The 61,880-nt window shown below is 42.8% G+C and overlaps 2 protein-coding genes across 2 annotated transcripts in view; both read left to right on the top strand.

Annotated features, from left to right (window-relative positions):
• Positions 1 to 23,922: 23,922 nt before the first annotated feature.
• foxl2a (forkhead box L2a) lies at positions 23,923 to 24,855 on the top strand. Its single transcript, XM_068745123.1, has one exon. It carries the CDS (start codon positions 23,923 to 23,925, stop codon positions 24,853 to 24,855), a length of 933 nt encoding a protein of 310 aa, XP_068601224.1.
• A 25,970-nt stretch (positions 24,856 to 50,825) lies between these two features.
• The window catches only part of pik3cb (phosphatidylinositol-4,5-bisphosphate 3-kinase, catalytic subunit beta), a 15,166-nt gene continuing 4,111 nt past the window's right edge, over positions 50,826 to 61,880 (top strand). The window contains exons 1-17 of the mRNA XM_068745086.1: positions 50,826 to 50,981; positions 52,698 to 52,926; positions 53,509 to 53,738; positions 54,151 to 54,330; positions 55,350 to 55,517; positions 56,983 to 57,072; positions 57,657 to 57,911; positions 58,000 to 58,096; positions 58,229 to 58,359; positions 58,665 to 58,709; positions 59,503 to 59,691; positions 60,337 to 60,458; positions 60,688 to 60,831; positions 60,917 to 61,016; positions 61,132 to 61,328; positions 61,417 to 61,526; positions 61,670 to 61,748. Coding sequence (XP_068601187.1) covers positions 50,826 to 50,981; positions 52,698 to 52,926; positions 53,509 to 53,738; positions 54,151 to 54,330; positions 55,350 to 55,517; positions 56,983 to 57,072; positions 57,657 to 57,911; positions 58,000 to 58,096; positions 58,229 to 58,359; positions 58,665 to 58,709; positions 59,503 to 59,691; positions 60,337 to 60,458; positions 60,688 to 60,831; positions 60,917 to 61,016; positions 61,132 to 61,328; positions 61,417 to 61,526; positions 61,670 to 61,748 — 2,522 coding nt within the window. The remainder of the gene's footprint in view (positions 50,982 to 52,697; positions 52,927 to 53,508; positions 53,739 to 54,150; positions 54,331 to 55,349; positions 55,518 to 56,982; positions 57,073 to 57,656; positions 57,912 to 57,999; positions 58,097 to 58,228; positions 58,360 to 58,664; positions 58,710 to 59,502; positions 59,692 to 60,336; positions 60,459 to 60,687; positions 60,832 to 60,916; positions 61,017 to 61,131; positions 61,329 to 61,416; positions 61,527 to 61,669; positions 61,749 to 61,880) is intronic.

The raw sequence follows: 61,880 nt of genomic DNA, 5'->3' as shown, positions 1-61,880 counted from the left end.
AGACAGGTGTACGCTGACTCGGACGCTTTTCGCTCACTGACACACACATTCATTCACACACTTTTAACTGAGTCTGTGTGAGTGTGGGGGAGGTCCACGGCCCTCCAGGGAACCAATAGCAGGACACCATTGACAGGCCAAGGGGGCCTTCAGCCTGGTAAGGAGCAATTCTCTGTGAAACAGAGACCAGCCGACTGACAGAGACGCCACACAGCTGCAGGCGTGCGGCGTCTCTGACAGGCCGGGCTTGCTGCCTTTTCAAGCCCGGATTGTGCGTCTTCCAAACCATTCCCCTTTGTTGTCAGTCTCGTGTACCGTCTCCAGCCGGGCTACGTTTTCAAGTGGTCACCAAAGACAACAAGGCACAGATGCTCCTCTTTTGAGGCAGAATCTGCAAACAAGTTGTTTCCTCTTTCAACAGAAAATCAATTGGATTCACTCAAGTGTAGTCAAATGAAGATGTTGTGCTCTGTGGAGTGATATAGTGCGAAGAGAGGGGTCTATTCTTGCAGTGGCTATGAAAGAAAACACACCACTTGCCTTTACGTTCTGGAGGGAGGAGAGGTGTAAGTGTTGAGATATGAGTGGATCACACACACACACACACACACCTTGTGTTTGCCTTGGCCTCCGAGGTGTAGACACAGACTGAGAGAGAAGAGGAGGGGAGTGGAGAACCATGCCCTGCGGTGCACAGATAACTACCCGTGTGTGCGTGCGTGCGTGCGTGTGTGCGTGTGTGCGTGCGTGCGTGCGTGCCATAGAAGTAGCATGTGGATTCTCTTCCCACCAGCTAAATGATTTTCATTCTTTCAGCGTGCGAATTGAGACACGACGTGATTACACATGGCTGTCAGTGCCGGCACGAGGAGAAGCGCCATCAAGCAGCAGCAGCAGCAGCCATCACCTCGCTGCTGTCACCATGTCTCGTTCACACATGCTTCACTTGCTTAATTAGCAAGGCGTGTAGGTAAACTAACAGCTGGTGTTACTGCGGAGTCGTCTTTACCCACATGTAAATAGGCTGCGGCGTCGCCGCTGTGTGTGGGGGGGGGGGGCACATTAGTCTGGCGCGCGCACACGCACGCCTGGTTTTGTGGTGTGACGGGTTGATTGGCAGGAGATAGAAAGGAGAGGAAGTGAAGCTGACAGGACTCAGGTGCTGTTAACTCCTGTCTGACGGGCGGGCCGCACTCTCGCTGGGGTATCCATTTAACCCTTCCTCGCCCAGCTGCGTGATTTATTGCACATTTTTCAACCGTGTGACTAAATGTGTGTGTGTGTGGGGGGGGGGGGGGTTCTTCAAGTTGAGAATTCCTCTGAGAAAGATGGCATCTTCTAGAGGAAAAAGATGATGAGATTTACTTTAACGATGACGTTGAATGTTAAATGCACTCTGACATAATGCCCTTTATTTGAGTGCTTACTGTTTTTGACATATTGACCTTTCAATTGCAGTTTCTTTGTTTCAGTCTCTCTTTTTTTTCCGCCCCAGCCCCGCCACCTCTCTCCTGATGAGTACTATCTTGCATCTGGTTCCTTCTGTCTTCTCCTGTTTCTCTAGAGTGTTTCTGCTGATCCCTGACTTTCCCTGCAGTTCCCCAGGGTGTGTGTCTGTGTGTGCATGTGAAGCCAGGTGTCTGCTCTTTGGGCTGTGTCTGTCAATGATGTCGGGGTTAGGGGGGGGCAAAGGCGGTGTGATTACGTGTGTGTGTGTGTGGGTGGGTGGGTGGGTGGATGAGTAGGAGCTGCCAGGGCACTGTGACCGGGAGCGTCTGGGAGGAATTCCCTTCATTCCCAGGGATCTGCCTGGGATAAAAGCTCCAGAGCAGTGCCATGCACCTGGCTAAGAAGGGGGAGACAGAGATATAAAGACGTGGACCGAACCCTGATACACACACATGCCCAGAAGCAAACACACACACGTGTACACAGAGTCGACTCTGCACCAATTAACCTTAAATGTAAAACTACACCATCAGGTGCAAAGGTCAGAGGAAAAAGCGAAGCAGAGGACCACCCTTTCTCTCCTTTCCTGAAAGAAACCCTTTCGTTCTCTTTCTTCGTGCTGTTCAAAACCCTCCCCGTGACTTTACCACCAGCATAAATGAATTTTCAGGAAAACAAGTGCAAACAGCTGAAAAACTATCAAGAAAATTCAAGCCTTCCTCCTGAGAGACTTCAGTATAATCTTGTCTCCTTCCATTCTGCGGGGACATCAGTCAAGCTGTGCATTTGAGAGCGGATGTAACAGGGAGTGAAAGTGCGGTGGGAGAGCTGTTTGTGTGATCAGAGGCCCTTGACAGTCCTTGACAGTCTGTCATCTGTCAGCACTAGTCATCAAGCGCACTGAGAAAACAATCACAGACGCAATGTGAGGAGCGGAGAGTGTTATTGGAGATGAAACCGTGGTTAAACATTGTTTTAATACGGTGATATAATATATGGTCATATAGACAGTGGATGGACACGACCAGCCTGCGCTGAAAAACGCAAGACAGCGGGGGGGGGGCAAATTAGTTGACTTCCATGTATGTCTGGTGGACATGCTCAAGAGACCAGGGGAGATGTCTGTTGATAAGTTCAAGCTCAGGCTGTGTGTGTGTGTGTGTACTTGTATCTGACTAACACTCCTGATTCTGGATGAGGTTCTGTAATGAAGATGATTATCACCCCTCTGGTTCCACCAGCCACCCAATCACAGTTATGAATAGGGCATTGTGATTTGAGTGAATGTTCATGTGACACATCTTGCAGGAAAAACATGAGCAAAAGTGCTCAGTGGTGCACGTCAGCGGTATCTGTTTAGGGATTTAAAAATGTAATGGATTTTTCTATGGTAAAGTTAAGGATAGCATATAAATTAATTTGTTTGTTTGGGTTCTGTCACCTTTCAGATCCTACTTTAACCCCTGTTTGCACAGCAGTAGAGCAGTTTGAGACAAAAACCCTTCTGTGCACAATACAACTGTAACGCAATGCTTATGCTGGGTCTCTCTCACGCTCGCTTAAATAAGACCGTGTAATTCCCTGACCCTGGAATCGTACTTGCAGAATTTGGAATCATATGTTTATCATCAGTGATCTGTGGGTTAATAATAAAAATATGTATTCTCCTGAATGGCAATTCCTGATTTTCTTTATATCTCAACTTTTTTTCATTCACAGATGAAATCCATTTGAGTGATTCTGACTCGGGATCATCTCAGCTACATACTGTATTGGTAGCACTGTCATGTCTTCCTGAACTGTCGACCCATTGTCTATGCAATATGTAAATTAAATTATGTAAATCAACCCACATCTGGATCCAGTGCACAAAAATACATCTCACTAAAAAAGTGCGAAAACTCATCTAGAATGTGAGAATACATATGGATCATATTGGTGGTAATAAAAGTGAAATAAAAATCCTTTAATCACATAAAAAGAAAGAAAGAAAAACAAGGTGCAGAAAAAGTCAATTATATAAAAACAGGCCTCATTTTTGGATTTTATTTTCAAATCCTTTTTTCCTTTATCGTTTTAAGCATTTTGATGCTCCAAATAATAAAATTACAACGTGTAAAATATTACTCCATGAAATGACTAAAGGCTCCGAGCCAACCACAGGCCATCCTCGAATGTTTTTTTCTCCACAGACTCGGCTCTGTTCGACGTTAAGCCTTTCTCTTTGATAAAGAGCAAGTGTTTACTTGTACCTCACTCCCCTCCTGTTCTTTTGTTATTCCTCCCTTTGCTCTCTTCATCCCTCTCTTTCTTCCACGTGTATGTGTTTCAGCACATGTCTGCGTGTGTATGTGCAGGTGTGTTTATCTACGTGCATGTGTGTGTGTGCATATGTGTGTGTGTGGCTGCTGGAATGTTGACCCATACGGAAAGAGGGTGAAAGACTTCCCAGACATCAAAAGGCAGGTAGCTGACAGGGAAGAGAGGGGGCGATAAGTCCAGTCGGATGACAATAGACCCTAAACGAACACCTGGACTGTATGGAAAGGCAGCGACGTGGAGAGAACTGCACACACACGCACACACACACACACACACACACCTATACATGCATATATGCAGCACACTTGCGGCTCAACACATTCTCATTCATTTCCCTCTAGTTCTGCTTCAAACACACACACATGCTTTTAAATGCCTGCAAGCACTTAGCTCTGTTACCATGCATGTCTCCGTAACATTCATGCGCCTCTGCCTCCGTGCAATCCACCCACAAAGACCCCCCCGCCCGAGCCTCACCCCCCGACCTCTGCACCTACAGGTGTTGGGGTTTTTTTGTCCTTGGACATGTGTGAGCAGCCCAATGTTGTGATGAGCCCTCAGACCCTCAACCGCCCGACATCTCTGAGGTGCAGCGGAGGTCTCAGGTGAGCTTTGTATGGGTTGGTGAGGAGGATGCGGTTTAAGCATAAGCACGCACACTTCACAAACCAAAGCATGCATGTTGGGATTATTGTGTCTTCTCTCTGTGTCTGTTTAGAGTTACATTATATTTTAGTCAGAGTAATTTGATTCAGATGGCATTTTGTTACCATATAAATTATTTATTGCTATCAATAGCCTGACACTAAAAATATACAATAAATACGGGTATAAGAGTTTGTTTTGCATAAGCATAATTCATTCAACGAAATAAAAATGAATGGAGATCTGCTGTAAATGTTCTTTACTCTTAACGACTCACTGTCACCACACAACTCATGCATGGGCTTGATGTTTACAGTTGAATTTTAAAGGCTGCCAGTATGAGAAAGCACAGCCCTTTTCACTTAGTATCGCCAGCTGGTTTACAAGGATCTGCTTTAGCACAGCGTTCATCACGGCAGACGACACTGGAATGCAGATGGGCTGGTAGATCAAGAGCATCATCCTTCATCTCACTCTTCAACACGGCGCTCCAGTAAAACATTCACATTTTCTACTCGCACCAGAAAAACGACATGTATCTCCAGAACATTAAGTTATGTCAGCCCACAAGGTCGCAGCAGCTCAGGACCAACTCTCCACTCTTGTAATTTTGTTGCAGAATTTGGTTAATGATGGTGGCGTAGTGGTTAGCGCTGTCTCCTCACAGATTTTTAAATTCATCCACTGGAGGCAGCAACTCGAACCCAACGCAGGGTCCACTGCTTTCCGGCCTCAGGTTGGGAGGTGCTGACTCTCATGTGAGCCTCGTTATCATGCAACCCACGCTGATGTGTGATGAAGATAACAGGTGGAGGAGAACAAGCTGCAAAACACAAACATCCGCATTCGTATGTGTCACATTGAGAGTATAAGAGAAAGCTTTTTGCAGGTGTGTGTTCAGCAGCAAACTGTTTCTGTCAACCATTGATTTAAACTGCTAAAAAAAACAACCTATACAACAATTGAACACAACTGAAAGTTTAATTTACAAAACGTGACCCGTTGTTACGTATAGATATATGGATTAAAGCCAATGTGAATAATCCTGTGTGTATCAATGCAAGAAATGCGTCTATATTCAAGTTTAAATTTCAAACTGTGTTCGCCGATGTCGCTCATTCAAGCAGGATCCTGTCCAGGAAGTTAAAGCAAGTATTTTATATATTATTAAATACTATGAACACCTCGTTGTTCATCGTGGGCACCATTTTTGTATTTTTACTTCATAGATGATTTCAACTTGATGAGAGCTTGTCTTCGGCGTAGAGGAGTAGTTATTTTGTCTGATAACTAGTTCAAGGACCCAGAGCAGAGGAGGAGGGAGATAACAAAGAACAGAGGCAGCTGGATTAATAATGACCTCCAGCCTTATACCCTGATCATTGAAAGTACAGTGGTGTGGATTTGAGTGGGAGCAAGGAGTCACTGGGTTCTTCAAACACAGACCAAGGCAAAGGTGGATGGATCTTCTTATCTTAAATTTAAAAAGTTGCAACGCTTGTCAGTTAGGAAAGATATGCAACTCTTCACGCATTTGCATGTGCATTGAAGCAGAATGTCAAATGTTTGCCCAAAGCATGTTCACATGTCACCACGTTTATGTCACGGTCCCACACAAATGAAAGAGGAAAGAGGCTGCACGCGAGCAAGGAGGGGTCCAATCAGTGTCACTTATTGCCCTCACTTCCTGTTTTTTCCTGCCGGGATGTCCCGTCACCATGGCGACCCAGTGGCACACGCAGCCTCTCAGGACCTCCCTTCTTCAAAGGAGTTGCAATGCCTCAGGAAATGGATAAATCTTCCATGCCGTGTTTTTGGCATTATTCGACAGTAAAGATGCTCACACGGCTTTGTTATACTAAACAGTCAAAGCGACAAGCCCAACCGGTTACGTTAAGCCCTGAGTTATGCCAGCCAGCACCTCGGTGAGTTCATCATTGTGCGTGATTGTAATCTTCCCATTTCAGTGAATGCCAGTTCATCTGATAATATCAGGCTGTACAACTAGTGGATGGAAATTCCAGGCCCAACAATTTAAGCCATTGTCTGCCAGATCCAAACAAGTTGGAGGTGTAGTGATGCATATCCTTCACGGCTGCACCCTTTGGTGCAATTACAGTAAGTTCCTGGTACAAAACAAGACAACCACAGTGCCAAAGAGTGGGATTCAACGAGGCAATGGCTGACATTGTCATGGTATTAAACTAGGGTGACAGTCTTGGATAGGAATGAGCTTTTGTCAGTGTTGGGAACAAGTGCCATTCATGCCAGGAAACCCCACAGGACAAGTTGCTGTTGGAAAACACAGTAGCCCGTTGATGAATTGTGAAGACTTCAATTGAGGATATGAAACTTACTGAGCCTGAACTCATTTTTGGAATCAATGAATCTGGAACATGTCCAGTTGAAGCCACTCCCTCTGTCGCATGAATCTGATTATGCCATCTTGTTTTAATCGTGAAATAATATATCATCACACTGAGCCTTACTGTACTGCTGGTTACACAGTGATCACTTCAGTGTTGTCTGTCTAAATGTCAATAAATGTGTTAGACTCGGTTACACGAGCACAGACCGTCAGAACAGTGGCTCGTCTGGACTGTCATGAAATGCGACCATGTATTTTTGTCTTTCTGTTAGTTGAAATCAGCTACGATTAGCCTCTCACCACACAGAGTGTGTAATGTCTGTCAGCTAAGAGTTCTGTTGGTGTAGCTGCTAGAGCATTTGGCTCAGTCACAAGGATTCAATCCAAAGATGATGTGTTCAGACTCTTTAAGGGCACTATCGGATTCCTTCGGCCATTTCAGAAGCCTTAGTGCACGTAATAGATGCAAAAAAAAACCATAAAGCTGAAGCGGGATTGCTCATGCCTACATGCTGGTACTTGAGCGTGTGCACGTGTGTGTCCTCGGTCGGGTTATGCTAAAGGTCAGGATCGAACCTCAGGGAGACGTCGAGGCACACGTCCGCCTCACACCCTTCCGCTCCCCTGTACGCTTTCCCTCTTTCATTCAAAACGGGGTTAACGAGATCTGTCGCCACCTCATCCGGGGTTTACTATGAGTGGGCTCTTTCCTGTGTCAGATCAAAAATAATCGAGCAGTTCCACAGATGCATTCGGCCACTGGGGTCCCTTCTGGCTTTCTCAATGGCTGATTTGTTTTTGTTGCAGATTCTCCGGGGGCAACGTGTTCTGTGGAAGGGAAGAGAGAGACTAGCTTGTAGCTCCTATGGACTCTTGGCTTACCTCATACGTTTTACAAAGCAAAATATAGAAATACATAACATGGTCACCCTGATGCCAAGGAGTCGTGAGTGGAAACGAAGTTCTCCGCTATCTGCATGCAATTTGCAATCATCTGATGTCTGATGGAGTTTAGTAGCAAATGTGTGTGATGAATGTGTGTTGCTCTAACCAAGGCTTTAAAATAAAGGTATATGCAAACTTAACAGTATGTTTTAAGGAGCGGCATCTCCATTACTGTCGCTAAATTGTGGATGTAATTGTCAAACATATTTACCGGCACTCCTTTTTTTACATGAACAAGGGCGATATTCAATATCCACAAAGTAAACAACATTTACCAACTTATTATATAACACTTTTAATGGCATTTTTAATGCTTTTAAAAAACATAAAAACTTCTTGGAACTTCTAAAAATCATGCATGTGCATGCAGTGAGATAAAAAAAAAAGACTTATTGAATAAAGCACAATGCTACAGTGAAAAAATAAGTCAAGTCATCATCTCATCCCTCGATGGGCTCCTACACCGCTCAGCTTGCTTCTGCACCTACTGCTCCCGTTTCACATCATTAACTGACAGCGAGACCCCTAAAAAAACACGCACACACACACACCACTGGATGTGATATCAAGAATGTCGTCGCTGATTATTTTATGCACCTGTCAGCAGCTTCTGACGCCCACAAGCATCCGCAGCTGCCCAAACGCACACACACACACACACACAGTACACAGGAGCTGTTTATCCCAACAGGGGTAGATATTTAGGTCCATGTAGGCCAATGTCAGTGTTAGGTGAAGCAAAATATTTTCATTGCGAGGGTATCTGTTCGTGTCAACAATCTGATAGGGCGCTGGGTAGAGATAGGCGGTTCCCATGAGGCCTGTGGCCTCGGGAGCGACAGGGAAGATGGGGGGGGGGGGGGCTGGTATTCAGGGTGAGGAGGGGGATGTGGGATTGGTTGCTCCCAGATATCAGGAACAGTGTGAGCATCAACACCTCCAGAGGGGACAGATAGAGTGAGGGCAGGATGTGACAGAAAGAGGTGAAATGTAAAATTACAGTATTTTCTGCAGTGGAAAGGTAACAATTATTAGTTCAGATCCCTTTTTACCATTTATAGTTAAATCCAGTCAGCAAACAAAATGGGGTTCCTTCTTCATCAATTGCTTTATGGTCACACTGTTGCCTCACAAGAAGGTACTGGGTTCGAATCCTTTCTGTGCCGAGTTTGCGTGTTCTCTCCGGCTTCCTTCCACAACCAAAAACATGCAACTCGAGTGAATTTGGCTACACTGAATTTTCCCTAGGTATGAGTGTGTGTGTGTGTGTGTGTGTGTGTGTGTGTGTGTGTGCGTGTGTGTGCGTGTGTGTGTGTGTGAATGATTGTCTGCCCTTGTGTGGCCCCGCAATGAACTGGTGGCTAATCCAGAGTGTGCCCTGCCTCTCGCCTGTTGACAGCTGGGAAGTTCTTGACCACTTTTCCGAAATATGGATGAATGAATATTTTTGACCCAAGATCAAGACAACAGCAAACCTGAAGTTTGTCAATTAACTAGAATTACGCGACTGAGGCATTACAATTTAAAATAACTGTGTAAGTTACATGCCATTATTCCATAATAATAATGTTGAGTAGTTTAATTTTTAATAACCAGTCTTTTTTTCAATTTATTTACTTTTAAATGTATACTGGTGATCTGTTGCCTATTTTTAGATGTTGCATCTTTTGTTTTTTCCGCCCCTATCTAATTGTGTTTTTCTTCTTATAGCTATTTATTGTTATTCAGGATCACGATCCAGTTGTGTACTTTGCTCTTGAGTGTTTTTTCTTTTCTGCCTTAATTCCTCTGCCCTCTTCTTAGAGGTGAACTCCCTGTTGCGTCCTTATACTTAAAAATTTGTTCTTAAATGACCTGACTGCTCTAATGAATGTGTGCGTGAGTGTGTGTGTGCGCACATTTGTATGAATGAAAATGGAGCTGTTTTCATAACACCCTCTACAACACCGACCCGACAGTGTGTCATGGGGGGAACACACACTCCAAGCATCTGTCATAGCGAGGTGCATCTTCGGTGATATATCAAGCTCATTTCTACTCATCCACACATAAAGGCCAGCACAATGCAAATTGATTGGAACTGCAGAATGATCTTCCCTATCCCATTACTTCTGAAATGTCTTTGAAACACTCCACAACGCTGTCATAATATTGGTGTTGCATCTGTCATAACATTCGGCAGAGTATTATGCCTACGGCGGTTTAAAAAAAAACGGGGAAAAAAAAAAACGATATATTCAGTGTATTCAACAATAGTCATGCTTACATTCAAAGTTTCTATTTAATGAAGTGAATCACAATAAGCACTGTGTTAAATACAAGCGGGGTCAGCATTACAGAGATGATACAATAGGGAGAGCGATTTTGCTAAGTAGGTTTGCTATTTTAATCAACGCAAGTGGTTGTCATTTATTAGCATAATCATTTTTTTATAATGGAAAGAAATCAACTATCTTTGGCTCAAACTTTTTCACACCATTGTATAAGTAGTTTGAACTTCTGAGGGGCGTCAGGAAGAGCGATTCAAAGGTAAATAACAGGCTAATCATTTCACTTGCTTTAATAATGAGGAATTTCAATTGAACTGAACGTGCAGCTGCTTTAATTCACAGACAGTGCCAGCGCCAGGCCAAGGACTCACCTTGAGGAACATTTGGAGAACAGTCGGTTCCTCTCTGACCTGATCTCTGTGACAATCTCAGTCCCACCACGGAAGCCCCGCCCCTAACAGGACGCACCGGCAGACCTGATGATGGCCTTCACTGAGGAATGTTCAGCCATAACTCCGTATCAACAGCAACTTGGGAAAAAATTTGTTAACTTATTTTTTTATTTTTTTATATATTGCAGTGTCATAAAAAAGCAAAAAATATATAATAAAATTAGGAGCTTGGTGCACAGATTGCACGATGATGCAAAGGACAGGGTGAAGTGGGGAAGGTTGGTTGGCTGTGGCGACCCCTCACAGGACGGGCCAAAGGAAAAAGAAGCTTGAGAAGTACTGTTCTTAAGCTGCTGGTCTATTGGCCAGTGTAGATTTTCAGTCCCCATCTTGGTTGAGCCTTTTGGAAATGCCTCTTTCCTGCCGTCATGATACCAAACCAGTTCTTTCTTTACCCGTGGAAAGGTTCAATCGGGTGCGTTTGAGCATTCCACAACTTTCCCAGTCTTAAATTGCTCCTGTCTTAGCTTTTTTTTTTTTTTTTTTGCCAACAAATTCAGACCAAGAATGAATTTTAAAAAGTAAATGAAGCTTCTACCGGTCGAGTGATAGCAAACTGTAGCAGCATCTCTCGGATTTCAAGTGCCGCCACGCACTAGTTATAAATGTCAGAGACATTGGCTTAAGACGACTGCAATGGTACGATGAAGTATAAGCTGCACAAAAGGCTTTTGAGAGGGCAACATTTTTTCCTCTGAAGGCTTTTAAGTTTGATGAATAGGAGTCCAGACAGGCGTTTGAGCGTCCCTGACGCTTTCGTCCAACCACACGGCGAGGTTGACTGCTCGAGCACCAGGCTTTCTTCCTCAGAAATCATTTAATAAAGTCACACTCCTTCATGTGATGGAAATAATTTCATGCTGTTATACTGTGTACCAATTCATCTAGAAAAGGTTAGTAAAAAAAATTAAACATGGACAAAGAAGCTCTTCGTGTATTGACTGTGCGTTGTGTCATAGGGCCAACATTTTGACAGGGCTATAATTGTTTCCTTCCTTTTCAATTTTCGTGATACCCTGAAGTGGAATTCAGAAAGGGAGAAGAAGAAGAAGAAAAACAGAGATTGACAAAGAGGAAAAGAACAAAAGGGTAAAGGAGAGGTTAGCTGGGAGGCAGACATGAGAAGAAGGAAGTTCATCCACCTGTGTCTGATTTACAGCAGTCGGATATAATCTCCCTGACCAGAGAGAGATACAACTCTTTTTTCATATCGATACGTTCAAACAGAACGACATAAGAAGAGGCCGACGCTTTCATATCTGTCTAACGAAAAATTTAGAAGATGGCTGGTGGTTGTTTTTTTTTTGTTCTGTTTTGTGTGTTTTTCTCAATAATCAAAACTATTATCATTTCACAAGTCTTTGATTTCTAACATCAAAACACAAACAACTTCAAATCCACTGGAAGATTTCAAGAAGCAATAATATCAGTCCTTACTGTGCCTAACTTCAATACAGAGGTCAAAGGTCAGGCTCAGTTACAGCTTGCAGCAGGCATTCAGACCCAGGTTGTTCTGACTTTGTGCATTTTTTGGTCCCAGACTTTCCTATATGGTTATTCCAAATAATCTGGAATCATTCACCTTCTGACTGTTTTCCGATTCTCTCAAGGAATGAGTTAAAGACACGAGGGCCAGATGTATCGCTGATCTTTCTTCAAGCATATCATGAACTTTAAAGCCACATTTGTTGATTTTTATTTTTTTGGTCACATGGAGGCGACAAGCTGAAAACACAAAACAGATGTATCACATAGCAAATGTGCTATTTAACAGTATTTAAGTATAGCACCTCATTGGGTCATATTTGGTGCTTAGCATGGTTAAAACCAAATTCACTTTTTCTGAAAATGTTACATGTCTGTAACATCAAGACTATGAGAAACTCACCAAAGCAGCAAAGTTTTGTACTATTAAAGGAAAACAATGAAGGATTCTAAAACTGATGGCTTTGTGTGTGTGTAATGATCAATCCAATAATCATTAATGAGGTTTTTACTTTTTACAGGTTTTTACAAGAAGCTGTTCACACTCACACCCAGCAGACATTATTATTTTTTTACTTTATGTGGATGTCTGCTAACAACGTCAGAAATGTATCACTGATTGAGAAATTATGGGACGAAAAACAACGCAAAACATCTGAGCTGAGAAAAAAAAAATAGACTAACTCAATTTTACAGAAATTTGGAAATGCCTCTGGTTCTGGTCTCGTTTCTTCAACTTGAACGCCATCTCTTACAGAAGTTTAACAAACCAGTTATTCTGATGATCCACAGTTATATTTGGACAAGCAAACATCAAAAACTTTAATGAATGACACATAATTTGAAGCACAGAACAAATGGTGGTAATTTTTAAGGCCTCCTAACTCGAGTCGCCTCGCTCCTTCTCACAGCTATCTCGATTCACGGAAGAGCCAATCAACAATTACTGATAAGCTATGTCGTGCCACCAACGTAACTCCACCGCAGTGTCATTTCCTGGTGGCTGGGCCCCTGCTGACGGACGCTCTCCCGTTCCGTCTCAGAGAATCGGATGAAGCTAATATGGCTGCTTCTTACATCACTGGCACGCTTGCAGCCTCGTTTTCCTTCTCTGTTTTCTCTAATCATGGGTGAAACAGCCCTCAGCGCTCAGAACAAAGGCCGATGTTTGTTTTCTTGCAGGCCTTTTACTTCAGGCGTGTTCCTCGGCCTTCGTGTGCCGGTCTTTGATGTACAACCCGCCGACGTTTGCTGAATTATCGGGGCCCCGGACGAGAGCGTGCAGAGAGGAGGGACGGTGGGAAGAACACAATGGCGAGGAGATGAGTTCCCTTTCCTTTTCAATCACTTTTAAAGTCTTTACAGTTGATTGTTTTCGCCAGCAGTTTTTCATTTAATACAGCTGACGTGAACTTTTCAACTTTAGTACACGCATGAGACCCGATGTGGGCCATTCCTAACTTTAGCTCAAACACTAATGGTGATCATGTGTTCTTTTGCCGCTCGCCCCAGCTGTTGATCACGAGGAAACTGCACTGTGAAACGTGTTCGACTTGCATGACAACCGACTGCATTGTGTTTTTACTGGAAACTTGTTTGCTTTTATTTGTCTAGACAGACACTGAATCCTTTCAGAAACCTTCCAGAAATTACGAAGCTACTGGCGGCAAACGATGCTCAGTCTGATCCACAGCTCGAGACAGATGATGAAGAGACAGCAGCTGATAAGGTGCTACAAGTTGAGTCCCCCCCAGACACACACACACCTCTCCATCGTCTGCTGGATATTATGCTTGAGCTAACACAGAGAATGCCTGCTTTCCGTGTCTGTATGTGTGCAGAGAAGGTGCGAAAAGTCTGACTCCTAATTCACCTCCCTCTGCATAGGGGTTAATTCTTCTTTCCATCCGGCTTACTCAACATTTAAAAGAAGGGGGGGGCATAAATGTGCATCTGGCTTTGGAGGACAGACCCTTCCTGGATTTCAATGCGCAATTAATTCCCAGCGGTCACACAGCAAATCAGATAATTGAGCAGCCCTTATTCCTGATCTGGATTTTAAAAAATGAGCAAATCATTATTATCACGTCTGTTCTTGTCATGTTAAATAAACCTGCTGTGTCGTTGCAGCCTCTCTGCAAGTTCTACAAAAAGCTGTTTATCCTATGCAGTGTTCCACAAGGGGGCAACGTTTGTTGGCCAGATCTGTGACGCATCTCTAATCCATATAGTAAACACTCCATCCAACAGATTTTGAACCAGCACACTGTTCATGTTTTGAAAAAAGGCTGGATGAATTGATTGCCACAGTTAATTTTCTCGAGGATTTTGTTTTCTTTAGTCTGACAAAAACAATAATTTAATTTGCCCCTGACTGTTGTTTAATCCAGTGTTTGCAACAGAAGGTGTAGTTCATTTGGGACAAATCGGCATATTAACATTTGCACACAAATCATTTTGTCATTTTTCCAGCGTTAAAATGAAGCTGTTGTGTCGCACAGGTGGATGCTGTTTAAACATTATAAGAAGCCTCTGAGCTCACGCCAGCGGACACGGCAGCATCTTAGCCTCAAACGCCTCAGCATTCTTGGTGATAGTGTACGTCGTTCTGCACCTGACTGTGAAAAGGCCACCTGAAAATAGCAACTGCTTTAAAAGAGGAAGAGGAAGAGGAGGAAGACATTGTGAGAAAGGGGAATTCTCCCCACCGCACCACTTTCTCTCCACCTTCCATCGCTGGTAGCCATTCCTGGTAATACCATACATGCCCCGCAAAGGTTCATAATTGCCAAATGCTATTAGATGGCCAAACGGGATTATTTCTTCAAAAGAAACATTAGCTGCCTTTAGGAAGGCGTGTGAGGGATTGGGTTTGGCTTCTCCCCCTAATCTGGCAGGAGACCCCCACAGTCACACTCCTCCACCTGGCTCCCATTACTCCTCCCAAATCCTTAATCCCTCCGTTTGTTTTCCCAGATAGAGAAAAGAGGAAAAGAGGAGAGAAAGGATGGAAGTGCAAAGGGAGAGCAAGCGATGGGGTAATATTTGACAATTTGACTGTTGTGCCATTGCTCATTTACAGATGTTTTACCTTTGTGTTATTAAAACATAAAATTTAATTTAAGGCAGAGCGGTGCGTGTGTGTGTAGGTGTGTGTGTGTGTGTGTGTGTGTGTGTGTAGGTGTGTGTAGGTGTGTGTGTGTGAGTGTAGTTGGCTTCCTCTCTTTAATAAAAGTATTGTTTGTGTTTCTCCTGATTGGGAACACATTGGGCCCGGGTCAGGCGCTGCTGAGGCTGGGGTCCGGGGTCTGGGGCAGACCGGGGGTCCTGTACTCCGGGGGTCTCTCTTCTGGTCCTTCTTCTCTCCTCAGAAGTGCCGTCTGCTGGGGGGAGCAGTGAGGGGTGGCGGGGTCACTGCTGAGAAGTATCCCGCCGCGAAATGACCCTGCAATGCCTCTACCAGGGGGTAACCTTAGTCCTCTCCTAACGGACCCCCTCCCCTCCCTGCGGGGATGCAATACATGCACACACACTCACACACACTCACACACACATCGAGCCAGTCAGCAAAGAGCCACACAGAATGATGAAATACACGTACACATACAAATTTCACATTCCCAGCAATTGTAGTCTTTGTGCCACACTATGAAATGCACACACACACACACACACACACACAAATATTACTAAAGGCACCATCATGCAGGTCTAGCCCAGTTCTGCCTGTGTGGCTTCAGCTTTGTTGTCTTGGCAACGCCCTTTGTTTGAGATCTCCGCTTCTGATACTGTGGAGATGATCAAATTCAAGCTGCTGCAGCCATGGAGCTTATTGAGAGACACGGGGGGAGATAAATCCTCCTCTCCATCAGAAATAAGAGGAAGCAAAAGAGGAAGAGTGAAGAATTAGACACGGTCAAAGCGATCAAAACAAAGCAGTGGGGCGTTAAATAGGGAAACGTGGGATGACAAAATTGCAGTCAGAGAGGCAGAGAGAACAGCGACACACAGCATGAATGACGAACACATGGACTCTTTATTAGCTTATGGAGTTAACAGGCGGCAGTGGCCCTCTCACATGAGCTCATGTGTTTGGACAGGTCTGCTGAAGGTTTAAGACCAGTACCGAAGTCTTATCTGATCCAGAGATACAGTTCTCTCGCTCGGAAAGAGAGGAAAACACACACACACACACACAGAGGCAGGCGGCGTGAATGAATGTACAGAGGAGCGAAATGCAGCCCTTGTATGAAGGAGAGAGAGAGAGAGAGAGAGAGAGTCCCTGACCCTGGATGGAGACTGAAAGGCCTGAAGTGTGTCATGGGAGACCTCAGAGTCTGAACTGGGTGTGTATTGCTGGTGATGAGAAAAGCTAAAGTGCAGACAGAGAGTAATGTGTTTCTTTACACATGTGCATATTTGTATGTCATTTTTTAATTATTGTAATCATATCTCAGCTGTCACTCCAGTTGCTTTCAGGATTTTTCATGAGAAAAAAAAAGTACTTTTTATTGGTTGATCAATTTCTTACCCGAAATGCTGACAGAGTTATATCTCCTTGTCATTTTAGGAAGCATGGCATTAAGTTGTAATTATTTGTGTGCACTGTCCAGTGACAGCTGCTCATTCCCTTTGCAGTTCATGTTGGAAATCCGCGGCTAACATGTTGCTAGAAGTGCAACTGCTTCAACCTGGCACTTCTTCAGTGTCCCACGTCAGCTGCAATCTGGCTATTTGCACATCTGCATGTCTATCCATTATGTTACCATTACAGTGCACATCAGTACGAGAGTATTATGACCGAGGCTTTGGTGCCCAGCATGATGTTGCTTCCTGCAGGAAGAGGGAGAGCAGGGAAAAAGAAAAACAGGACATCTTCAGATCTGTCAGGGGAGCAGCCCCGATCCTCCTTTCTGGCCTTGGGGGGAAAATGCACCAAAGGAAGCGCTCTCCCTCTCGCTCTCTCTCTCTCTCCCTCTCCTTTTATCCCCCCTAGTCTGCCCTTGTTCGCTCTGTTCTCCCTGGGACATGTGCTCCCTTCCAAAACTCCTCTTTGCTGTGACACCGGAACAGAAAGCGATGGATGGCACCTTGTATGAGCTCCGTTTTGGACAACCACCTGCTTCCAGCAAAATAACTTTCCTTTCATTTCATTTTTTAATATACTGTATTGCAAAAGTCATTTTGTAACTTCTCATTTCATTTGCAGACTCTTTTTTTATCTTTTTACCACGAACTCCATCTAGTCGCATGATGCAGGAAATCCATCAATTATTAACACATTATTAAAACATCAGCTCATTGGACTCGTCTTTTCAGCCAGCGTGGTCATTTCTCTTCTTGTTAAAGTTCAGAGGTGTCTCCTGGGGTGTTAATATGTTGGACCACTGAGCTCAGATGAGTCAGAATTCCTGGCAGCCACATCTGAATTTTCCAGCAGCAGTTAGGTGTTTCTGACTGGTCTTTGTGGAGCCACAGAAGCTTCTGCTGCATAACTTTAAACGGTCATCCTCTGCTGGTCGGCGCACTATAGTCAAGGTTAGCACAGCCGCTGCATGTGCTCCCAGAATGTGGATGTTGTGTTGTTGTTGTTGTTGCTTTGTGTTTCTTTGTATTACTTCTCTGGCTTTTTGTTATTGTGGTCATGATGGAGGCAAACGAGCTGGAAGGGTGGAGGTTTGTGCGGTGTGCCGTGCACAAGTCGATCCAACAGCAAATGGCACTCTGCTGCGCGAACATATTGTGTCGTGCATGTGCGTGCGGTTTCAACATCCCATCTTGAAATTACATTCAATGGCTCTGTTTCAACTCAGCAGGGGAGGCATGAAACAACATCGTAAGACGTGACGCACTTGCAGCGTCATGTGTTAAATTAAAACAATGACATTTTTTAACACTGTGGATTTGTTTGTGTTGGTGGTCATTTAGAATAGCCTAATTACCTATAGTCAAAACAATAGATTAACTTAATAAAATGAACTATTTCACTCCATGACACATAAATAATCATTTTTTTTCTTAACTTTACCAGGTTCAATCCCTTTTATGTTGTGTACATGTACCCAAAACATTAAGCTGCGATGCACGGGACCACCAATCAGCAAGATTGTCATTAGCAAAGTATGGACCCTGAGCTTTTTCTGGCTTTTATGAATAATGAAGAGATTTGGAGATAAAGAAGCAACACGAGAACAATACAGAATGCTGATGACAGAGGGAGAGTTGACGCAAATAGAAAAACCATAATGAACAGCTGGCGTTCAGTGGAGACTGTCTGGCTTCCCGTTGTTCGCTTTCCATGCAGCGATTAGATAACATCTCTTACCTTATTCACTGCAGCCCACATACACTCTGCCCTATTGTACACGGGTAGACTGGCACGTTAGAGAAAGGAAGAATAATGCGGCGCAGTTGCCCCAACAACACCGTGATTCAAAAGGAAGGCTGGAAGGTGTGCAAGGGCCAGGAAAAGAAATGCATCAACAAAGCACACACACACACAAAAAAGCCAAATGTTCTCAAAAGAAGTGCACAAAGTTAGGATGACGCCAGTGCGAAGATGGCATGAATGTGTCGTAGCAAAGAGCCACGGTGACACATCCGCCGTGTCTGATATCGTTTCTGACACCAGGACCACCAGAGCGGATTCGCACCACCAGCACGCCTCTGATGTTCTGCCCCATTAACGCACACCGTCCTCACATGCAGCTCAACTGGACCCTGCATTCACCTCCGATTCCCCTCCGATTTCCAAGTTCAGAATATCCTGCCTGCACGAGGGCGGCGTGTGAAGACGAGTTTGATACACTCACCCATAGGACGTAATTAATAAACACGTCCGTGTACGCATGAGAGCGATTAATGGCAGCGTGTGAGTTGCTAACAAGCCAGCATTTGAGCGCTGTCCTCATGTTCCTAGTCAGGCCCATGGGCCTCGATCTGTCTGCAGGGTGTCAGCTGGCAGCCATGTTTGTTTGCCCAGCGAGGTACGCTACCTGTGTAATTACCTCTAACGAAGTGACTTGTTTTGATTTGGCCTGAAATCGAATCCCCCCCCCCCCCCCCACAGCCAGGATGAAGACGTGGACGTGGCTCTGAGGCATAACTTGAGGATTTTCAAGTGTGACTTCTTAAGTTGTCTCAGGCATTGAGGAAGTTTGTGAGGAGGCGATGGAATCCGCCCTGAGTTTTGATAATCACCGGCTCATCTTCTCTTTTCCTCTTTATCCCTCTTGTGAATACGCTCTGCACGCACGCGCACGCACACACACACACATGCAAAATACGTGTCAACTCTCCACCGGCTCCATCCTACTTGCAGCACACGTATAGTCTTGCTTCTGTGAATCGTTTAGGCACTGGCAGCAGTTCAAGAAAGCCTCAAAGGGAATCTCGTTGGCAGGAGGCTGCAGCTCTTCACCTCTCTGTGAAGGTTAGCGATGGCTCTCCTCTGCTCTGTCCTCTCCAACCCCCCCCTGTGAATGCCCACTTTTTCTTTGCCGTCATTTCAGTCTTAATGTTTCATGCCAGTTTATTTTTCTTTTATTCCGATCGCTGTGTGCCGTTGAAAGTGTTTCTGTGAAGTTACTCTGCACAACCTTGACCTGTAGGTTTCCTGCAGCCAATAAGATACCAGCGGGGCCTCAGCATTGGAGTTATTGAAAGGTGATGGTGGGATACAGGTGTGGGGGGGGGGGGGGGGTTGAAGGACAGGCTTTGGATGAAGGAACCGTCCAGCAGAACATCCTTATTTTAAGCCATTTACTGGACAATGCGTACAAAAGTCAACACCTCAAACGTCAGACAGTGTGACCACATGCATGCCCCCCCCCCCCCCCCACTCCCACCTACATCCCCCTGAGACTGCGTTAATCTATGTGGGTGGGGATGTAAAGGAGATAAGTGGAATGTGGTGGTCACTGTTTATTTGCTCTATCTTTCTCTTCTTTCTAAAAGGAACAAGGCCCATGTTGGAGCCGCTGCATGAGGGCTGAGGGTACTTCCTTCTTCCGCTGCTGTCTTCCTCCTCCTCACCTTGTGCCCTTTAACCCCCACCCAAAATTCTCCCATGTGCTTCCTGTGCCTCAGAAGGATTCCATTGAGGAGAGGCAGGGTCTTGTTGATGTTTAATCATGCAGGTAAGCCAGAGAGCCAGATGTAAATGAAACGGAGACGCATGGAGATCAAACTGGGACAACCAGTGAGAGATGTCCCACAGCCTCAGAGCAGATGGCCATGGCTTATAGAAAAGGCTCATCTAATATTCTGATGACTTCTAAAGTTTTTTTTTTTTTTTTTTATTCACTTATGATTAGGATGTGTGCATGTGAGTTACTAAAAGTGCTCAGGTATACTTTAAATTAATAAGGCAAGCTAAGTCAGGTTATAACTAAATTAATTGTCATTTAAGACAACAGAAAAATATTTTTTTAATATTAGCTTTAATTCATAAAGCCTCAAGGAAATTCTTAAAAAATACAATAAAAAATAAAGTAATAGTACCTTTATCATTATTATTATTATTATTATTATTATTGTCAGGTACTCGTATTTTTATGTAACCATTTCATCATAAAATAATGGAATTATTACAAAAGATACTTCAGGTTATGATTAAGAAGGGAATTTGTATTACAATATATTATTAATAATGATTTGTAGTTATGAATTATTATTAAAATTGTTATTATTACTTTTATTTTGATGATGATGATGATGATTATTTTTATTATTATTATTATTATTATACATTTATATGATCATTTTCTTTCCCCCGTTTACCTCGCCCTGTCTTGTTATCCGGTTGACCCAGCGCATTCCACCCGCACGCCCGATCATAAACATCCTAGTCCTGGACCTGAGAGAGCAGGAAGTGAAAGAGGACAGGAATTCCACTCTTTGAAATTACATTATTTATGGACGATTTAAATGACTGCCCTTCAGTTTATTGCGCACACACACACACACACACACAAACACACACACACACACACACGACACACACACAAACTGTAAATATGTGTGGAAGTCTGTGTGACTGCATGAGTGTGAGGCATTTAAGCATGTTTTTATGTTTCTATTGAAAAGATATTCCGGTGATGGATATTCAACCAAGAAGAAAACACGGACTCTTCTCTGTGATAACTTTCTGCTATTACGCGCATGTCGCTCTCACGCATGTCCAGCATGCAGAATGCACTGCACACGATACGGGGGAGTGCACATATGATGCATTACAGCGACTTGTGCATTTAAAACTTTTGATAGTCCTGTATATACGGCCTTTCAAAGCAGATTTTATTATGGTGAAAATATTTCAGAAGCGGACCGAATGTCACGTTTCACAAATAAACTTTATATTCAGATCAAACTTCCATAAGGCCACTGTAATAAGGTCGATTTATAATGCATTTATTTTGTTTAATTTATTAAAGTATTAGCTTATAGGTTTATTTAAAACCTTACCATACGAAAGCAGGCTGTACTATCAAATTAACATTCCTCAGAGACTCAATGGAGCTTCCATCCAGCTCTGGTTTCAGGGTCTGTTTGTTTGCGGATCGTCAACGCGCTAGTTTCCAGCTTTGTCGTGACCTGGCGCGCGCGCGACTGCGGCGGCTCACTCACGCGCGCAGTAATTTAACAGGTAGAGGCTAAAGAAGGAGAGGACCGAACTCGGGCCCTGAAAGACTCAATGATTTTAACCTGGGGAGACACGTCGAGGAAATGTTGTTTGATATATGCGGGGAATAACTGGTCAAATTAACTAAAGCATTGGCTTGAGCTGTTGTGATTAAATTTGAATAGGCAGTGTGATTGTAATAATTCAAAAAAATAACTGGGTAACATTATTATAGTGTGTTAATAAGCTTTGAGGCCGGGTAAAGCCACATCTAGGCTTTTTTTTTAGCCTAAATATAAACTATAACTGTTTTCAAGGTGATTTACGGAGGCCAGCAAGGGTCTGAAAAGGTCTACAGCTAAAAGTCTCGTCTCAAAATAAAAATACACTTATTGCGTAGCAAATGCTTTGATTGTTTAACAGTAATACTGAACAATTCGACATTATTTTCATATATTCATTTTTTTTAATGGTATGGTTAATGCAAAATGGTAAACTATAGTAAACAGACCATGTGACAAATCCAGACAAAAAATAATTCAGGACTTCGAAAGAGTTTACCGCCAAAGATGGTTTGCTGAGTCTTGCTTCCATTAGTGCAGAATAGAGAAGACCACAGACAATAAAGAAAAACTTAAATTACTCCCGGAATCATGAGGGAAGCCTAAATATTTAATCAAATAGGATAAAAAATGAGTCTGGGATGTTTAATATGTGCTAAAAGAGTATGCAAGTGTTATTATTTTTATTTTCTGCTAAACTAAAATAATGAAAGACCAAAAAAAATTAAGAAAAGTAAGACTAATCTGAATAATTTTACGAATATTATTTTCTCACTATCAAATAAAACTAATATTATCCATGCATTGATTAATAAATATTAACATATCTTATTACTACAACTTTACAGTGGTGATTTGGCTGATCCCTTCCTGTGTTATTTAACCCTTAATTAACATTCTGATGATGTAATGTCTTAACTAAACCAAATAAGGATAAGTAAACACAGCGTGTGTTGAGATGATCTGATCGGCGCTCGTATTAAACATGGTGAAGAAGACATTGAAACAAGGAACAACATCGCCGTGCTTCGCTTGAAACTGTGACTCCGCGGTAATTGCGCGTTGAGAGATCGGTTGGCTCTCACCGTGCGTGCGTGCAGGCTCAGCTGCTGCAGACATGCGTGCAGGGTGATGACACACATGCCAATGCTGTTCCACCTGCACAGAGTCCCAGAGCACGGAAATACACTCCCAGAGAAAGCCGAGGGGACCCTCATGGGTGGCCAGAGAAATGTATACCTCCAGGTTCCCTAATTAAGCAGCACTATCTCCACGTTCTCTTGGATCTGTGGACGCGCAGCCGTTTGGAAATACGCACGGTGAATAAGCAATAAGCCCTCATTTGGCAGTTGAGTCATGTTTATAATTTGAAGAATGTTGTTTGGGACGAATTTTTGCTAAAAACCGTTTGTCCCCGCGATAAAATAAATGTTGCAAATATGTGATCACGCGCACGCGCACACACACTTGGTCTTTTTTTTTTCTGACGTAGTACTGACCCACGAAATAAGGGGGAATATCTTAACAGGATTTCGCCTCTATATATGAATTTCAAGAAATGAAATTGCAATGGCACGTGATATCATTTGAAATAATATTCTAATATTTTCCATCAGTTGATGTACTTTTCGATGTTTTTAAATTCAAATATATAATTAATGGCGACTCCATTAATTTGCATCTGTGGGGTAATTTATTTTTATTGCTATTGTTATTGTTAAATGTCTGTGAATTAAGGACTTTCAACGGAAACAAGACCGTATGGATTTTTTTTGAAATGCTCCTCTTAGACAGGATGTTTGACTGTACTTGTACAGCCCTAACACATTTATTCATCATCATCATCATCATCATTGTGTGTTATTTTGCCCGGGGTGTTACAACGACTCATTTCAACATGCTATAAAACAGCTGATTGTTTTTTTTGTTTGTTGTTTTTTTTTTGCCGTTACCGTTAACCACCCGATGAAAAACGCAATACGAGCTCATCACGACGCACAACGTTGAGGAGGAACGCAGCAAAAGAAGCCTGGAGAAAAAAAAAAAGAGAGGAAAGGGCTGGGCTTACTGACTCAGAAACCACAACTTGGGTTGCGCCTCAGTCAAAAAGCAGTTTAGAAAAAGCCCCGTTGAGAGACGAAGGTCTGGTGGACGTCACCTCCGATTTCTCTTTGCGGTTCGGAGGATCGTTTCCAGTCGGTGCGTCTCCACAACGTTTTGCGCACAGAGGTTTTCAAGCGTCCACTCAAGAGGTTTACTTTTCTGCGCCCGGACTGGATTTGTTTTGGTGCGCTGCAGCGCAATGATGGCCACTTACCAAAACCCGGGGGATGACGCGATGGCTTTAATGATCCACGACACCAATACCACCACCACCAAGGAAAAACCTAAAGAGGAGCCGGCTCATGAGGACAAAGTCCCGGAGAAGCCAGACCCGTCCCAGAAGCCCCCGTACTCCTATGTCGCGCTCATCGCCATGGCCATCCGGGAGAGCTCCGAGAAGCGCCTCACGCTGTCCGGTATTTACCAATACATCATCAGCAAGTTTCCGTTCTATGAGAAAAATAAAAAGGGCTGGCAGAACAGCATCAGACACAACCTGAGCCTGAACGAGTGCTTCATTAAAGTTCCGCGGGAGGGCGGCGGGGAACGGAAAGGGAACTACTGGACGCTCGACCCGGCCTGCGAGGACATGTTCGAGAAAGGGAACTACCGGAGGCGTCGGAGGATGAAGAGGCCGTTCAGACCGCCGCCGACGCACTTCCAGCCGGGGAAATCCTTGTTCGGGGGGGACGGCTACGGCTACCTGTCCCCGCCGAAGTACCTGCAATCCAGCTTCATGAACAACTCGTGGTCGCTGGGCCAGCCGCCAGCTCCGATGTCCTACGCGTCGTGCCAAATGGCCAGCGGCAATGTCAGCCCCGTGAACGTGAAGGGTCTGTCAGCCCCCGCGTCTTACAACCCCTACTCCCGGGTGCAGAGCATGGCCCTCCCCAGCATGGTGAACTCTTACAACGGCATGAGTCACCATCATCATCATCATCATCCCGCGCACCCGCACCATGCCCAGCAGCTGAGCCCGGCCACCGCCGCAGCGCCTCCGGTCTCCTCCAATAACGGAGCGGGCCTTCAGTTCGCGTGCTCGCGCCAGCCCGCGGAGCTGTCGATGATGCACTGCTCCTACTGGGAACACGAGACCAAACACTCGGCGTTACACACGAGGATTGATATTTAAACTTTACCAAATATATATAAACGTCAAATGAGGACTCTGAGAGTCAGAATTTAATTCCTGTGATTTCAAAGCAGAACCAAGAGTATTTTTTTGTTTTTTGTTTGTTTGTTTGGGTCCAGCTGACACCATGTGAGAGCCGATTGGGGGGTAGAGGTGATGTGGAGAAAGTTTTACAGGATGGATTCGGGAGATAAAGAAGTCATCGCGACGCATCAGGTAGCGCAACCTCTGGGAGCCTTTTCGTGCGCCTACTTGGACCGTTTGCATTAAGTTGGAGCCATAATTGCGTCTGAGAAACATTTTCACGTGGATATATTGCTGACATTGTTTCAGCTGAGTGGTTTATTTTTTTTTTTGGCATGCGTATAATGATGTCTTTCAACTTTACGCACGGCTTGTCCTTTCATTGACAAATGAAACGAGAACATTAAATGCCCCCCCCCCCCCCCCCAATTTAGTTAGAGCTTTAGGATGTAATTGAATCAGTGGTCAATTTTGCCTTCATATATAGTAAACTGCACTGAGCAAGGCCCTTCATAGTGAAACGCATCATGACGTCATGATTCTGTTATACTTTGCTGTGGGTTATAAGAACTGAAAGTGTGTAGAGACTCCCACCAATACAGTTCAGGGTTTTTCATATTGATCCCATATGCATGTTTGATATCATTTCCAATATGACGCCAGCCAGTGCCAGATTTTTTTGTTAAACTGTCTGATTATTATTTTTTTATAAACTTGATTAGCTATATTGTCTCATTTATGTTGGGGCCATGTTTAATTTCAATTAGCACTTTTCCCTCTTTTCTAGGTTTGTGAATTTCTTAATAAACTTGTATTCCTTAAAATAAGACCGAAGTCATGAAGTAATCTGTTTTATGCGGTAGGTTGTGGAGAAGCACAGTCCGCACTTAGAAAAGAAATTAACGCAGCATAAAAATTCATGTATTATTATAAAGCCCTTTTTAGGCTGCTGGTTGTTCAGAGATAATAAAGGTAAATATAATAATCTATAGTTCGTGCAAACTGTTCTGCGGATATTTGAGTTTTTAGCCTCTATATATTAATAATATTAATAATAATGTCTGATATATTGGCGTCACAGCGCTAATATATGTTGCGTATAAATGTTTTTAGGGTTTTTTCCCTACAAGATTACGTAACGTAATTTGCAAATGATCCCATGGCAGATGAAAATTGACACGTGCATGGAGTCTGTGGCCTCCAGCATTTAATCATGACTCAACTCCGATGTCGAAAAAGGAAACAAAAAAGCACTGATCAGATTAAACTGGTAGTTTTCCACTGGATGTGTGACAACACTCTAAAATTATTATTGTTATTATAATTATTAATTTGCCGGTGTTAGTTTTTCATTCTTTTAACTGCAGGGTTTCCAAGCAGAAAGACACGAATCTTACTGCCGGTAACTCATCCACGAAAATAATATGAAGTCATGTAAAAAAAAAAAAATAATAATAATAATAATAAAAAAACGTAAAATACAGGACATATATTTGAAGAAAAAAAACGTCTCACTGTGTGAGGTTTTGACAGCAGATGAAGAATAATTCATAAAGCCCATGCTATAAAGGAGTAATTGGATAAATTGTTAACTCATGCTGCTGAACTGAACGCCCCGGACAGAGACATGAGCTGCGCTGCAGTCCACAGAGGACCACCCCGTCACCCTTGGGGCCGTAGCCTCTCTATAAACGCCTCAATTCACAGACTGATTTCAAGCATCATATTATCACATCGATATATTGCTGCCATCTGTTCGGTCATCTAAAGTTAAGATGAGAATGACTATACGGTAAAATTCACTGTTTTGACAGCGCATCAAAGCTATCGTGCGCACAGACATATTCCAAACGATATTAGATTGAATCATGTAATAGTTTATAGGCGCGCTCTTAAAGGATCAGACATGTGTGGCGCCAGAGTGGAGTCTTCGGTCCCAACACAGCCCAGGCTCTTCCAGCCATGGAGGTGTATCCTCACATTCACCTTGATCCACCCACCGAGCTCCTCGGCTGCTGTCAAACATCATCCACATCACAACCATTAAACAAGCGAGGTTCCACAAATCTTCGTGTATCGATGACCTAATGGTTTAATAAATGACAGCATGCCTCGATAATTGACCTTTACTGTATTCTAAAAGCCATTGGGCTCCTAATAACAACACGACTGGCTGTTTGCAGTTTGATGCTATATTCGATGAAGGCTATAATGAAGAAAAAATATATATAAATGTTTCTGGATTCGCAAAAGCAAATTATTAAAGTGCAGATTTCAATATTTTAACGTTTGCAATCTTTTCAACTGGATTTAATTATAGTAAATGTAAAGTAATAAACATAAAAAGATCATATATCAACGATATTAGAGGGGGGGAATACAATCATGAAGGAATTGATCACCCCTTGGATGAAAATTAGGTCCAGTTAATGACAATTAATTTTACATTTAAACGTAGTTTAAGACAATTTAAAGTGTATAAAGTTGCTTCTTTGCGCTCACCGCACCCTTAAGTGGCTCGTTCAATTTTTATAACGGAAAATAAACAAAACAGTTGATTCTCGCTGAGGTCCATATAATTTAATTGTATTCATAATTATCTTATTTTAATGCTGTAAAATAAGAAGAAGCACACAAAACGCAATGACATCAACATTTCATCCCATCTCATAAACGGTAATATTTCATTATGAGGGGTTGACTGAGCGCAGACGCGCTCTTTTCATCATTATAACCCCGTTTAAAGACTGCAGGAAAAGAAACATGGAATTAAAACAACAGCCAGCCAGAGCGCGTCACCGTGCAGCCGAGGTCCCAGTCACACTGACACGCGTCCGCGTCCTCCTGCGCGCGGATGGACCGACGAGGCGAGGGAGAAAACGTCGCTGTGTATACATTCTCTGCTTCCTCACATTAATGTTTTGTAAACATTAAGGAGATAAGGGTGCGTTTGAAAGGCAAGAGGATTCTAAACACTCTCCCAAAAATAATAAATACATGTGTTTTACAAGAAATTATGCTTCAGCTATAGTGTAAGTATCCTTTACGTAAACTACGCAGAGGTGATGCTTGCCCGGACGTTTACTGCCGGCGTGTCAACATGTAGTACAATTTATAATAATAATAATAATTATTATTATTATTATTATTATTATATATTATTATTATTGGAAAATTTCACTGGCGTTTATTAATGCAAATCGTGCGTTTTTATTATGAGCACAACAGTTGTGTAGAATTATTTTATTTTTATTCCAATTTCTAAAATAGTAATTTGGCCCCTATGACTTATAATAATCTATATCTGTATGTAAGTAACGAATACAAATATTAATGGCTATATTTCCTCTGTTCAATTTTGGACGCGATGACCTGAATGTGTCTGCGTGAACCGGCAGGTGCGCATTTGTGCAGAAAGGTTGACAGTTCAGCCTGGCTGTCGGGAACAATGGGCCTGCATGCAGGATGTCTGACGGGCCGAGGGAGATAAGGCCAGCCGAGGTTCACGGTTCCAACGCAGGCCTGTTCTAAATCATTGATTCTGCAGATCGCTTGTAAAATACATTTTTTTCTGTTTACAAGATTGAGTACTGACAAAATGAAATCAACGAACCTATTGAAAAAATAATGTTTAAATATAGAAATTAACTCAGTGTCATTCAGCAGCTGTTTATTATTTCCGCTGGAGGTGAAACAGTTTTGCGCAATGCCATGGTTTTGTTTCCGTGCGTCTTTTCCGCCAAACGCGCTCTGAATAAGCGTGATTGTGTCCTTCGTTGTGCTCGCTGAGATGACAGATAATTATCAACAAGACGAATGAGGTCAACCCAGTTTGTAGAGGCAACGAATTTGACCCTCAATTCTTCTTCTGACGCATGCACCAAAAAAAAAAGAGATTACCTGGACTCGTTCCGAGTATGAAAGCTTTGCACGCTCGAAGGGGCACCGGCAACATGACCCGGCCGGTCAAGTCACATGCACGCAGGTTGGAGGCTTCCTGCATGCATGCGCACAAATGAATCCCTGAAATTCTCGTTAATGTTTTTAGATTGAGGCGCAACAATTTCCACTATAAGGGGCGCACATCACCTCAAACCCCATTGAAAGGCGGAGTGTGTGCGTGTGTGTGTGTGTGTGTGTGTGTGTTCATCTTCTGCGAACAGGAAAATATTCTAAGATTTGATTCGCAGAAAATCCGGCAATTGTTCCAATCAGCATGAGTTTTTTTTTTCCTCTCTCGATGGAGCAGAAATACTAGAAGTTTTATGCTTTGCGCGGGACTATTTTTTATTACGTTTAATATATAAGACAAAATAATTACAATAGAGTTCAGCGATTATAACGCACGTTTGTGACCTGGACCGGTCAGCAGGTCGATCAAATGTCTAGAAACACATGCGTCTATATACACACACATATAGTGTCACACACTGACCCCAGTTTACCCTCCAGCCAGCACTGGGCCATTCAGATGTTGCATTACAACAAACCACTGAGGGGGTTTATAAGGCTTATATATATATATATATACTTGTGTTTTTTTCTAATCAGATACCACTATCTGTGCCAACAGACTGCTTTGAACACGTCAGCGCTGCAGCAGCCATGCACGCGCATTTTGGATGACGTTCATTTCTGACGAGTGACGAGGATGTGGCGGAAGCGGCCGGATTTATACTGTAAAAGGGAAATGCGATCAAATGTTTCCGTTCTCTTGATTGTGAGCTGCAAATTGCTTTGTCGGGATTTAAATGCTCTTTTCCCATCGTGCACAGAGATGAAGTCTATTTTTAAACCCTTTTCCTTTTACCCCCCCCCCTAAAAACTTCCGCAGGGGTTGGCAGCAAGAGGCTATTAGGATAACTCTTCCCCTGTTAACATTCCAATTAATCAAAGTTGAAATCAAATTCCCACCGGGATCATTAAGGGCTGCAGCACCTGTTCTTCCGATACAGTAAACGTTGGTCAGACCTCAGGGGACAGTCTGTTACGCATCTATCAGTGATAGAAATATAACCTTATGCATGTCAATTGATCTTATTTCACAAGAAAAACAAATACAAATTGCACAAAAGAACATATTGTGACACATTGTTAATGTTCATTATAAATGAAATGTCTTTGCATTGTTGTGTCATATAAATGATAAGGTTTGTGTTTAAGTCTCTCTGCAGGAATGTCACACGTAAACAGGAAGTTTTCTTTTAGGTCTGACCCTTGCCACACACACGCACGCACACACACACACACACACACACACACACACACACACACACACACACACCAAACCTATAGGTCAGATCCCAATTTCAACCATATATTTTTTCAAACAATTACATACCTCTTGGCGAGGCCTCACAATTAAACAAATGATGATATTTTGATATCCATAATTATACGCATTCACGTGAGGTTCCCTTTCAAGTTAAATATGCTTTTCATTACATGCTTATATCGTCTGTGATGAGATTATGCATGCAGTGTGGGTTTGGACAGAGCTCGGGTACATTTAATCGAATAAGAGGAGCAGTAATAGAAGCATGCTGCAGACTCTGGACTCGCTGCTGCTTTGAGGCCCTTAAGTTTAGCAAATTTCCGACAATGAGTCCGTTATGAGGGGAACAGTAGGTCAAGCAGGGGGCATAATTCTAAAGTATAAAGCACTTTTAGCCCGAGGACATTATAATTGTAATTCTCTTGAAACATTTGTTAGAGCTGATGGTGTGTTTTTGATCATCGTGTGATCTGCAGCTGAATTAATGATATGGAACCACAGGAATCCTCTGAATACCATTGTTTGGGTTTTCATTGAAAGCAGCCGCACTGGGGAAAATAACTTTTAACAGAAATCTAAATATGTTCAGTCTGAAAAGGGAAGCTTTAGCGATGCATTGAAAGTGATTTGCGGTTAATACAGCTGAGCTGCTGCGTGGAGCGCTGCTTCCCTCTTGTGGTTCACTCGATGAAAAAACAGGCTGTAATCATTTTGCCTGCAAAACATATCACGTGACCATGATTTGTTCAACTAACATGCTGCAATCTTACTTAAACGTGCCCCATTCATTTCTGTATATTCGGTCAATTTTGGGTTAAAGGTTGAACAAACTCATGACTTGATTTATTTGCTCGAGAGTATGATATCATAGCAAAATTCCAGCATACTTACATGATATTAGATGTCTTACAGCAAATTAGGAATGTTTAAATATTTGCCAAGCACAAATAAACTAATCATTTTAAAATAGGAGGGGAAAAAAATGAGGTTTATATAATTATATCTTCCATATTTTGAAAGGGAACTTGAATTATTACAAACGATAGATAGATAGATAGATAGATAGATAGATAGATAGATAGATAGATAGATAGATAGATAGATAGATAGATAGATAGATAGATAGATATTAATGAGTAATATAGTTATAAGATGTCAAGTAGTGCAGAATTGTACCTTTTGTACATATTTATTCTGCAATCAAAAATACAGTCGAGGCCTTAAATTTGAGGATTTCAGGCAAGTGACGAAATAGTCAGATTTTAAACTGATTTAAACTTTAAATAAACACACACATATATATATGTGATCAATAGGGGGCAGCAAAGCATATCCTTTACTCCAAAGTACCTTTACTTTCGGCGTTTTCTTTTTTTTCGGGCTGACCATGTTGCATAACAATGACAGATCGAGGTTTATATCCCAATGATGGTAAATAATGACAGCAGCAAATCAGTGTCTAAACTGAGTGCCATTTTAAATTCTGCGCTTACTTAAGATTTGATGTGATTTAAAATTCTAATGTTTCCGGATGAAATCACTTCAGAAGGTTGATGCCGGTGGTGCGCGATGGTTGGAGGAGGACCGGCAGTCCTCCGTGCCCCGGCCGGTGAGCCGCACCAAACAGCGTCACACAGACAGAAACAAACCGGAAGAGAGAATATACTGCCTTCACAATAAAGGTTCTCACGATCAATGGCGATCAAAGAGCAAGTGAGCTAATACAGTACCACAGCCTAGTAGTATTTATTTAAGTTAGTTACTGTAGTTTTCAATTTAGCCTATTTGTTGATATCTATTAAAATAGTCAGTGATCAGCTAATCACGGTGATGCTGGTATGTCCCATTTAAGCTTAAACTACACATGATTCCTGAAAACAATAAATGGTTACCCAGTTTAAAAACATTATTTTGTTTTATTTAAAAACTGTATATATCCGAGCAGAGTTGCAGCTCGAGTCTGACGTAAATGTTTTATTTTGAAGATGTTGAGCGGAAGTACTATCTTGTGTGAGTGTCTCGCGCTCGACACTGGCGTAGGGGGCTGGCGGAGGAAAACCCAGCGGAGGGGTTTTCACCTTCTGAAGCGAACGGGAAGCGAGACCGCGCTCCTCTGTCCCACCTGCGTGGGGGGGCCCACAGTACGGAACCGTGCAGTCGAACGTTGGACCTACTTCCCCCCCCCCCCCCCCCTCCCCGTGGCTGTGTCGTGACGACGGCACAGCAGCGTTAACTTCCAGCTCTTCGTCCGGTAAACGACCTCCCTCCGGTGCCTAAAGGTAGGCGCCGCTTGTTCTTTTTACAGGTGATTCGTCCCTCTCGGTCCGGACCAAACTCTGTTCAATAATCTGTTTACTAATGTCGCAAAGCTCGTGCTGTCCATCAAAGCAGATTTATAACTCGGAGAATTAAACTTCAGCACCCATACTTTAATTCGGCGTTCAACCAGCATCGTCATTTAACAGGCAGCATGGAGATAAATTCGATCTGCTGTAAGTTTATTCACTTCCTAAATAGAGTTTGTTTAGTGCTGCCTCCGTAAAAGAGCAAAGCACAGCCCTCCGAGGTGTTTAAAATTGACAAATTGACGTAACGACGTGATGACGTGCGTTCCTGGTTTTTGTTTGTTTACTGGATTGTTTTTTAGTCAAGAGGTTGTGGGTTAAATTTACTCATTTTTGACAAGTGATTCAAGCTTCCGTAACTATCTTTGCTCGATTCGTCACAGGAACGAGTTTCTAAACGTGGATTTCCTGTTGTTTATATTTAAAAAGATTTAAAAAAAAATATATATATATATATATATAATTTACATCCTCCGATAGAAGTTTTCTTATGACCGACTGGCATCTTCTTCACCTCCTCGTCCACATTTCAGATCATCTCTTTATCATAAATCCAGAGACGGTCAAAGGATCATTGGGACAAAGATGACGGCTGTTTGTGATTCACGTAAAGAGGATGTGAAATTTTGGAGAGTAATACATTTAGTCGGCTTTCCTCTCACGTCAGCATAAACTCGTTGGGGTTATGTCATTTTGAGAAACAAGTCAGCAGAGAGTTAAAAAAAAAAAAAAAAAAGCAGCAGAACTAAAGCAGATCCATAAATTCTGTTCATATGAACTATTGTGGATCAATATGACCGTTTTTGGACACAGTGTCTGTCCAACCATCCATATTCAAATATTGCAGGCCGACAAGGAATGAGTACCTGCAGGATGTAAAGTATAAACAACTTGTTTTGTGTACATTTCTGCTACATCTTTACTTGGGTCATTATTTGGAACAAGGTTTCAGCATGACTCCTAACTAATCCTCTTTAAACCAAAGGTAACCATGCCAACCGTATGGCACGTTCCCTGTCACTCCCCGCGTATGTGGGAGTTGTGACTGCCCAGTGTGTTTTGTTTTTTGTTTTTTTTTTGAAAGGATAAAACCCCTTGAGATGAAACCTTCTCGTTTGCAAGCGGGTCCTCAATCAAAACAAAACAGAAATAACAAAATAACAGCAGAGCAGATATGAAAAAACAAAATCAACAACAACAACAAACAAAATAAAATAAAAAATACTCTCTCTTTACATACAAACACACATCCACACTCAAACTACACACATACGAACATGCACACGTAGATCTCTGTCAAAATAGTAATAATAAACTAAAATTGCAGTTATTACATGAGAAAATAAGATAGCAACACAAAGTTAAAAGCAGTTACAAACATTTTGAAAACGTAACAATAGGGCATTTTTAAACAGATTATAAAGTTTCATAGAGCAGATGGATGATGGAAGACTGTTCCAATCAGCAGGAGCTTTGAATTGGAATGCAAATTTCCCTATTTCCTTTTTAATCCTCGGAACAACAAAAAAGGTTTGGTCAGCATGACGTAAACTATAGGAAGAATGAAAATAAACGAAATATTGTTTCAAATAATCCGGATAACTGAGGTTAATGCATTTAAAAATCCATGTGTATGTGGCAAGAGGCAGTGCTTATGAGCCACCAGAAGTTGTGAAATGAAGCCTAGCATGAATATTTGAACATGAGGGTTTGAATAATGGGAAAAGATTTTCCAGGAGATGTTGGACTTTCCAAGTTTTCCAGAAGCTGCTGTCTAGAGGGAATCTCTTGGACATTGCAGGCATACCAATAATCAATAATGCCTATTGGTGAGATCTGGTTTCTGTTCAATTTAACGCAATTAATCATCTGTAAGATGCTTTAATAAATGATGAAAGGTTCTCTGATCACAGTTTCTCAGTCTGATGTCTTTACATTTCTTCTTTGTTCTATCCAACAAGCCCAACATCAGAAGACTCGTCATTTTCTGCCAGAGGCTTTTCTAACAGGGGCGTTGTGTTCCCTGTCCAAAATGCCACCTCAAAGGGCATACTTTATGCTGTTACCCCCCCCCCCAAAAAAAAAAAACCCAACAACAAACTGTTTTTAAAAGCAGTGATAATGGTATAAAAGACTGAGACTTTGTTGTCCCCAAGATAAAATGATTTTCCACTGCAGCAATACGCTTCTGAACACAGATCAAACAACAATGCAACAATACAACGTTGTCACGGTGACAATGCTGTTTATTGAGGTCGGCTTTTAAAATGCCACTGTAACCCTAAAGATTCCTCTTCTTTCCGCTTGTTTTTCTTTATAATGTTGCATAAATCAATAAGCTAAACTGACAGCTAATAGTTAAATCTCTAAATTATAATATGTCATATGAGACTCAGTCTGACATTTAAAAATTAAGGATTTACGAACCTGCACACAATCACAATTAAGTTTGTCGATTATATAAATTAGATCATATTTCCCGCAGTGGATTACTCAACGAACGTTTGAGCCGCTTCTAAACAATCTTAGCTTTACTAAAGAAGTGAGGAATATTTTCTGTGGATTTAGTTTATGTCACGGGACTTCCACTTTGTGAAACATCGTCACCAAGTTATTGTGCTTGAGATTGTTATTTCTGTCAGGCAAAAAGGGGGTTGGGCAGAGTACGCTGTCAGGCCCCCTCTGAGGCGCAGTAAAAAGACAAGAACACTGATAAGACACATCGATACAGACGCCAGCAAAAACAGTGCAGCTGTTACTAGGTAGACAAGGAAAGTCTGTTCTCAGAGACAAATATGTAAGAAAATTAATCACAATTTTGCGGCTTCTTCTTCATCATTGGCTTTACTAATTGATCTGGAGAATTAGGCCATCTTCTTTTGAAGGTTACTGAATTAGATATTTGTTCTAGGATCGATCCACGTGGATGAGACCGGATGCAGAAAGTGGCATGATACTGTTTTCAGGAGAAATTATGATGGAACCCTGTGTAATGCAGCTTGATCAGCAATTTAACAGTAATCAGTAATCAAAAGGTTTCTTTGTTTTGACATGTGTCACTGTTCTGTCAAACATTTCAAATGTTCTGAAAGCATTTTCTGAAACTTGGATTAAAAAAAAAAAAAAAAAAACATTTTGTCTGCATTCATGTCAGATTTTCAGCCAAACAATACTAAAGAAGTGTAAATCTGATTTCCAGCATTAAGGTCGTTCATAGCCTTTCTGGGAGGGCAGTATGGAGCCGTGCTCATGTACACACAGTCTTATTAGATATGGTTTAGACTGTGTACAGCTGCTTATGTAGTAAAACGGAATGTCAGGTGGATTTTGAAGAAAGGAGAATCAATCTCAGACTGATGATGGATGTTCCTCCCCCTCATTTGTAAGCGTATAGCTGTCTCTTTGCTGCTATGACAACACATTCATATGAAACACCTACATGTTTCTAAGAGGCATGCGTTTGCATCCGGGTTGCATGTTTTTTATGTTTATTTTCTGTGTCTTTAGAGTGATACCTGTGTGGGTTGCAACGGCAGTTCCTCACTGTCTGTGCTTTCCTCCTTGTCCTCAGATCTCTCTCCGCTGTACCCTCATTCACACTTCCTGCTGTTACACTTGGAAAGTAATCACCCCTCATTACAGGGAAAGGCTTGTGTAACATCCTTTTTTAAAGAGGAGCTTGAAAGAGAGTCGGTTAACATGCTAGTTTTCTTTTTTCTTTCACTTCATTTCACAATGTGTCTCATAGCTTTGCACACTTAGTTGTCTTTTTTTGGAGCGCCACCATCTCCTCCGCTGCCGGTACTAGCAAGGGAATGGAACTATGCCGACTGTACCTTACCTTACCGCTTACAGCAAAGCAAATGGGGGGGGAAAGGACACGGCTTGCTGTGAGAGCAGCCTGCTGAATTTCTCCACTTTGCTGCGCAGCGGGCCGAGACCTGCCTAGGAATGCAAGGAAGACATCAGGAGGGAGATGGAGGGAAAGGTAAAACACAGAGGGAGAGAGAGAGAAGTGCTTCAGGAGATAAAGTGGAATGTAAGTGCAGGAAAGTACAGCGTAACAGGCTTGTGTGTGTCCGTCTACCAGCTCCTCTGTCTGAACATTCAACCCATTAGACAAACTCTAAATAAGGATGTTGAACAAACAATAGCAGATTAAAAAAAAAAGGTCTCTGTTTAGCTGGTGCCACCCAGCTGGGGTCCATTGTTTCCTCCAGCCAATCCATTATTTATTTGGTTTTTGACTTGGTGTAGATCCAAGGAAATCAGTGAGTCTTCCAGCCGGCCTTCTGTTTAGATTACAGATGATCAAATATCAGAGGAGCCTTACACGAGACACGCAACAATGACCGCTGACATCGGTGAGCAAATAATGGCTCTGCATAGACTAAGTACGCGCTTTATTAAACCACTTTCGATGATGTTGCTGCTCTGGCTTCATACTTGAACGACATTCCTGGCTACACGCTGCTTACATGAACACACGGGGTTATCTATCTGGGTTATCGCCGTTCCACATTGTTCCAGAGCGGTAAGCAAGATAAAGCTTTTCTTTTTTGTTAGAATTAGGTTTTCTTTCACAGACTGACTTCACAGGTTGTGTATTTTTGTGTTATTTCTATTTTCAGCACGTCTACTGTATGACTCAAATACCTTCCCTCCTGTATTACATTTAATATTGCTATCTATAGCTGCGATACTGAAATTAATCTGGATTTACAAGGTTACGTCTTCGCTTTCTGGTGGGGTATTTTAACTTAATAATGTCAGTGTAATTTAGCCAAATGTGAAGGAAAGTATTTCTTAACAGCAAGTGTACAAAGTTCCAGATTTAGTAAAGTTTATGTTTTTGTCCAGGTACAATGTTAAATATTCAAATAAACACAATCCCGTTATATACATTTTATGCGGGCCGGTATCTAAGCCCAGATGGACTTTGAGAAGAAAGAACTAGGTAGCAAGAAGAAGCTTTAATGACATCAGATGTACTAATGAATAAATTGTTCATCTTTCAGATTAACAGCCAGGCATCCGTGGTGTGACGCCTGTGGGGGCCGTTATTGTTTTTACGATTTCCTTGCAGATGCGAGAGCTGGTTGTGGTAACTGTGTCAGCCAAAGATGCGTAGATAGTGTCCTGTTATGTTGCCACCTTCGGGGGTTTTCAGCCTCCTCTGTGATCGAAGAGGGAAAACCTCATTTCACTTCTGTGCAGCGATGCTTGCCCGGGTGTTAACCCTTGTGATATCTGAAATGTACATATTTAATTTGGTTAAATGTTAGATATATATTCTCGTGCATTTTCAGATTGCTCCCTTTTTGTTTGAAAAGCATTTGAGAAAGTGATGATCATGTTTGTCCTGAAAGGATTCAAGGCATTGTTATGCAGCTTCACGCTGACCTCGTGAAGCCACAAATATGAACAATGTTAGAGGTTAAATCTTGCTCTCAACCTCTCTTCCCCTTCCTCCTGTAAAGCCACGTGATTTACGACTAACCTCGCCGACAACATCTTTGTGCGTCTGTTATCGTGGTTTTGTTCTTTTTCTGCATTTCGGTGTGCATGACCTGAGTGATCAGCGGCGCTAAAGATCCACCTTTGCTCGGCCAGGGGAACGGAAAATAACTGATTTACAGAATCTGAGGCAAACGTTTCTTTAGCTTTGCATTGCAGCTTTACAATGTTGCCTAAAAATTGAGTTTGAAGCAAGTAAATACATCAAAGACTTGGGGAAGACGTGTGTGTAGGCCAGGTGTTGACACGGACCACGCTGACATGCACCGATTCAGTCTTCATGTAGAGTTCTTGGGTGGCAGTGGAACCATGTGTCATGTTTTTCCAAGAGGGGGGTGTAAGCATAATACTGTGAGTGGGTTTGGACTTACAGCGCTCTGTTGTGTACAGTGAGGCAGCGATGACTCATGTTCAAATTCACTGCATTGCATTGTCTACTGGTGCATTCCCCTCGTCTTTTTCATACTTTGAGTTTTCGACCTATGCTGTCTTTCCTCGGCCATCTCCGGAGACATACAACTTTATGAACATTCAGCGCAGTAAACATATTCCTCAGTTGTTGTTGTTTTTTTTTGTTTTTTTTTTAGCAGGTTGTCATTTACTTTACTTGTAATAGTATTTCTTTTTTTTTTTAATCTGGATTAGGGGGCGGACCAGGAATTCATGATTTAGGCTAGGTGTAGCAAGTTTCATCATTTCTATTGACCGGAGAAATAAAAGGAAATGGGTGCAAACATAATCTCCTTGATGGCGCTAGTAAGATACGGATCTTGTTGGGGGGGGGGGGGGGAGGGGCATCAGGCACATGTAACAAATGGGTTCTTGAGTGTACAATTGCACGTGGATCCAGATTTAAATGTTTCTTAGATGTAGTTTGGCCTCTATTATTTTAGTGAGTGTCGTGTTTGAAAGCCTTTTATTAAATTGATGCCCTGTTGGCCTTGGCGAGTGTTGCATTCTGCTGATTGCCGTTGCTGTTGCCTGTGTTTAAGAGTCATTGTGGTCAAGTCATTCCTCGAGACGGGAATAATTCTCATGGCAGGATTCATTGGGAGGTTTTCCTTTGCTTCAGGGCACGAAAAAAACAGGTCTTAATGGCGCAAATTTATGAGAAAAGAAAGAAGTGAAAGAGTGCGGCCCCGGTGACTAACCCACTGCGTGTGTGTCTGTGTGTGTTCAGAGATACATGAAGGTCAGTCTTATTGCATTCCTCACATTCCTGTGACAGAGGATGGGTGGAGGAGAGGAACAGCGTTTTTGGGTGAGTGTGGGCTTCGTCAATTTATCCTCCAGGACCGAACAGATGAGTTTGTGTAGGACTGTGATATCACTTTGTGTGTGTGTGTGTGTGTGTGTGTGTGTGTGTTGAAGCCTCACTATCGCCACATTGAGCATTATGCTGGGAGTTTTATTTAACTCAACTGTTTTAGCCCTCAGTTGCTTGAACAGTGTGGCAGTGGGTTGTCCATGGCTGCCTGTTTGTAATTCTAAAAAATGACGCTAATGTCTCAGTCTAAAATTGTAAATTCATTCGTTAAGCCAGATAATTAAGTTACTGGAGAATCAGCAGATTTAACCCTGATTTTTGAGCCAAACATCAAAAGGCATGAGCCAAACTCAAAAACGTATTGACACTACAGTGAAGGCTGGTTCCAGAGAACAGAAGCAGAAATAAACTGCCGGTCCAGCCAAAATACAATCAGTGAATGAACCATTTTAATTTGTTGCTCTCTCTGTGCTGCAGTCGCTGCAACACACACACACCAGCCGTGGATCATGTGCTGCTTTCATTTTCATAGTTAAACATTGACTGTCTGTGATCTGAGATTTTATCCTTGAGTTTAAACAGTGCACTTCCTGAAACCGCTCGTCTCGTCTCGTTTCATGGTGGCTGCATGTGGACACGACGTATTCGAACCCATTTACTCACAAGGCTCACGTTGCTCCGTGGATTTATCTTCAAGCCTTCCGTCACTGCTTAGTCGGATTAAACGTCTCTTCGTCACATACCGCTGTTGTTGTTGTTTTTTGCGAGTTTCTGTGGTAAACAAAGCCTGGTAAACAAAATGCAGCATCTTAACCGCTAAGGAAAAGCAGGAAGTTTAACTGGCCCCAATTAAAGTGTATGGATTGTGTGTCATCGGCGTGTTTGCTTCACTGTGCGTTGTTGCCTGCACTATATGTTTGTTAATCATATCACTCAGTCCACATCTTTGTTTCCATGGTTGCAGCTCTTTGAGCGGTAGGCATATGATATGGACCACGGTGGTTGAGCACTTTCATACAGATATCACACCAATGACTTTATTTCCATTATTAATCATTGTGTTTATAAAGTGTAAAAAGAAAAAAAGACTGAAATGATTCATTTACTGTCAAAATGGTTCCTGCGACATTAGCAGCTAATTTTCCTGCGATGAACTCGGTGATTAATCAAGACATTCTTGTTCTTGTTGTTGTGAGGCTTCTCTTTAAAGCTTTTATTTTGAGTGCTAAAAAATATGAAACACCTCAGATGTGTGATTCAGACTTGTGATTCTGAGCATTGTCTCAACGGCGAGACCCTCTGCTTCCTCTCGAGCTGTAAATTAAACTTTTCTCTTTGTGGCTTTTCAATGACTTCACCCTGCGGCGAACGTACAATAAAATTGTTTGCTGGAATCGTAAACACGTAAAACTTTGGTTTTCACTTGTAGTGAGTCATTCATTAAAATTAAGATTGAGAAAAAGACTAGCAGCTGACTATTTGTGCATGAATAATATGCTCAGGATAGACGGTGGGTCCACATGCACCAGAAGCAATGGCAGGGAGACGGAAGACAGATATCACTGACCTCATTATTTTATGATTCATTATAAATATGACTGCTACTGCTAACACAAAGTGAGGTTTTGTGCACCATGATGCTATTGTACCGGGTATTTTAATGGCTCTCCTGCTCTTTTTGTGATTCATCCGTGTCTAACTATCAACTTCTCCGTCCACTTTTGTCCATCAGATGCGGTGTCCCAGCCACTACCCAGACAACCCCAGGAAGGAGCAGAGACGCCGCAAATAAGACGCTCTAGGAAACAGCAGGTAATGGTGTGCGTGTGTGCGTGTGTGTGTGTGTGTGTGTCAGAGTGTGTTTCTGCATGCTGCAGGGAGGGGAGAAAAAAAAGTGCTGACTGGGCTGAAATGTGTGAGAGTAGGCCTTCTTCGTGACAGGTGGGGAATGTGTGAAAGTCAGTCAGCATATATTTACCTCATGTTAGGGATCAGGATCACCTTAGTCCAGCCTCAGTTTGAGTTTTCAGCATAATATTATGTTCTAAAGCATGCATAAATACCCAGGCAGGTATGGTTACAATTATATTTCCTGCTAGCCTTCTCCACAATGGTATGTGTGTCAGCTGCAGAAGAGAGAGCAAAGACTCTGAACGTCCTCCTCCTCTTCGGTGCAATAACTGTTGGCAGTACAGGTGCAGCTTTGACAGTAATCGACTTAAAAAAAACATTTCCTACTGTCAATCAGCACCGGTAGCCAATAACCACCAATAATCAGTGCAGATGCCTCCCACCTGTGTTCTGAGTGCCCCCCCCCCAGCCCCGTACTTCACTCCTACTCAAACTTGATGCTGTTGCTCCTGCAGTGATCCGTCTCCAGCGATCTCCACACCGTCATGTCGTCGCCACAGAGCGACGTCATCCGTGGCTTCTCGTAAATCAGATGAGGAACTGCTCGTCTTTCCTCAGAAGTGACCTCTTCTGGGCTTTTTTTGTTTTTTCATGCTTTTAGTTTTAATTCAAATGTAGTGAGTTGAAACCCTTTTGACTCACAATCCTAGGAAGCCCTGCCCTTGCACTCATTCTTAGACTCATGTTTGGGTGGAATTATCCATAAAGTTCTGCTGCCGGAGGTATTACAAAGGTTGTGTTTTGTTAGACCAGTCTGTACATTTAGCTGGACAGTAGAAAATAGACTGCTCCCGTTAACTAATTATAAAAGGAGGATGAAGAAAAGCAGTCTTCCTACATGCGACTGCATGTTATCTTCTGCATACAGTAGCAGGAATGCATTAGCGTGTCTGTCTCTGCAGTTAATACATTATAGCAGGCGTTGATTCTAATGGATCACATTATTGGCTTGTGTGCATTATGTTAATGGCCGCTGTGGCCCAGACAGATGGATGGACATATCAACTGGACAGGGGACCTTACTTGGCGCAGCAACCCAGTTACCGCTACAACAAGCAGACGGCTGAAACCAAAATATGCCTCCCATTTCCGGGCTTGTGCGTTTGCATGCGATTCACTATCAATGTGTGGCTCTTTGTTTAAAGGGGGAGATAAATGGCGGTTTGGAAAGATGTCGGGAGAACTGCTCTGACAAAACCAGCGGTGTGTGTGGGAGCCATCCCTGGCTGCTGCATCCAAGCGGCTCAGTTTTATTTTTGTTGGGGTTTTTTGGGTTTTTTTTGTCCCACTCTTTCACCGTACAGTCAGCTGCTGTCGCCCCGCAGAGGCTGTTTATGACAGGCTGGGATTTTCTTCAAGTCTATCTTATTATTATTATTATTATTATTATTTATTAATTTGTTTCAAGCAGAATAAAAATTTAAAAACAAAACAAAACAATATTATACCTTTTTGCGTACAAGAAACCATATATCGACTAAAGAAACAAAAACCCAACAAATATGTCCAAAACAAACACCATCTTGAATTTCCTCTTTTGGAGAATCTCCATGTGCTCAGATGCGCTTTCGGTCGTGACCTCAAACAACCTACCCGTACGCAATGTTGTTCTTTCTCTGAGCTTGTTTTTCACAGATTTTTGTGGTGGGATGGTAAATGATGATGCTGTGTCCATGCACAACAGTCGCTTTCCAAAGGCGCTGCATGACAGCCTTCCTTGTTCTTCCAGGAGACCATAAATATAACTCAAGGGGAAAATAGCCAGACCCAGGTCCTTTTGAAACTGTCATAATTAATGTTTCTTAAAGAACTATGCTACTAAAATGTAAATGGATATAATCTAAAAACATGTCACCCTCGCTTAAACCACTTTGCTTTAATTTTCTTTTTAAATTAGTTTGATTTATCTTTTGATAAAATGTGATTGTAAAGACTGATTTTATTTATGGTTGGTCAGTCGGTGAACTTTCTGGCACATGAGAAAGGATAATGCTGCTGAAAAAGCATCAACCTCTAGACAAAAACATCACAACAGGCTTATTCCCTAATAATAGCTGTTCATTGTTTCCTCTTTGTCACAGTTTCCAAGGAAAGCTTCCTCTGTTTTTTGTTTTTTTTAAGAATTGCTTGTGTCAAGTGGAACAAAGACTAATCCTTATGTCAGCTTCCGAGCAGCTGTTAGTCCACAGGCCAGCGCTACCTCCACGCAGCCTGCATCATCTATAATCACCGCCTGCACTTCATTCTTAATGTATTTGTTGTTGTTTTTACGCATTTTTAAAGTGCAAAGGAGGGTGCAGCATTATATTGTTGTCTACTGCCTTGTTTTTCCTCAGCTGCTATTCAAACTAGTTCGTGTGTGTTGGTTTGATTATATTCATAGAAGATTAGCAATTATTTTACCAAGAATGCCTCAAGAAATGTCTTCGTCTGCACCGATTCATTGACGAGGAAAGAAGATGAGTTACATTTTCATCTCTATTTAATTTCTTAATTTCCTTTTCCTCAGAATGAGGCTGGCGTTTGTGTGTGTGTGTGTGTGTGTGTGTGTGTGTGTGTGTCATAATAACTTGTGGTTGAGATCTGAATTTGCATAACCTTTATCTTTTCTGTGGTGTCTGGGAACCTGCTGTATATTTATTGGATTATTGATTTTAATCAGAGGCGCTTGTGGCTCATTTATACCCCCCATATGTCAGAAAATAAGGGCATAGGATTCAAACAGTTTTTCCGTTGATGCGAACGCACCTCCAGGTATCCTTTACGACGTTGATACGTCCACAAGATGGCAGATCCTGCTGAAAAATATTATTGTGGGGGAACTGTGTGACCTCATCATGTGGCTCTGCCTCCCCCAACCTCAGTGTTTTTACTGAACACAGTGTGTGTGGGTGGGTGTACCCGTCAAGCTGGTGGATCATTGTGTGTGTGTGTGGGGGGGGGGGGGGCAAGGGTATCAAAAGGGCAGTTTGTGTTGGGCACGGGACGGTCCTCGCTGGCATGCATGCACACACACACACACACACACACACACACGCGCGTAAACATGAACACACACTTGCCCAAAACAGAGGCTTATTGTAGACACTGCTGGCCATTTGGTCCACGTGCTGCAGTCCCACGTTTTGTCACCCTTTGCCCCCTAATGGCTTCCTTCTTTAAGGCCTTTCTCTGCATCACTGGAAGTTATTTTCAACTTATTTTGTTGCTTCACTTCAGTCTCTTGACGTCACGTTCGCACCTCAATACGTCATTCCAGCTCATCCGTCTCTTGGTTTTGCTTAAAGACCACTTCTTCTTCGCGGCTCGGCCTCCAGTCGCCCTGAATCATCTTCCCATTCCTCTCCCATTTTCATCTTGACAGAATGTGTGAAAACTCTGTCTGCCGACTCATGAGAGAGGGAACAGCATCGGTGCTGCTTTATGGTGATGTCGGTGTGAAGCCTGTCTGCTCTGTGAAGTGAATCAGGCTCTGTGGAATATCACACTTGTGCATCTGATCCCCCCCATTCCACACAAGTTGTGAGTCTGTGGTTGGCACATCCTTAGAGAAGATTTTGTTCATTTTGAAGTTAAATGAATCAATCTGTTCCTCTTTGAAGGGAAATAATAAAGCTAAATTCTTGGTGCTTTCTTTATTCTCCTAAACGAAACATTTTGTGTTCTGGAAAATAATTTAACTACAAACACATTGGTTGTACAGATGTGAACGGTGATAACAAATAGGGTGTAATGATACAACGTGAACCCATTTAAAGCCACAGAGATTGGGTTTGAGCAGTGGGACAAATTAATGCACCGAAGTTATCATAGGAAATAGTGCCGATAAAGTAATATTCACATGTATGAACGTGAGAACAATGTGGCATTGTCACCTTGTGAGGATCTCTGGAAGGATTACTCATTTTATGCAGGACATCTGCAGTGTGCCTGAATAGGAACTGTTCCTGTTGCTCTTCCTCTGCTTGGTCCTCCTCCATCATGGCCTCCTTTTGATATAGTTACTGATGACATTACCTCATTCAAACCTTCTCTATCTGACAAAAACACATCCTGCCATCCTGCGCAGCGGGTGCATTAATGTGCGTTGTCATAAGAAATTAAAGGTTAAAGGTGATCCTCTTGTCTTAATTGTGATATAAACAGGCACTGGATGATTCTGAGCCACAGTGCCTATTTCCCTATAGTCCAGCCGCATCTCTTTTCAGCTTCGTGGTGACCCTGCAAATGTGTGCATCTTATAACTGCTTCCTGCAGTTTGCTTACTTTTGCATTTTTGGGTATTTTGCCTTTTTGTTTTAGTTGAAGGGGTGTCTTTAATTTCTCTAGTCTGTTTCTCCATTTCTCTTTATTTGCAATACCTCCATCTCTGGCATTCAACCTGCTTTCATTCTATATTTGTTTATCATTGGTGGAAGAATCCATCCTCTGGGCCTGAATATACTCCCAAATCGATCTACACACACGCACATCTGTAGACGACATGATTAAGTGCTTTTCTTTAAGACGGTTTTGAATGTAAATCTTTTTGAGCTGCGCCCCGAATTGCATCGTAGCCATTGGAACGAATCGGATGAGATGTCTGCTCAGCGCTGTGCAGACACACTCACTGATAGTGACATTTAGGTCAGACCCAGGTACACTCACACAAACATTCTATTGTTCAGACATGTTGAACATGTGCAATGCTTTTAAACTGTAATGCCTATCCAGACATTGTTATGCCTGAATTACTAGAAGTTTTCTTATATGTTTGGCTAGAATGCACTCGCCAACGTTTGGATTAACAGAAATAGCTCAGCCTTTGATCTGGATTTATTTTCTGCCTCTGGTTTGTCACTCATTTTCCTTCAAGCGTCATTACTTCCTGTCTGAGACGCGAGCATGTGCCTCTGTGTCACCGGAGGTGGTTAGCATAAAAGCGCACTGTTGGCTGTCAGGATGTTGGTGATTCACACACAAACACACAAATACACCACACACTTCTACTCATTCACTTCATTCATGTCTCCACTCAGATGTCGTAGGTATTCAGTATTTCTCACGGCACATAATAGCTGTGAGAATATTTTTGTACAAGGTGTCGTATAACGCTTCCTCATTTCTAGTTCATGTGGGATACAGCATGCAGGCGATGATTTGATTGGTAGAATCAAATGAAACTGAATCTTTTAGAGGAACTGAACAATATTGATTCAGGAAATACTTTCAAATCAATACATGAGAAAGTCAAAGCAGCAGCATGAAAAACGTGATGTGAGAATGTGATTCTTTTAATATGAGAGGTTCTGTATTTGCTTAAAGTAAAAACACAGCATCCCTCCTGTGAAGAGATATTCATACATAGATGAGTCACAGACTTAAAGGAGAGAACAATAAATGCTAGTACTGCTCCACACACACACACACACACACACACACACACACAGTCACACATAGAGGACAACACACACTACTCTTGAACCAGTTTTGAACACAGTAAGTATATTGTGCCCAAAGCTTGCCAGCAGTGTTCATTCATCTCCACCTCCGTCTCTGACGAGTTTCGTCGCTGTGCAGCAGAACCTGAGCCGGTCTGTGTTCTGGTGGGCGCTGCTACAGGAAAATGGCATTCTGTGAATGAGTTTACCGTGTGCCCACTGGTGGGACGGCTATTTGAAAATGCGTCATCTCAAGAAGAAACAGTCTGTGTAGCTACAGGACATTAGCATTTGGTTTTGTTCCAGCTTCATGAACCGCTGTCTATCATTTGCCTATTTACACACAGGTGAGGTCACAGTGCTGCAATTATGTAATGACTTTGACGCCTTTGTTTGCTTACACTGGGCAAAACAATGGTGAAACAATGCTGCTCCGATGGGGGGATTTCTAAATAGCAAGTCATTGTTGCACGAGCAAAAGAGGCATGACGTATTGCCCGGGTAGCGGCTGCGTCTGCTGGCAATCACACAGTACGATTGAGCAGCCCTTTGTAAATCAATGGGGGGGCCACAACAAAAACATACTCGTCTGGATTCTCATCCTTTCCACCTTTGACTTGCCGCGTTAAAGAGGCTCAATCTGTGCCGCCGCAGTTAGTGGCAGAAAGCAAAACCGGATATGTGGTGGCGAGCAGCAATAAAATGCCAAACTATGTGAATTGATTGTTCATTTAGATATAATGCAATGAAAATTTGGCCGTCATCGGGTGGTTTGCTTTTTTGTTTTGGAATTTTACGTATTTTTTTCATTTTCACTAACATCCATGTTGGTTTATTTGTCAGCAGGGTTCCATGAAACAGATCCAAACACGTGGTTCTTTCATAGGAGTCAGTTTGTGAAGTTTCTGCCTTTTATTTATGGTAGATATTCCAAGGTCAGCAGGAACCGTCAAGACCTTTCAGTCCTTGCATGAATAATATATAAGCGCTCATTTGGCACCATGAGATACTTGGGGAGTGTCTTTTTATGTTGCATATACACCATCCCACCTACCGCTACGCTTCATACGTAGAAATGCTGACTCAGGCAGACGCCACATCGCATGTGTGTACCTGAATTACAAGGGAGCAGTGTTTGTGTTGGGTGGGGGGGGGGTTCTTGCACTTGCTTTTTTTATGAACTTAATTTCTTCCACACTGTTTTATAAATAATCTCACATAGCTCATAAATCATCATACATGATGTTTTCCTTGCATACAAGCCACACTCTCAGCTGTCACACAAACACACACACACACACATACACACGCATACACACACATACAGAAGGAGGGAACTGAGTAGAACCAGTGTTTAAATAACCATAAATGCATGTGGGCACGAAGACTGTCGTGTAACATCTCACTGTCACTGGTTCAGACGAGCTCTTCCTTTGCAAGACGTAATTGGTTTGTTCTGTATCATCCGAGCCGCGGCTTTGTGGCTGCCATGGTTACAATGAACTGTATTTTGTTGTTTTATGTTCTCTACTTTTGCGAAATGTTTGATTTAAGCAAGTAAATTAGCTTCTTTGTGGTCCTCCAGCTTTCCTTTTGATTCATAGACGAGCCTTTTCATAAATGTCATGGACAGTCAAAGACTTGAGCAAGATGGTTGTGCAAGAAAATAAGAAAGGAAGTGCCTGAAACAATAACGAGTCTCCTCCTGTATCAAGGAATTATTTAATAATGTATGAAAATACAGTTGTTTGGGTAACTTTGGCCTGAATACAAAATCTGTCAGCGTTTGCAGAGATAACAAAATAAGGAGGATCCTATTTCTGCACATTTAAATAGAAATTAATCCTCAAACAGGAGGCTTTGTATTGAAATGTTTTTCACACCTATGCTGATGACGGCGCGCTGTATGGATCCCTCCAGGCTTTGCTTTTGTCCTCGCCGTGGCATTCTCTCCTTGAAAAAAGATGCGTACAAGCCCACTTGTTCTCCTCTGATGCAGCCGCTGTAACCTGATCTCGCAACGGTCCTTTGTGCATCGCATCCTCAAGAGAACTGCTCACCTTTGTGTATGCATGCAGTGTGTGTGTGTGCGTGTTCAAGACAAAGAAGTGCGTGCATCACAGAGGAATGCGACAGATTTCAAGCTGTGCGGTGTTAAGACGTCGCTCTATTAGTGACACCGCATTTTAGATGCGCAGACGGGCATTCACATTTACTTCATCTATGTCTGAGCTCCCATTGTTTTGTTTTTGACAACACACTCACATTGTCATATCGCAGTTAGTCCGTATAGCACTGTGGCCTTACAGTCACGCCATTTCCTGTAATGTTACTGCCTACGTGGGAGTGCGTCTGTGTCAATGAGTAGAACATTTATTTGCGTCTCTATAATCATTGCTGTGTAGGACACGTTTGATTATCTCTGTGGATCTCGACTGATTTTGTCTGCATCCCTCTTTATCACGCGCATCGAGTAGAAAGGCCCATTCAGACATGTTCAGGGAGCAATCTGCAGCTTGAACTGCTTACAGAAACACAAACGTGTTTCTTTCCATTCACGTGCATGCCTCGTAATGTGAAGTGGCTGAGATTGTGGCTCCAAATGCAAAGATATTGCACCATCCTCGGGTCCGTGGCATAACAGCAACTCGTCTGCCGGTAGCTTGAGCACTTAACTTAGGGGGAAAGACCATTAGAGGCAATCAAGGGCTGTCACTTTAAATGGGTGGATTGAGTTGAGATCGGGATGGACATGTGGCCCAGTGAAAGAGTTAATGTACTCTGCTGATTGAGGACAAGGTAATGGGGGGGGGGGGGGCATGGCAGGTGGATGTGGTGTAACGCTATGGCTGTGGTTGAGCCCCAAATGGAAACCAAGTTGTGGACTGTTTCAACACCAGCATCTGGGAAGCCACTTACTGTAGCTCTAAGAAACGCTCTGCTCATAGCATGCATGTGATTGAGCCCACGTGTCAGTGCCATCATGTTGTTTGCAATACATAACATTATATACACTGAATTTGGGCATGAGTAATCTGCATCTCATTATCTAGCCAGCTCTTTGGGGTATGTAGAGAGAATCTGTGGCTAAGCTGTCGCTGCATTTCTTTATAGCCGTCTTTGAGAGATACTTTTCTTTTCTTTGTTGGATTCAGGACTGCATGCACGGTGCATATATATATTAGTGTGCAGTTTTTCACATGCGTTAATAAGAGCGAGGTTTTTTGTGCGTGTACGTCTTTTAGAGGGATCACATTGTTAGAGGTGGGGGGGGGGGGGGGGGGGGGGGGGCGGGCTGACCTTTTGTTCTGTTTGCTTAGTGGGCATTCCTCTGAGCACTGGCCCTCACCCAAATTAAAGCACCAGCAAGATGTCAGTCCTGTGGCACTGAATCATTTAAGACTGACGACTGTTTGTTTTTTTTATCTGTTTTTGTAATTCAAGTTTTTATTTATGAAACATATGGTACAGTTTAGCAGTGGAAGATCAGATTAAAAAGGAAAGTCACAGATCAGGTTTTGGATTTGTCGTTCCAAAATTGAAAATGCATAAATACAAAATGAATGAATGAAACTATGAATGGGAAGAAAAATATAAAGTAGCAGACAAATCAAACAGCAATCATTAACGAAAATGACTAGACATAGGCCATTCAATAAAAGTTTAAAAATCGACCTATTAGTGAGAGTTCAGGTAGGACATCCTAGGACTGCAGATCCCCTGCCCCTTATTCTTGTCAACATAATTCATATATATAATAAAAATGCACACAATTAAAGCTTCAAACATCACAGGAGATCTTAGTCAACTTTGAGGAATGACCTACCGGTAGTTGCTTTCTGGAATATTGCCCTGGACTGTCCAGGCAAAGGTTGTCATTCATGACCACATGAGCTTGAAACCTGTTTGCCTTTAATCTAAATGCATCACGTAATAATAGCATGAATAAACCATTAACATAATTAGCCCTTTGCTATTTTTTTAGTTTTGAAGTTATTTTAGTAGCCTTTAAACAGGGTTGCACTGGGTCCTGACAAAAGTCTTGCATTCACTACTTTGAGTTGTAGGCAATACGTTGTTAGGCCTTAAAACGTGATTGGTCTTATAGATTAACCAGTTAAATTTGTTTCTTACAAAGGAGGTTTGTCTAACGTGTGTTTTTGTCCTCCTCCAGGGCCTTATGGTTGAGGTGGTGCGTGGTGGCCCTTGCCATGCCTCCTGCCATGACGGACCTGGACATATGGGTGGCCCACCCGGCCCTGGCCGGCCACGCTCTGGACCAGATCACTGTGGATTTTTTGCTGCCCACTGGTATCTACATCCAGATGGACGTTCCACGGGAGGCCACCATTCAGCACATCAAACTGGTGGGTGACACTGGGCGTGACGGAAGAGAACTTTAATGCAAGTCATGTTGCTGCTGAGCTGACGTTTCAACCCTGATGTCCAAACAGATCATTAGTAGATTATCGTTAAATCACCGACCAGTTATCGTCGAGGGTTTAGATGAAGTACTTGTGGGATATTTCTGGGGAAGGCGATATACATCCCATACATATTCTTACAAACACTCAGCTGGTTGGGTAGTCATTATCTAATGCTTGTCTCCACAGGGCCGTCTGCTGCGGCCTGCTGGGTTTTTCGTGTTTGCGAGTAGCTCTTGCTTTCATCATGCAAAATAGCTCATGACATCATGCACGACTACAGCAAGTCTTTGGAGGTCAGACGTTACTGACGGCAGGTCTGCAATGACTTTGTTTATCATGCGGCGTTTGAGGTGTTTGAATGAGGCTTTAAGTGTTGAGTCGGGGCAACGATCACTTCACGGCGACTCGGGTATTGACACGTACGTTTCACAGCAGCTAAATACAGCAACCTTGCAAAAATTACCGGTACACCTTAATGCATGTGTGTTGTGTTATATTTGTCGTTGTACACTTTTCCCCCATTGCTTCATCATATGAGGTATTTCTCTGGGTCGAATCAATTAAACATGAAGAGGTTTAACAGACATATTTTGTCATGTGATTGTATCATTAAGTGTACAATCTTTGTGTTCCTTTACATTTTTCTCAACATAAAAAAAAGACTTGCATTGACGCATTCTCAACATGTTATCCCCAGACTGGATCCTCTTGGCGTTACACATATGCTGTTGTCGCTCTTGTTTGCGGTTCATCAAGTTAAAGGTTTCTGTTTCTGACGGGTAGATGTTAATGCACAAGATATGCCATGCATGAGATAACTCCATTCCGTGAGGGGGGGGGGCATGAACAAGACACACCTGGAAAGCTCTGGCAAAGTAGACTGAAACAAGAGCCAGAGAAGACCAGGAGAGGGCCATTCCTCAAAGAGTTGAATATTCGTTGGCAGTCTTTCCACGCAGCTTTGTGCCAAACTCATTATCACTTCGTAAGAATTCAGGAAAAACTAGGATGGGAATGGAAGCGCTCCATTCATATTACCTAAGATCAGTGCAGATAAACGAAAATAGTTTTGGTTTCATCATTTCCGTTTGTAACTGGTTGAGACGGCTTGTTGGCCTGTATCCTCAATACAGCATAACAAGCTTTCCCTGAAGTTGGTTTCCTGGTTTGTTCTTTTCTAAGAACATCACAAGCCTCTGCATTTTTGCGCTGCCCTTAAGAGATGATAGAGGCGACCAACCTTCAAGTCACAAGTGTGTACTGGAAAACATCATGTTTCTCGGGAGGACAACAATCTCAGAACATCACAAACAACTCGACGCCAACCTTGTGATCATGCTGTGGGCTGCGATCAGCATAGGGACATGAACCATGCCACGATTGGCTGACGGACATGTTACTCACGTCCTGATCAGCAAACCCCGGGAGCCGTGTCATGTCATGAATCATTCTTGGTCATGAAACAAAGACTTTCACAAACATTTTACTGCTGAAGTTATTTATATACCGAATACATCAAATGATTATTGCCCCCCCCCCCCCAAATAAAATGTGAAGTGTGAAGTGTGAAGCATTGCTGAATCCGATTTAACACAGCCTGTTGCTGGAAATCAGCATGTCTCTGAAACCCCATTCATTTCTTTTCATCTTTCCCAGCTCTTATGGAAGCAGGCTCAATCGTTCCCTTTGTTTCCCGCCCTGGGCGACATGGAGAGCCACATGTTTGAATGTGTCAACCAGGCAGCCGTGCACGAAGAGCTTGAGGACGAAACTCGCAGGTTATGTGACGTTCGTCCATTCCTGCCGGTCCTCAGGCTTGTGACGCGCAACTGTGGCCGAGCTGAGCGCCTCCTGGACTCCAAAATCGGCGTGCTCATCGGCAAGGGTAAGATTGTTACGCAAAGTCTCACAAGCCTTACTTCCTCTCTGATTTATTCATTTACTGTCGTCGTCTGACTTTGCCAATAAAGAAAAAGTACCAACTTTAAATACTTAAAGTTGGTAAGAGGAGCAATAAATCTAAAGTTCAATCAGCAGACTGGACTGATCATTGGTTTTTTTGTGTGAGTGTTGCTGTTGTGAATATTTGGATGGCGTGATTTCCCTTCAAAGACTGCTGTTTGTGTTTGCACAGTCTGTGCTGCTAGCAGCATGGGCCTGGCATCAAGCTCAGGGTTTTAATCCAAGGTTTAACCTCTTACTCCAATTTATACAGATTCATAATTGGCAAAACTCATTCATAGTTCATAAAGTTCAAAAAACGGGAAGCACCTTCCTCTGAGACCTTTTTCTAGTACTTTAGGGTGAGAGACAAATGCAGTACGAGCTATTAGTTTAGCCCAGTGGCGGTTTACCCTATTCTTCTTTTCATTCATTATTTATTAGAAATATATTTTTGAAAAACATAAATAGTTAAGTATATTTGCCTGATATGAATATTGTGTTGCCTCTTCCTTGCCGCCGCTAGGTCTCCATGAACTCGATGCCATAAATGACCAGGAGGTGAAGGACTTCCGCAGTAAAATGTTCCGTTTAAGTGAAGACAGGATGCTGAAAGTCCAGATGATGACATGCACAGAGTGGCTGCAGGCCTGCTTCTCCCCACAGCTGGAGCCCACGGCAGAAGCATCCATCACCAATGGTCTCAGTGACCGGACCCCCGACCTGGAAGTCAATATCCACTTCGAGCAGGTTCAGGTGAGATTCTGACATTTGGTGATGAAAACCACTGAGGAATGGTCGAGTCAGTGGAGACCAAGACTTCTTGTTTATGAATAAGACAGATTAAAAGTGAATGTATTAATTACTTCTAGCAGCCATTCCAAGAGACAGACAGCCTCTAACCTATAAAAATTGACACTTGAAACTTGCATGGTGTGGTTGGGAAGCAAATACTGAGCTACGCAGCAATTGGGGGTTCTATTTGACCTTTTGTGCAGTGTATATGTACACACTGGCGGCTTCCAGCTGCTCTGTGCACACTCAGTGCATTCTCATATTTCTCTCCTCAGCATTTGTGACGTCCTTTATCTGTATATTATTATCTCACTGGGTAAATTTGAGCTTGAATCGATCCGTGTCTCTCTCTTTTTTCTCTTTTGTCTTGCAGGATCCGGTCAGTCTGAAGGTGCAATCATACTGCACCCCCACCGAGCTGATGGAGCTTGCTGCGAAGAAGGGCCTCACCACCCACAGGCCTGCGGAGGAGGCATGGAAGGCTCAGTATGTACTGAGGGTCAGCCATTGTCTGGACTTCCTCTGTGGAGACTACCCACTAATTGAGTACAAGGTCAGTGGCAACTCGCAGCACGTCTGTCAGTCATGGCCGCTGCAGAAACACCCTATAAATTACACAGACGCTAGATATTTATAGACGGTAAATAGCTGCAGCATTGTAAGAGACTAGTTCCGCACTTCTGTGACAATAGAATCCCGGAGGCTGTCTTTACGATGACCTGAAATGAACCCTGCTGGTGCAGAAATCAATAATAGTTCTGTAACTTGACATCCTGACACTTGTATGCATATCATTAATTCAAAGTAAATAGCATATTAAAAAGTGGGTACATTAGTTCCATCATTCCCTTTGTTCTACAGTCATTAAAGCTTTGTGTTTGATTCGTTTTTTAGAAGAAATAAAATCTCTGAACATTTTGCACAATTATCAAAACTTAGAATGTAAAGAGTATTAAAAGTATGAGTATAGGTATCTGGTGCTGATGGAGGAATAGAAAGAAATAATGAACTTGACACAAGGAAGTCAAAGAATAAAAAACAGCTGGACTTCCGCCTTCTTTAGGAAGTGTAGTTCTGTGTCAAAGCAGGTAAAGCATGCAGGAAATACTTTCCATAATCAGGTATCTTTGTAAACAACATGATACTGACAGGTTAACCTCAGCTTAGTGTTATGAGTCCAACAACACAAAGATAGTTGTGTCGAGCAAGCACTCCATTTTAGCAGAGTTGTGCAGCCTCAGCAGCTAAATGTGTTACATTATGTATCGGGAGCTCAAATTCACTACAGGTTTTCCCAGAATATTAGAACTAGGATGGCGTAGTCTATGTGCCCCCCCCCCCCCCCCCTGCTTGCAAATTTAGTTTTCTAACAAGCTGTAAATGTCACTTGTTTAGACATGTTCATCTAGTCTAGTCCTAAAAGTATTGCGTTAGATTTGTCGTTCATTTTTAAAGCAGCTATGCTTTTGAAAAACCATAAACTGTAAAGGAGGGGTTTGACAATTTTGTGATGGGAAGGACTTAAACTTGCATATTTTTTTTAGCAGATTTCCTCTCCGGTCTTGTTTTCAGTACATCCGCACATGCATGCAAGCAAAGGAGCCTCCACACCTCACGCTGGTCCACATCTGCACCATCAATGCCATGTTTGACAAGGAAACCTCCACCATCGGAGCCGTGGTCACCCGCAAGTCATCCAACCCGCCTTTGCCACTGCCTCCCAAGAGGAGGGGGCCCACGGTTAGTCCAGTAACATGTGCCTGTGTCTGGTAACAAACTGCTGTTGTTTTCAGTGGAACATCCTAAGGCGTATGACAAACAGCCATGTATCAACTAAAGGCTTTGAGTTTTCAGAGGCTGAAGTGAAGTCGAGACATTTTGTCCGTTCCACTAGTTGGGATTGATTTGATCCCATTTTATTGATCCTCACCGTAGTACCGTATATAACTTAAGCAGTGATCTTTGTCATCCCCGGGACGGAGACTCCATGTTTTATACGCACTAATATTTGCCGTGTACCCTAGATAAGAAGCCTTTAATATCCGCCGGTGTTTCCTGACTGCTGTTGCTTCACCAGAGGAGCAAAAGCTCAACAGTTTGATTCACCTGCACCGACTCAGGCAGGTGTGGAGGTTTACTGAGTAAACATGCACTTGGCAGCTGCCACCTGTCTTTTATGAGGTAGAGTCCTGTCTCTCCGAGCAACCGTGCCCTTCCTCGCCAGCCTGCGTCTCAGTGTGGCTGCTGCCAGGTGCACCATGACATCACTCCTGGTCCTGGATGTGTGCCTCCACATTTAAATGTCATCAAATCATCAATCATTATTGTTTTTTAAAATTTAATTCACCTAAAGAGATGCACAGGATTAATGGAAGGCAGGAATGTTTGGTATCATCATTAATACTTCTATAAATACAAGTCTTCGTCACCTCCTGACTCGATGGCGGGAACACCCAGTCTTCTGTTTGCACAGATCAGCTGAATTTAAGAAACGAGATGTTTTACCAATTCTTGGAACCAACGAAAACAAAGATTTATTTTCAGATGAAGAGGTTTAGCTGTTAAGATTCCCAGCCAGGGTACAGATAGCTTCAGTGATTTGTTGATTATTTTATTGTTTTGGCAATTTGAATTTAATCTGACTATTTATTTCCAGTTCTGTCAATTTGCTCCTTACTTAGTCAAGCCTTTAAGTGCTCTACGGTCTACACCAAAAGCAGATGCAGATAATTGTCAGTAGCAGAGTGGTCGTCTGTGAGACAAAGTGTTATTTATTGTCAGGAAAGGAACCTGTTAATGGATGCGCTTCTGTTGTGTGGTCGGAAAATGATAATGGGTCAAAGCAAAGCCCGAAAGAGGGGAGAAGAACCGTGTGTACTTAGATGCCATATAAACGGAGGTCTAGAAAGAATAGTAGTGCTTTTATAGAAGCAAATAGCACAAAGACCTGCTTCTAATAGCAGGAAGTGTGCTACTTAGTCGTGTTCATGGACTTGAGTTGTCATATGATGCTGTTTTTCCTGCTGATTCTCTCAAATCCACCTGGCTTTACAGCAGAATTACCCCCCTGACCTTCCACATTGTGTGTGCATAGAAGAAGAAGAGAAGCAGTGTGTAGGAGTCCATATTTTTACAGTTCATTATGCTAATGCCACTCGCTCATTGCATGTCTTTGTCTCCGTCTCCTCTCTTTTTCCCTCTGCAGCAAGTACATACAAGTGTTTGGGACATCTCTAGCCCATTTAAGATCATCCTGGTGAAAGGCATCAAGGTGAATGCTGAGGAGATTGCCAAGGTAAGATTTGTCTCCTACAAAAAAAACATTCATTTGTGTTCTTGATGGCATCACTGCAAATACAGCCAAGGTGTTGGCATAGGCTTAAGTGACACATTGATGCTGTTTTGTCAGTTTAAAGTTGTTTCATAATGACTTTGACTCGAAGATGAAGCGATTGTGAAATGTTTTAGAATGTTGGGGAACATTCCCATAAATCCCATGAAAGCACAAAAGCAAACAATGATAGTTTGATCTTATGATGTTGTTGCCCAGCATACAGTATCCTATTTCTCTAAGTCACGTCAAACACACAAGGTAGTTTATTTTTAATTAATCCCCCCAAAGCGTATTCTGCTGCTAAAGATGAAAAAGGTATCAGAATGTTCTGTGGGGCTTGGAAAATTGGGAAAAATGCCCCAAAACTGGGGCACTCTGCAAATGGCTGGCACTCAATGAGTTAATTTAAAATGATGAATGTGTCAGGAAATCCTCCAGTGAAAGTTTAACATTTCCTCCATCTCGCTACAAGTTCAAATTAAAATATACCCTCCTTGGTCAAACCAAAACAATAATGCCGTCCTTGCTTGCCACGCCGTGTGCAGGTCCAGGTGAGGGCGGGGCTCTTCCATGGAGCGGAGCTGCTGGGCAAGCCGGCGGTGAGTGGCGAGACCAGCGGGCGCTCGGACCACACGTGGAAAGATGGCACGCTGGAATTTGAGCTTGCCGTCTGTGATCTGCCACGCATGACCCGCCTCTGCTTCGTCATCTACGCCGTCATGGACAAGGTCAAGAAGCAGAAGTCCACCAAAAACTCTCACGCAAACAAGTGCCAGACCATCCGCAAAGCAGGGAAAGTGGTAAGGAGCCGGCGTGGTCGTGACCCCACCACCGTCTTACGTTGTTATCCAATAATAACTGTGGTATTTCACTCTCTGTGTGATCCAGCTCTACCCCATAGCTTGGGTCAACACCATGGTGTTTGACTACAAAGGCCAGCTGAAGACCGGAGACATAATCCTGCACTGCTGGTCTTCCTTTCCTGGTACAAGCACACAAACACGGGCCCTGCTTACTTTAGGCATGCCAGCGTAGTTCAGCTAGGCTTACATGAGCTTCACCAGGTATGCGGTAATGTGCTTTCTGTGTGTGTGTGTGTGTCCATGTCCTCGTCTAGATGAACTTGAGGAGATGCTGAACCCCATAGGGACCATCCAGACCAACCCGTACACTGAGAACGCCACAGCATTGCAAATCCACTTCCCAGAGTACTCTTCACACGCCATCGTCTTCCCTCCCTTCGACAAGGTCACTGTGCTCCATCATGTGTGCCGATAAATACATTAACCGCTTGGAGAAACACTTTACTGACAAATACGTCTGAACCGATGATGAGAGGAGACGTCGGTTGTTTCTTTAAATGCTTCGCTGCGGCTGAGTTTGTCATTGCAGTGACCTCCTGGAGCTCTTCGCAAAAGGTGCCTAGCGATTACTGTGATTTAGTGATTGCTGTTAGAATGAGAGGATCAGGACATGCTCAGTCTGCCTCATGTGCTATTTCATATTACGCGTGTTCTCTTATGCTTTCTTTTCTTTCTTTTTTTTTTTTGCAGATATTGGAAAAGGCTGCAGAAAAAGCAAGCGACTTTTTAACCATGGTGAGTTGATGCACAGTGAGAGATGACTAGAATAGAAAACCTTTATTGTCCTTGCATGGTGGCTACACAATGAGATTAGGAATGACTGCAGGAACGCGCACAGCAATTGGTTTTCATTTCAAATATAGAGTATTTCAAATACATGGACAAACTCGCATATTGACGTTTGAAGTTGCCCACTAACAAATCCGCATGCTGCATCATTTCCCTTCAGACTCTAATCAGATTCCTTATGTTCTTGCACTACTGGGCGTCTTGCAGGCACTTACATAATCCTGTGACGTAGAGGACATGTTTCAACGCACCTCTTTTTCTTGCGAGGTGTGTGAAATGACGGAAAAGCACCGACTACAATGTAGCATAAATGTTTCAGGTTTATCAGTTTTCTTTGAATCAGCACGCAGATCCAGAGTCTTTCTGAGCTTGTGCCCCTTTTACAAAGATTACAGCAGATCATCACTCGGTCTCCATTCGTGTCATTAGCCGTTTGAAGCTTATCTGTCTCTTTCGTGCCCAGAGATTGAACTGAGCTTGTTAAAAAAAGTGAAAACTCAATATTTCTCCTTGGTTTGTTGCTTGAGGTGAAACGTATTCATTGCCGTTTCTGAGGCTTGCTGGGATACGATAATGCACTCCTGCCATCTTGTGGTTCTTCACAGTCACTCATTGCATTGGTTACCCTTACGACTCCATTTTCATTCTTTAACATTCCTCCATTCTCTCGCTCTTTACCTCCTGGACAATCCTCCTCATGAAACCCGACTGACCATTTTAACATCATTGTGTGCATCAGGGCCGCGGTGGTAAGAAGTTCCACATAGAGCTGAAGGAGATTATGGAGCGTGACCCGCTGTCCCAGCTGTGTGAAAACGAGAAGGACCTGATCTGGACACTCCGCTACGACTGCATGTTGAACTTTCCTCAGTCACTGCCCAAGCTGCTGCTCTCCGTCAAGTGGAGCAAACACGACGACATGGCCCAGGTTAGCCAGCATGCCCACTTTTAATGCACATCGCTCTGGGACAGAGTCATTTCCTGTCACGAAACAATTAGGTGAGGCCGCAGACAGATTAGATTAGAAATAGTGTTGTCGTTTTTAACGTTGCTGTAAGAGGTCACTGGTTCATTTGTATTAATTTTTACTCATTTCTTTTATAAAAGCAATTTTCTTTTAATTCAACAAATTTTAAAACATGCTAAAAATATTTATAGCAATTTCAGGCTCAGATAATTATTTTTGACAAGCGATCAGAATTTTAAGATAATGGTTAAACATCCATCCCTGAGAACAGAACTTTCTCTCACATTAAGGAACAGATTAGTGATTTTTTTCTCAGCATTATCATCACAAATATTTCTTCGAAACCGACATTGTCTGGCATGATGTGTGATCTTTGCACTGAAATGAAGTAAAATCGGGCCCCGTGCTTCTTGTAGAATATTACAATCGTCCACTGTTGGAGAAACACAGACACAATTACAGTACCTGTTTTACTTGATCAGTAGATCTTATCGCCACACATACGTTTACAGAAAGGATAATTGTGTCACGGTTCTAATTACTTTATCATTTATTTACTGAGCTCTACACAGCGTGTATGTTCCTGAGAATCTGTTCCTGCTTCAGCTCCAGGCGCTGCTTCAGATCTGGCCAAAACTGTGTCCCAGAGATGCTCTGGAGCTTCTGGACTTCAACTACCCTGACCAGTATGTCAGGGAGTATGCTGTGGGCTGCCTGCGTGTCATAAGGTAAACATATATGTGTGTGTGTGTATATATATATATATATATGTTTACACACAGTTTTAAATAAAACAGGCTCACACGATTCCCTTTCCTCTTATTATTCCAGTTTTGACATTTCCATCTTCATCCAGTGACGTTTCACTTTATTATCAGTGACATTCATATTTCCATGGAGCTGCAGAGTGATAAAGAATCTAAAGCCTCGACACTTTCCTTTCTCTCATCTCACCAGTAACGAGGAGCTGTCGCAGTATTTGCTGCAGTTAGTGCAGGTGTTGCGATATGAGCCCTACTACGACTGTGCCCTCACCCACTTCCTGCTAGAGCGAGCCCAGGAGAACCGCAAGATAGGACACTTCCTCTTCTGGCACCTACGGTATGTATGAACATGAAAAGGAAAGAAAACTCTTTGAGTAAAGAGAGGTTTCTCTTCTGGACCGTCTGATTTGCTTCCCTTACAGGTCGGAGATCCACATGCCCGCTGTCTCGGCCCAGTTTGCCCTCATGCTGGAAGCCTACTGTCGAGGCAGCATCCCTCATATTGAGGTTCTAAAGAAACAGGTAGAACTCTACAAACCCTGTCTTCTTCGTCTTCTTGTTTCTGTCAGGACTGCAGTTATGGTATGTTTAGGCCATCACAAGTGACAGCAGCTGTTCTGCCTTTTCACTGTATCAGGTGGAAGCTCTGAGTAAACTCAAGTCTGTGAATGAGCTCATCAAACTGGGAACTCTCAAGAACGCTCGCAGCAAAACCAAGGAGGCAATGTTGACCAAAGAGGCCATGATGACTTGTTTGAGGCAGAGCGGCTACTCGGAGACCCTGTCAGACCTGCACTCCCCCCTGAATCCCAATGTCCTGCTCTCTGGCATCAAGTAAGGCTCCGCCAGTCGAATCACAGGTCCCGCCCGCTTCCTACCGCCGTTTCATTCCTTCGTTCCCCGTCGTCTCTCTTGTTGACAGCGTGGAGAAGTGCCGTTACATGGACTCTAAAATGAAGCCGCTGTGGATTGTTTACAACAACAAGCTGCTTGTGGGAGACACGCTGGGGATCATCTTCAAGAATGGAGACGGTAGGGAGTAATCACAGAAGGGGGCGGAGAGATATAGATGCTACCGTATAAGGCCGTATTGATGAGAGATTGAAATCACTTTCACAGTCGCTTAAAAGCATCAAATTGTCTTTTGGAATAGATTTAGTTTCTCTCCTCCTCAGACCTAAGACAAGACATGCTGACCCTCCAGATTTTAAGGTTAATGGATCGTCTATGGAAGGAGGCTAAACTAGACCTTAGGTGAGTTTTTCCAGTGCTTGTGCACACAGTGTGTGTGTGTGTGTGTGTGTCTGACTCTGCAGCAGAGCAGCGGAGGGGGTTGTTTAGACGGTTTGCATGTTCTCCCTGTGTCTGCGTGGGTTCTCTTCGTGT

Source organism: Brachionichthys hirsutus, chromosome 11, assembly GCF_040956055.1.
Source record: "Brachionichthys hirsutus isolate HB-005 chromosome 11, CSIRO-AGI_Bhir_v1, whole genome shotgun sequence".
In the NCBI taxonomy this organism is placed as follows: Eukaryota; Metazoa; Chordata; class Actinopteri; order Lophiiformes; family Brachionichthyidae; genus Brachionichthys; species Brachionichthys hirsutus.
This window is presented reverse-complemented; position numbering and strand designations above follow the sequence as displayed.

Bases quoted from the DNA above. Each gene is read 5' to 3' on its own strand.
- foxl2a (XM_068745123.1), top strand. From the start codon at position 23,923: ATGATGGCCACTTACCAAAACCCGGGGGATGACGCGATGGCTTTAATG.